General features: G+C 40.5%; 2 protein-coding genes across 3 annotated transcripts; one reads left to right on the top strand and one right to left on the bottom strand.

Moving 5' to 3' along the window:
- Nucleotides 1-9605: 9605 nt before the first annotated feature.
- Nucleotides 9606-14594, bottom strand: LOC134059444 (eukaryotic translation initiation factor 4E-1B-like). The gene is made up of 7 exons (XM_062515848.1): nt 14479-14594; nt 14156-14253; nt 13681-13776; nt 12620-12683; nt 10846-10959; nt 10568-10707; nt 9606-10332 (listed from the first exon to the last, which is right to left on the bottom strand). Exons 1-7 carry the CDS (start codon nt 14500-14502, stop codon nt 10218-10220), a joined length of 651 nt encoding a protein of 216 aa, XP_062371832.1. The 5' UTR covers nt 14503-14594; the 3' UTR covers nt 9606-10217.
- Nucleotides 14595-21839: 7245 nt separating this feature from the next.
- On the top strand, nt 21840-33266 carry LOC134059450 (ATP-sensitive inward rectifier potassium channel 10-like). Of its 2 annotated transcripts, XM_062515861.1 has the most exons (7): nt 21847-21993; nt 25098-25170; nt 26185-26533; nt 29497-29708; nt 30091-30222; nt 30708-30885; nt 31893-33266. In XM_062515861.1, the coding sequence occupies exons 2-7, from the start codon at nt 25150-25152 to the stop codon at nt 32312-32314; spliced, it is 1314 nt and encodes a 437-aa protein (XP_062371845.1). In that variant the 5' UTR covers nt 21847-21993; nt 25098-25149; the 3' UTR covers nt 32315-33266. The 2 variants fall into 2 exon arrangements, with proteins under 2 accessions (XP_062371855.1, XP_062371845.1); XM_062515871.1 differs by lacking the exon at nt 25098-25170 and having other exon boundaries at nt 21840-21993.
- The last annotated feature ends 38823 nt before the right edge of the window (nt 33267-72089 follow it).

Raw genomic sequence — 72089 nt, forward strand, 5'->3', positions numbered from 1 at the left:
TCATCACCCAATCACAGCGCATCAGTAACGCCTCATCACCCAATCACAGTGCATCAGTGTCTCCTCACCACCCAGCAGGCAATCACAGTCAGTCACTATCCAGGATACAGGTTGAAACATGAAAGGGTCTTCACAAATGCTTGTTATCTTTAGGTGTAAACAGACATTTCATAACGTCATTAATACTTCTTGGTCAAAACCTCATCCACATAAACTAATGGCATCTCTCTCTCTCTCTCGCTCTTTTACACCCTCCATAAGTACACTACCAAAAGTATTCGCTCACCTGCCTTGACTCACATATGAACTTCAGTCACATCACATCCTTAATCCATAGGGTTTATTATGATGACGTCGGTCCACCCTTTGCAGCTATAACAGCTTCAACTCTTCTGGGAAGACTTTCCACAAGGTATAAAAGTGTGTTTATTGGATTTTTGACTATTCTTTCAGAAGCACACTGTTGGATGAGGCGACTGGCTCTCAGGATCCACTCTAATTCATCCAAAAGGTGTTCTATTGGGTTGAGGTCAGGACTCTGTGCAGGCTTGTCAAGTTCATCCACACCAAACTTTGTCATCCATGCCTTTATGGACCTTGTTTTGCACACTGGTGCACAATCATGTTGGAACATATTTAATTTGTATAATAGTACAGTTGATTTGATATCCATGAACTAGCCTAGGCCTTATCAATAGACTATATGAAGCGGTTTTAATTATTATAGCCTATAAACAGTGCTTGAAGTGGGAAAAAATAAGTGCAGGAACTCTGATTTTCCGACATTTGTGCGGTGAAAAAAAATCAAGTCTTTAGGATGTGTTGGTTCAAAAACTATTTTGATTTAATCATTCTTTCAAGCAATAACCTATAGGCCTAGGCTACTTTTTTCTAATTCACAAATGGAATACTGAAAAACCATTAAAACAACATGAACCAGACCAGTGTGATAGCCTACTTGTAGGCCTAGCAATAGACTGGGCTGAAGGCTCTATCGACTCTCTATCGACTATAATCGCACTATAACTGTAGCGTACCTGTGGTTCGATGAAATGAGATCTCAAAACCACAAATTTGACTTGCTTTGATGTCGCAATACATCATACTGTCATAAAATCATGCAACATGCTCTACCTTGTCTGTGGACATCGTTATTTGGTGGATAAACAAATAGCGTGCGTGCAAAAGAGGAAAAGTGCTTTAGTGTTGAACCTTTGTGCTAAAGGCCCAGACGAAGAAAACTGTGAAATAGGCTCTAGCCTACTTGTTACATTGATTTAATTAACAGTATTAACAACTGGCCATGCAAGAACAGAGATTCAAGGTCAAAAGTCAGAACAAGAGAGTATGTGACTGTAAGTGTTATTACAGTGCATGAAAATGCACTGTACTGTTCTTCCAAGGCTTCTTCTTATTACAGTGCATGAAAATGCACTGTACTGTTCTTCCAAAACTTCTTCTTCTTATTAGAGTGCATGAAAATGCACTCTACTGTTATGCTGTTTATTCTTATTATCGATATTATTATTCTTCTTCAGACACTTTTTGTGCGTTCAATTCAGCTTCAACCGTTCGACGTAGAAACTTCATTCAAACTGCACTGCGTAGGTCTTACTTAGGTGACTTCAGCTATGTAATTTTCAACTTTGAAAACTTTATCGTTTAATTTATATGAATTTTTTAAAACATTTTTTCTCCCATAGACTTAACATTGGATTATGACATCACAATGAAGTCGTTAAGCAATTAGAATCTTAAGCCAGGTGTTCAAAGCCACCTGGCATCAACTCTCTGGCTCCGTTCGAATCGGGTAAAACTGCTGCCTTCTAAGATATCTAACTAGAGAGCAAGGCAGCGAAGGCCGTTCGAAACCGAAAAAACGATTTTCGCTGCCTTCTAAGATATCTTAGATTTCCAAAATAACGGTCATTTTTGAAGGCAGCATTGATGTACACTACAAGCTACCTACTACCCATGATCCTCTGCGGTCAGCTGTCAAATCCATAAAAAAAAAGATGGCTAACGAGACAGCAAAAGCCGACTTCGTGTACAAATGTAAGTATTTACTTTACTTTTCATACACTTTTTCACTTCTTTCTCTGTATACTTACCGACAAATACATAAAATACTATCAGATAATGTCGCTATTGTAACCAACAGTTTATTACATATGTGAGTTTTCACAACTTTTAGCCAGCTAGCTAATAGGAATGAATGGAAACCGTAACGGAACAGTAAGCTAACCTCGAGACGACGTTAACGTTAACGTCTTTGCCAGTTTCATGATACAAATGTCTGAATTCACAATGAAGTTATCAACAAGTTTCCAGTTATGATATGATACGAATCTGAGCTGCAACTCGATCCAGTAGTAAATAGCCCTGTTAACGTTGTTACGTTACGATGGCAAGACTAATCACTGTGACATTAACGTTAACATTTATGTGTTTTTCGCAAATTACGTTAGCATCAATAGGTCGCTGCTTAGACTCGGCAAAACAAACCACTGTCATCAAAATAGTTAGCCCATTAGGAGCATCAAGCTATCGTGTAGTGAGAAAATAATAAACTAAAGTGTTTGATGGCTGTTTCCTTGTAGGGACATCCAATGACACAGGGAGGTTCATCCGGGCGAGGGGTGTGGCAGACCGGCTCTTCACAGGGCAGAGGAACAGCGCCATGGATGGTTGGAAGTAAGTTTAAGTTAACTGTCTCAGGCTTTCTGGCTCTCTTAAGACAACATATCCTGTTCAACTGTTTCCTCTGCCCACAACTGTTTCAAAATAAAAGTCCTCATCATTTTTGCATTTTCATGCACTCGTAATTTCCTTGGAATTACATCTCTAGTTACAGTGCATGAAAATGCACTGTACTGTTCTTCCTAGGCTTCTTATTCTTCTTCTTCTAACGCACGCAATTCAGCTTCAACCGCTTAACGTAGAAACTCCATTCAAACTATGTCGCGTAGGTCTTACTTACGCGATGTGTGCTTTGTATTTTTCAACTTTGTAACTTTTATACTTTTTAAACTATTAGTTAAAAACTATTACAATTTCCCCCATAGACTTAACATTGCTCATTATGACATCACGGCAGCAATTAGAATCTTACGCCAGGTGGCCGGCCACCTGGGCACCAACTGTCAGTTTCTCTCAGGCTTTACAATCTCTCTGAAGACTACATATTCTGTTCCCCTGTATCCTCTGCGCACAACAGTATCAAAATAAGTCCTCCTAATTCCATCCAACTTTATATCCATTCATCTTCTTCAAACCATTCACTCATCCACCCATTTTAAACAGTCTGCCTATAAACATCAATTAGACGCTCTACATTCAACTTTTAAACAATCTACTCTGTCTCAGGCTGGCTCTCTTAAGACTAGCCAGTTAAATTGATTACACCTGTATTTGTATCCACTACTCTCAGTAGAGAGCTGTGTCTCTCCATTCTACAAGAATATAAGCCACATTCCATCCAACATTCTATCCATTCATCTTCTTCAGACCATTCACTCATCCACCCATTAAACTGTCTATCAACATCTATTAAACAATCTGTCTATCAACATCCATTAAACTCTCTGTCTATCAACATTAATTAGACTATCTACATTCAACTTTTAAATTATTTACTCTGTCTCAGGCTTTAAGAGTACTCTGGCTCTCTTAAGACTAGCCAGTTAAATTGATTACACCTGTGTCAACTACTCTCAGAGAGCTGTATCAGTGTCTCTCTTAACAAGAATATAAGGCACATTCCATCCAACCTTCTATCCATTCATCTTCTTCAGACCATTCACTCATCCACCCATTAAACTGTCAATCAATATCTATTAAACAATCTGCCTATCAACATCCATTAAACTATCAACATTAATTAGACTATCTACATACAACTTTTAAAGTATTTACTGTGGGTCCCTCTCAAGCAGCGTTTATATGTCCTCCCTCGCTCCTCGATCCTCAATGATCTACATAAAGAAAGATAGAAGAAGGGCTAGACTATCCCATTGTTGCCGCTCCATCATTCTTTATGTAGATCAGTGAGGAGCAAGAGAGGACGCGTAAACGCTATATGAGAGGCACCTTCTGTCTCAGGCTTTACGCATACAATCTCATTAAGACTACAGATCCTGTTTCACTACTTCCTCTGTCCACAACTGTTTCAAAATAAAGGTCCTCACTGCAATAACACACTATTAAATCATTTAACCATTGAAACTACTCAACTATTGAACTGTTCAACCATTCCAACTGTCAGTTATCATCCACTATGCCTCCAGTCAACTACATGAAACCTCCATGTACCTAGCAACCAACATAGCAACCATTAAAATTAAGTGTTTATGACCGTTTCCATAGCAACCAACATGATTATGCTGCAGTAACTTCTTGTTTCCTGATAGTGGCCACCATGGATACCCTAGCAACAAATGTTTCAAAATAAAAGTCCTCACTAGCAAGTTAGCTAGTTAGCATGGTTAGCATAGTTAACATTGTTAGCATAGTTAACATTTTTAGCATAACTGCAAAAAACATCTAACTAAGTTAGCTAATCAACCTGGTTAGCATTGTTAACAATTTTAGCATAGTTAGCATTTTTAGCATTATTGCTAGAAATCATCAGTTAAGTTAGCTAATCAACCTGGTTAGCATTGTTAGTTTAAGTTAGCATTGTTACCATAGTTAGCATTGCTAGCATAGTTAGCATTTTTAGCATAACTGCTAGAAATCATTAGCTAAGTTAGCTAATCAACCTGGTTAACACTGTGAGCATAGTTAGCATAGTTAACATTTTTACCATTACTGCATGAAATCAGTAGCTAAGTTAACCAATCAACCTGGTTATCATTGTTACCATAGTTAACATTTTAACATGAATAGAAATCAGCAAATCAAAATGTTTCAGCTTTAAACTGTCTACCTTCACACTATCAACTCTCTGTAAACTATGCAACCACCATATTTACCCTAGCTACACCTTAGTAACCATATCTACATTATCTATCTATTTTTGCATTTCATGCACTGGTAATTCCTTGGAATTGCATTTCTAGTTATTATTATTCCGCTGATCAAATTCATTTTTTCTATTCAGCTTGAACCGTTTAACTTAGAAACTTCATTCAAACGTCGCAACGTAGGTCTTAAATAGGGGAATGCTGCTAAGTATTTTTCAACTTTGCAACTTTTATACTTTTTAAACTATAAATTAAAAACTATTACAAATTTCCCCATAGACTTAACATTGGCCTCTATGACATCACAATCGGATCATTAAGCAATTAGAATCTTATGCCAGGTGGCCAGCCCCACCTGCAGCAGCCCTCTCTCTCTCAGGCTTTAAGCATACAATCTCTCTGTGAAGACTACATATCCTGTTAACTGTTTCCTCTTTCCACAACTGTTTCAAAATAAAAGTCCTCACTGCAATAATACACTATTAAATCATTTAACCATTGAAACTACTCAACTATTTAACTGTTCAACCATTCCAACTGTCAGTTATCATCAACTATGCCTCCAGTCAACTACATGAGACCTCCATGCACCTAGCAACCAACATAGCAACCATCAAAATTAAGCGTTTATGACTGTTTCCATAGCAACCAACATGATTTTACTACAGTAACTTCTTTATTCCTGATAGTGGCAGCCATGGATACCCCATCAACAAATGCTTCAAAATAAAAGTCCTCAGTACCAAGTTAGCTAGTTAGCATGGTTAGCATAGTTAACATTGTTAGCATAGTTAGCATTTTTAACATAACTGCTAAAAATGATTAGCTAAGTTAGCTAATCAACCTGGTTAGCATTGTTAGCATAGTTAGCATTGTTAGCATTTTTAGCATAACTGCTAAAAATGATTAGCTAAGTTAGCTAATCAACGTGGTTAGCATTGTTAGCATAGTTAGCATTGTTAGCATAGTTAACATTTTTAGCATTACTGCTAGAAATCATTAGCCAAGTAAACCAATCAACCTGGTTATCATTGTTAGCATAGTTAACATTTTAGAATACCTGTTAGAAATCATTAGTTAAGTTAGAACAGGAATGTTTAAGCTTTAAAATGTCTACCTAAACACTATCAACTCTGTTTAAACTATGCAACCACCATGTTTACCCTAGCTATACCTTAGTAGCCATATCTACATTATCTATCTATATTTTTTTTTGCATTTTCATGCACTGGTAATTCCTTGGAATTGCATTTCTAGTTTCTATTGGTATTGTGGAGAAACTGACTGTGACACAACGCAGGTGGCGGTGATTGGTAATTAGCAGCAATGACTGCATTCACCGTTCACCGTTCACCAACACCTGAACTTGATGAACTGATAGTTTTTAAGGGGAGGGGAAGGGTTGTTCGAGAGATCTTGTTTTTGACGTTTGTGACTGGAAAGCACGTACAGGGAGCCGCTGGGTTCACATGGACTTTGGGAACTGCGGGTGGGCTCGTTCGTGGTCGGCTAGCACCACCGGCGTTGAAGATACCGGGGAACCACCTATTGGCCTGGAGAAAGTCAACGGGGCTGTGAGCAGGTAGCCAGAAGCCAGTGTAGGGGAACACCAGCGAGCTCCCCTGAATGTGCACGTAAGAGACTTGACTTATTGCTTCTCAGTGAGACGACGGTCTCACTGAATCCGGACAGGGAAGTCCGTTTTTAATAACGATTCGATTGGGTGTTTGTGGGGGTGTGTGTGTGTGTGTGCGCGCGTGTGTGCGATTGGACTATGTTTGGCTAAAGCTGCCACATCGAGGTTATATGCAGTAGTGTCTGACTTTTATCACGTTTGCCTATTCCTTGTGTAGTAGTGGCGGAAGTGTGTAATTTATTCTGGTCAAAGTTTGAAAGGTGTGACGTTGGCTTTTTAAAGATTGCAGTGTGAATTGATGAATTAAGCCTATACCCATTCACGAGTGTTATTCAGACCATATGTGTTGACTGAAATTGTGTGCTGCTGGCTGGCCAACGTGGGCCATTTTTAGGAAGTGTTGTGAAGCAAATAAAGATTGTTATTTCTCTCAGTTGCCTGCCTGCGACAGTGTCTTGAACCGGACCAGACCGGGTTAATTAAAGGTGGTGGCAGCAACATTCGCTGGTTACTGTGGGTGGAGTAGCCTACGAGCGTCATTAGGCGCTCAAACTTTATTACAGTATTTTGGGTCCTGAAATGGCATATCAAGCATCTGCCATGGCTATATGACAAATGACAAAATACAGAAATTTGATGGATCAGTAGGATCTCTGTTTATTTTGATATGTAGTTTGCCATAGGGTAGGTGCGAAAACGTGAGATATTTCACAAAGAAGAATGGGTAAGACGCAGAACTGAATGTGACATTCATATTTGTATGTAACTGCAATTTTCAACGCTAATTATCTCGCGAACCGTTCATCATAGAAACGAGCGGATAGCGCCATTGGAAAGGTCAGGTTCTGCAGTTTCATATGATATGCCTGTTATTTCTGAGCGAAACATTGCGCAGAAATATGACCGAGAAGAAAGGGTGCGGCCGCGGCCGCATGGTGCGTCTCTCGAAGAAGGCAGAGAGGGTCGGCCGGCTAACCTGACTTTCGCCAGATCCTGTAGTTCGCTGTCTGCTTCACACAAGGATCTGGGACTTCTCGATAGGAGATGTATTTCTGAAGGCGGGTCCTTGTAAAACATCCTCGCATGTGATTTGATAAACCACTTGCCTGTTATCTTGAATGACGTGCTAGGCTTCTTCAAGCTCTTGCCAAACCCGGTCGGAAGAAGAGTAAAAAACATCCTTGCCACCAATAAATGTCTTCAAAACTATTCTCTGTTAATCTTTTAAAGAATGAATACTCGATAGATTCGACAAAACGGTTGAAATAGCAGAATCAATGTCAGCACAAGACTCCTCGCTGCGCGCCGCCATTGTTATTTGAATCAAACACTCGCTTCGGCGCTCCTGATTGGTTGCTTATTTTTTGATCACTGGCCCAGGGGTTTGGATTGCCCTCGCGTCCAGACCCTTGTGTGGAGCTCAGCGAAACGCCTCTGGTGGAGCATGGCGGAACTACAAGGGTCTGGCGAGAGTCAGGCTATCGGCCGGCGGCCCAATGGTAATCTTCTCGCGGCCCGGTACCGGTAGATAGGGCACTGTCGTGGCTCGTGGGTAATGTAGTCTTTCATCGGTCTTGTGATATTATCTATTATCTCGGGCCACTGTCGCTGCATCGGATCAGTTTCAGTAGTCTAAGTACTGGAACGCAGAAAAAAGTGGCGGAACCCAAAATACGAAAATACAGAAGTTCCGGAACTGTGTTCCGCTGCGTTCCGGCCCACTTGAAGCACTGCCTATAAAGGCTACAGAATTAGGCTATAGTGGCATCAGATATAGCCCACTGATAGCCTGTACTGTCACTGGAGAAGCTACTAAATGTGCATGACCTTTATCAATAGTGATATGCCTTTCATTAAAGAGTATAACTAAACATGGCATTATTAGCCTAATGTGTTAAGATGTATCTATTCATCGCATGGGAACCGAACCCGAGAACACGCAAAACATGATTTGTTTGTTATCCCGTCACGCTGCGCATGACACCACGAGAGACGCAAATTGCACGGAGCCACAATATTCCTTGGACCACACACATAAGTTCAAACAATGTGAGTTGCATAATTTCCATAAATTCTTTGAAACTAACGAATAGGTAGCCTAAATCAATGCTTGGTAACACTATCGAAAAAGAGTTTCTCCTTCTATTTTTGAAGTTGTAGGCTACAGGTGACGAAAGCACAGGTTGACGGAACCATCTTTTGGGACTCCTTTTCCGACTTTTTTGCAACACAGATTATTTTAGCTCGGCAGTTAGCCTGCCACCGACCAGGTTAGTTCAGAAGCATGTTACCCCAGCAACTCAGCTGAGATTCCTGTTAGCGGGAGTAATGGAACCGAACTCTCTCTAAAATTAGCGAGGCTTATCAAAGTTAGCCGGGATTTACGGTTAGCGGGGTTGATGGAATGTGATGTGTTGATGTGTGCTATGTTGTGGGGCCAAAGACGAATTTCCACAGTAGTGGACAATAAAGACTTCTAATCTAATGGGCATTATTGAGGAGTCTGATCTACAAATTCATTTGTTTCCTGAACATCTCCCAAAACAGCATCGTTATGCTGCTGGAAATCTAGAGCCATAATCATCACTGTGAAAACACTGGAATAAATGTCTTTTAGAGAAATTGTGTTTTTGTTTTTTCCTTTTCTGTATATGTTCACATTTATCTTTTTAATGTATGTTTTGTCTGTGTGTCTTCTGAATAGACCTTGGAGTCTGGCAACAAAGATGATGACACCATGGAACATGGAAACTTACTAATACTTTTTAGAGTATGCCTGTTCTGTAGATTGTACTCTTTAGAATAGGCCTGTGTTCTGCAGTGTTCTTTTCAGAATATGCCTGTGTTCTGCAGATTGTATTTGAAGAGAGTGTGATGGATACCTTCACAAGTAAGCGCAAACCACGGTCTGGTGACTAGACACTAGAGCCTAAGAACCACTGCATGGTGAGGGTGCCCTCTTCTGGTTAAATAGAGATTACAAGAAGTAAGGTAAAAGATAAAGGTTTATATTTGCTAACTTAGTTTATTACATCTCATCTTTTTATTGACAAATAGAAATATTTCAAGACATTTGGAAAAACAGAGCAAGAGTCAACATAAATAAATGAGCAATAGCCTGATTTTGTAAACAGGATCATAAATTAACAACCTCCAAAACAATATAACTAAACAACCTTTTCATCAACACTGTTTAAATAATGAGTTAACCAAAAACACAGCACAAACAAAAGCAAACAGACCAAGCTCTGCCTCTCTAGTCTTAAACCCTGGGTTACAGTCTACATTCTGTGAGATCTTCCAGAACCACTAAACTATAATTGAACAGCAATGAAAATGAAAAACGTAGTTTCAGTGTCATATTGGTCTTATTTGTGCAGGCATCAGAGTTGGCGTCCACAAAATCAACTGCGGCCATTTTCATATTTTTTCGAATGCTTCCTCTGCCGGAGAAACAATAGCAACACTAATTCAAAGAGACGGAAAATACTTACTGCTCATATACAATTAAGCTTTTACTTAAACTCTCTCTCCCTCACACACACAGGCACAAAGACAAAAGGACACACACACATACACACATACACACACACACACACCCCCTTCTACCATCCGCCTCAGATCACAAACTTATTCCTGGTGGATGAGTTACTCTTGGTCGCTGTGTCTGCATGAGCCTGGTAGCCAATGGCCAGGGAGTCCGACAAGCCCAGCTGATTCTTGAATGTACGCCTGTTTGGTGGAGAAGGGAATTGAAGACATATCTTTTAAGGCTACTACATGCTAGCCCAGCTCCTTAACCACTACACTGTTTAACCCATGTTTGTCACTAAACCACTTGCTAGAAAGTAACTAACCCTTCTCCCCTTCATTGTGCTGATCATCTTAAATATCAGAGGGGAAATGTGCACTAATGGTGATGTGAAGGGTTGCATATCAACAGTATGCCTGTTGCTCATAATCTCACCCAATCTCCCTGACGGCTGCGGCCCTCTCTGCGTTGGCCGTCCACACAGCAATCTTGTCCCCTTTGGCACGAACATTGATGACCACACCACACACATCTGCACTGTGTTCACCAAAACCCTCTCCGATGAGACAAAGCAGCTACGTACGCACGCACACAGACAGAGACAGCAATGGATACAGTGAAACTTTGTGTTGATGTTCGGTGATTGCATATGACCTAATATTAAATCAGACAATTATTATGGATGTTTGTTTGGGTGTGTGCGTGTGTCTAACCGTCTCCAGCCAAAACTTGTCCAGATCCGTGTGGCGCTGCTGTTTCGACACGGCCACCAGCCAGCGGCCTCCTGCCTTGTTGCTACGGTCCTCCCACATCGGCTTGATGCCGTGCTGCGCACACAGGAAGTGCAGTGCATTAACACACAGGGGCTGTGTCTGAAACATCAGTACGCACGCTGGGCAGTGTGCATTTTCCGGAAGTTACGTCATAGACTGTCCGAAAGTCAAGCGCTCTCACTAGTTGGGTACTTCGTTTGGCGTGATTTCTAAGTGTGCATCGATGCATCTTTTTTGCCCTCAGGTATCCCATAATCCATTGCACAGCGCAGGTCAAGCTCCACACGTCATGCAAATCGTCAACACCCCCCCCTCCCCGAGTCAGGTGACGCCAACTAGTTAGTGCTGTCCAAATGTAGGTAGGGACGCATACTGAGGAGCAAGCTAACTAAGACACTACTGGAAAGAAGGTACTATCAAGCGTGCACGCTTGACTTCTAAACATAGCCAGGGAAGTGCAAGCACATTAACACACAGGGAAGTGCATGCACATTAACACACAATTAAGTTGGGAGGGGGGCCCTTAAGTTGGCGAGAACAGGCATATTAATATCAGTTTTACCAGTTTGTGGTTTATAGCTAGCCTAGAAATCTAGACGCCCCTAGCGGCAGCAAATGTAATTTGGCTGGCGGGGCAGTCTAGGCACGATCCATAGAGCTTAGGAGCTGAGAGCTGGAAAATCAAGCGGGCCAATCACAGCATGTATAAAGTCGGTGGGCGGGCTTAACATAATTTGTTGATATATAATATCAGAGCCCCTTTAGGGAGAGCCGGTCCACTTCCTATTAACTCCATTGTACCGGATTGTTCCTGCAATCTGTTGAAATTCCGCTAGGGACGTTGCCGAGCAAGTGATAAATGAATTGTGGTCTATGGGGCTAAGCGGCTAGAACTCGTTTTTTTCACAGTTGACAACTTCATTTCTTAATGTACATTGTCGTAGTAGCTACCTGAGTATAGGTTTTCCACTGGAAATGAAATAAAAAGTCACTCATGTCCTTTCTGCTTTTCATAGGATGGGCCGTTTTCCCTGTAACATGCTAGCATTTAGCTCATGGATGCTCGCGACACTCGCGACCGATTACGACCGTCGTGAAGCTGAACCTTCTTTTAGGTCTATGGCCGTAAAGTGGTTCGCTTGTGTCACGTGACATGAAAACTTTGAAAGGGTTTTTAGGAATAACAACACATATTGAAAATTGTATTGGTCAGCTGATTGTCAAGTCAAGTTATCCTGCATCGCATGCATTAATGCAATTTTAGGAGAAAAAATTATATAACGACAAATGTGGTACTGGGGGGTTCAGCTCCATTGCTACCCGTTCATTCATCACTTGCTCGCGATCGCCCTCTAGTTGCAGTACCATGCGGAAGTATTTCGCTAGTGGTCCTTCTCCCCTTATTAGACATTCTCTGATAATATTGTGTGGAGAGGGAAGGTTATGCATCCTGCTACTTGAAAACAAGAAGATGATTCGTTTAGCGTTATCCTATTGCGGAGAGGGAATTTGAAAGGCAACTGTTTATCCCACCCCTCCGATTGAGCCCTGACTACGGGGAGTTCCCAGACCCTACATCTTGATGTGGGTCTGGCTCGTCAGGCTAGTTTATAGCCTAATTCTAAAACAAAAGTTGATCCAATTCAAACCTTTAGAAAACGCATCTCTATATCACATGGGTACATACAGTACATACACAAACAAAAACACTTACCCTGAAAACTGAATAGTCACAGCCTGAGGAGAGTTTACTGGGGAGCTGAATGTTGTTGTACAACCTGAGAATAGAACCGAAAAAACATCAGCGATAGATGAAATTGAAAAAACTGCGACTGTCCTGTATTAAAAACGCTGTGCTGTGTTGAAGGCAGTCAAAAAGTCCGAGGCACACCGATATAGTGAAAAAAGTTAAAAATCCTTTATTGCATTTGGATAAGCCTACGCGTTTCGACTCTACTGAGTCTTCCTCAGGGAAATTGGATTGCCCTGAGGAAGACTCAGTAGAGTCGAAACGCGTAGGCTTATCCAAATGCAATAAAGGATTTTTAACTTTTTTCACTATATCGGTGTGCCTCGGACTTTTTGACTGCCTTCAACACAGCACAGCGTTTTTAATACAGGACAGTCGCAGTTTTTTCAATTTCATGTCCATTCCGAAGAGCACCCGATTTTAATCCTTATAATTGACCCAACGCAGCACTCTCCTTCTCTCTCTCTTCAACATCAGCGATAGATTTATGGTGAAACTAAATGGTAATGACAAGTCTATGCTTATGAAGGCGTTTGAAAACTAGGCCTGAATGTTTATAATTCTGGATGCCTAATAATCAATCGATCCATCATTTAGCAGAAATTGTTATCCAAAATGACCTATGAATTGAAGATAGACATTGAATATGCACTGCAAAGGAGACTTTATGTTAGAATAAATACTACTACTAGAGTATGGGAGCGCAAAAACGTCAACAGCCTAGTAAATGTGTAGATCAAGGGGACAGAAGGAAGTATAAAGACAGAAGTCTGTTGGGTTGTAAGAAGTGTTAGGACTTAGGAGAGGATGCACTCTTGGAAAAGTATCCTCAAGAGCATCTTAGAGGGACACTCCTGCTCTTGTAGCACTTATATCATTTCACGAATGGGGACCTACAATGAAAATAAGTGGTGGGTGTGTATAGGGGCAGCAGTGTCAGACGACCTTCCTTGGAGGAACACAGAAGCCAGGTGGTATCAATCTATCATTATCTACACAGAGAGAGGGGAGAGAAATGCTCTTACGCCCAGAAATCCTCTACAGTATGGAAGGTGGTGATGAGACGAAGGTTCTCTTGCCAGGTCCTACGCTTGTCATTCTTGAAGAACCACAGACCCCAACTATGAGCACATAACAGAAACACCAAGTTAAAAGAGACTGGCATCAATTTGGAACCAACTGGAGATAGGGTCACCATTACTAACACATTTCTGATGACAATATTCAAAATATCCTCTGGCCTTTTGGAAACAGATATGACTAGACAAGAGCTGGAATCAAAAGGTGCCAGTGGAGGATTATGGGGAAACAAACAGGATAATATCTGATGGATTCAGACCCTACAGCATATTTAGTACAAACACAAGAGAGCAAGAAAACAAGAGAAAAGTCGCACTTACATATCGGCTACCCAACTGCCATTAAGTGTAATGCTATACAATTCAATGATGGTGATCATAACACACACGATGCACTTATAAATTTGTGTCGGCAACTCACCTATTTTGCAAAGGATGTTTTACCAATGGCGGTTTCACCACGGCAGTCTTTTCTTTGATGGTTGCAGTAGTCTTTTTTTTGGTAGATATACTACGTGGCTAAAAATAGAAGGCAACATATCGATAGAGGGTAACATAAAAGACGAATTGATTTGTATTTTAGACTTGGTTCAACAAATTAATCTTAGCAAGTTAGCAACCTTCCAACAATCTCGACCAATCAACCCTACACGGTTGATGGCCTAATAAAGTGTCGTAAGGGTCATGACGGTAATAATCATTTAAATAAACCCAAAGACACTCTAAATAACGTTTTTTTCTTACCAGATGCATTACAGCCGATGCCATTTTATAGATTTGTGCGGATAATCTCGGCAATCGAAAGACATCCAACACATGGACAGCTCTCAGACTGAAGGCCCACGCTGATTGACGTACTTTTTCCGGGTTAATTAGATTGCCACATTAATTAAAATAGGTTGAGGACATGAATTTATTTTTCTTTATTTTTCCCATTTATTTTAACGCTAATTAACTAGTAGCCTAGACCTAATTGCGAATTTATTTAAGAACATGTATTTAATTGTCCCGCACGAACTGTTCAGGAATGCTTCAGATTGTCTTTATTTTGAATAATGTGTAGGCTAGGCCTAATATATTTATTAGGCTACGTTTGGTTAAGATCGACGATTTATAAACATGATGCAGCAGTTAGCCTACGATAAAATATAATGAAGTCGCAAAGTTTTGCAATGGAATATAAGGGCCTGGGATTATGAAATAGGTTTAACAGAAAGTGGAATTACATGCCATTCTTTCGTTAAACCAGTAGATGGAGACAATCCTTTTGAACATTTCTCTAATTCTCATAGTAGAAGTGCAGTAGCAATTTCAGATAAAATGCACCCCTGGTCTATGTTTCTGCATGACCATTCAGAAAAGAAACTTCATTCTTGTGGTGGCTTGATAAGCCCAGTGAGTTTAATATTTTTTTTCCTGTTTTGTTAGATAGATAGATATTTAGATAGCTACAGTAGATAGTATATTGATTCCCAAGGGGAAATTCAAGGTTTCATGGTTGTGTCTTTTATACAGCATGTGGCGAATAAAATTATATAGCCTAATTAATATCGCTGAATCTCGGCTTATGCTGTGTAATATCTTGGTTGTTATTGGTTCATTTAGGATAAATGTAGCCACTTTCATGTGTACATTGAAATACAGACATTTCTTGAATCATTGTTAACATTTACACAACAGTAAATGCAGTTCTGAAATCATTTTGTGGAAACTGCACCACACATTAGTTAAAACATGCTCAAAAAATGCCAACCAACATACAGTATCAGTGCCATCAGAATGAAATGCTCCTGTGTCACTGTTGTGAACAGTCAATAGCCCTTTTGTCAATATGGCAGCTTGTAAGCTTTTAAAGCCGTTACACATTAGTATATATGTGGGAGACTATAAAGCCAGACAGGATTCATATTTACTGTGTACTCTTGCAGTAGGCTACTGTTTGTGCAGCAGTTTGTTACCAGACCCTATCATTCATCATGGGGAAGGACAATTTAACAAAGACCCAGTATAATGCATTTTGACTGACATGAAATTAGCAATTGATAATGTGAATACCGCAGACAATCAATTACATGGATGTGCGAAAGCATGCTGTTTTGTCTTAGAAATCGACGCCTTATTAAACTTATCGCCTAAGTCATTTTTTTTCAAATTTCATTTTTTTTCATAAATCTTATCCTCTTTATGCCTGCCACCTCTGGTGAAATTGATAAAATCTTAAATTACTTAGAACATGTATTTTTTCCCAATAATTACAATTGCCTAAATCAATAGGTCTTGATAGTGTGACTTAGGCAATATTCATTTCGCCTAAGTCAAAGTTAATTTGACTTAGGCAATTTTACATGTGTCTTAAAATGGCAACAAGGAGAAAGAAATTGTTCTCTGAAGATGAAGTTATTGACATGATCCAGGGGTCATACCCAACTGGTAAGTATACTGAGAATTTGTATAACATAGGTCAGGCTATAGGCTGAATAGTGATCAGTTATGTTTTGTTTTTATTATATTAAGTCAGCCTTGGGCTACTATAAGTGAAATAGCAAGCCCATGAAGCTATCATTCAGAATGGAGCGGCTACACAATCTGTAGCTACTAAACTTTCTCTTTTCAAAATGTTTCATCTAGCCTACATGGTTTTCTTCTAATATTTCCTTGTTTCTTTTCAAACGAATCATTGACTTGTAGGATCATCTAGCAGCTAGATCATATTATCCTTACCAGTTACTAACAAGTTAATTGCCAGTCCATAAAGCTACAGTAGTGTTTTTCTTGCATTAATGTAGGCTACCTTTAGCTTAGCTTAACATTAGCACCTTTCTTACACTTGAGCTGTGAGAAATAGGGTACCTAACTGGAATTACATAAAGAATTCCTATAGTGTCTAAATGCAGCAAAGTCATTAAACTTTTCCTTTTTGAGTACACTCCTTCATGAAGACAAATACAAGTGACCAATAGACTAAATTGACCTAACCTAATTCACTTCTCCCCTTCTTCACTGCATCATAGGAAGCCACACTACTTACAGACAACATCAGCCCACCAAACCACTGTATCATCATACGACACTGCCCCATATACACAGCACACTGCCCCCCCCCCACCCACCCCCCATCACACACACACACTGCCCCTTACCAGCGTCTTATTAAGCTACATACAGTACATACAACATACTGCCCGCCACCCTCTGGATCATCAGTACGCCACTGCCCCCCATCACACACACACACACACACACACACACTGCCCCTTACCAACGTCTTATTAAGCTACATACAACATACTGCCCACTACCCTCTGGATCATCAGTATGCCACTGCCCCACACACACAGCACACTGCAACACACACACATACATCATTCACCCCCTGCAGCTTACTCCCCCCCCCCCTTGCACTTAAATGCTTTTGCACTTATCCTGCCCCTCTACAACCCCCCCTACCCCCCCTCCATATGCACAACAGGCGAAGGAACAAATTTCACTGCATTCTTTACTTTAGTAATGATATGCATGTGACAAATAAAACTCCTTGTATCCTTGTATCCTAAATTGAAATCTTTTCAATTGTGTATCTGTGCGTTCACACCGCCGGCGACTTGAGCTTCCAAAGATTCCGGAGGTCATTAATTTTCAATGGAAGCCGGCTTCTCTCAGCTGCCAGCAGCGACCAATCCGTCGGCGTCGCGTTTTGGGCGTCTTGAGCGACTAGAGAAAGTTGAAAATGGTTTAACTTTATGGTAATGAGCTATGACGCGGTTCAGCGACCAAACGACCAGCAACGAACATAGAATGCTACTACGTCAGAGCTGCCAAAGAATCCAAGCTGATCCCAGCTTCCCACAGCGTCCTTTACAGGGCGTCCTGAGCGATTTTGGAAGCTCAAGTCGCCGGCGGTGTGAACACACAGTAACTCCTGTCTCCCCTCTCCCATCATCTTGATTGGCATAAGGAGACATATTGGCTCATTTGGGACCTGTACTCGCCGTGGCAGTTACAGTGCCTTCTGTAAAGGACACCTTGAAATAAACCTTGCCTTCACGGCTGTATTGAAGAGCCCACAAGTCATGTACAGTTGGATCTCCAGCCTTTTTTACTGGTCTGATGCTTGGGAAGTAAGTTCCAGTCATTTTCAAGAAATCTCACAAGCATGATGATTTCCTGAAAATGACTTGAACTTACTTCCCATGACTTGCGGGCACTTCAATACAGCCGTGAAGGCAAGGTTTATTTCAATGTCCCTTTACAGAAGGCACTCTATGGGTGAACTGCCACAGCGAGTACAGGTCCCAAATTAACCTAGATTTCTTTGCCAATAAAGCAAAGGAAGTTCTAGGACCTCCAGTCAATGAAACCCATCATGCCTGTTGAGTTTCATCACTTATTTTACCATTTGCCTCATCAAAGGCATCTGCTAAATAACCATAACCATAACCAATAAGCAAGAGCCCAAAGAAGAGAAAGAGAAATGAAGATGATGGGAGAGGGGAGACAGGAGTTGGGATATATAATTGAAAAGATTTCAATTTAGTGTATTGATATTTTAATATGTACATGCATTCATAGTATGTTTAGTTTGTCTATTATTGCATTATTCTTGACAGAGTTGAAGTTATGGAATTGCCTAAGTCAACATGGACATGTTCATGAAATTGCCTAAGTCATTTTGTATCTGTTATGATACATACTTTATTAAAATTATTATTACTATGTCAACAGTCATCAATTTGTATGGCCTTTTCAAAAAAAAGTGTCAATAAATATCATTCAGTTAGTTTTTGGTGAAGTTTTTTGTGTCTCCTGAAAAGTTGGAAAAAATGACTTAGGCGATTAGTTTAATAAGGCGTCGAAATAAGAAATTGCTTTTATGCATGTGATGATGTGAATTTCAATTCTGATCTGAGAAATACACCATAGTGACTGAGATTTTTTTTTTTTTTTTAAACAGACTGACAACAAAAACAGACACAAATGCAAAGTATGACATTAATTTATTTATTTATCAAACCAGAGCAACACAAATGGCATCGTCTCTGCTTGCTCCGGGAATCTTAAGTTGTGTGTCACACTGTTGTGACATCTAAGGTGTTGCCAACCCCAACAGCACTGTTTGATAAATAGACCCCCAGGACAAAGAGGTCCAACTTTTGAGTCTGACAAAGACAAGGTCCAGAAAAACAAGAGACATGCCAACTTAAAATGGCCCTACCCCGGAGGAGCGTGGAGGGAGGGATTATGGGTAGAAAGGAAGAGAGATGGAGAGGCTCAGTACAGAGAGAGAGAGAGAAAAAAAGAAAGAGAGAGAGAAAGAAAGAAATAGTTTGAGGCGCAATGGGTTTCTCAAGAAAGAGCCATGTGAGGGGCAAGCGGAGAGCATGTGCAAGAAAACGCCGGTGGGGAGAACAGAGAAGAGCACCGGCGCCCAGAAAGGAAGACGCCGGAAGCCAGTTGGGCCTGTCCGAGAGGGAGGACGCGACGCGGCAAACAGGCTGAAAGGCGTGAAGTGCACAAAAGAGCGCCGCACTAAAGAGCTAGAAATGGATTAAAGCTTGAAAGCGGGTAAGCCTGGAGCCAGGAACCTTGACCCTGCACTCCCTCATGGCTTCTCTCCTCCCTCTCACGACAACTCTCTCTCTCCTCTCCTCTCTCTCTTTCTCCTCCCTCTCTCCTCCTGCTTGCTGTTCCTCATTCATCCACCACAGAACCAGACTCTTCCTCTGTGTGTGGTGCAGGAGTTCAGATTCGGGCTCAAACAAAAACAATGAACTCATTAAATAATGCACCTTTAGGTCCTCAATGTTCACTATGCATCATCATCTGGTGCCAATTTACTTTGCTTTTTGCACAGACAAAAATGAGTAACAACCTGAGAGAAAGGAAACATTTGGCACATGGTGAATAAGAAAAGGGAGAAATCAATTACAAGTATACAAATTACACTGTATCCTGATTGTTTCCTTTTTTGTAAGTTGCTTTCGCTAAAGGCGTCAGCTAAATGACTAAATGCAATGTAGCCTATGTCAAATTGTCTCACAGGCATTAGCAAGGATAATTACAGGGCAGACATGGCATCTATTTGACCAACTACTGAGCACATACTGTAGGCATCTATTTGCCCATTTATTTGCAGTGTTGCCCCATAGAATGTATACAGTAGAAGACATTCTATTAGTTGTCTTTTATTTATTTTATTGTGGGTGGGGTCATGTAAACACTGTTTGACCTCTGTATTTTGGCAATCTATGACCTTCATTTCCCTCCCTAAGTTCATCTCCTCATCAGTAGCCTGAGCACAGCAACCACTAAGCATGAGCACCTTCTCTTCCACATGAATATGCAAAAATCTCCACTTTGGCCAGTTTTCAAAAAAAATTGTTTTCAGTGACTGAAAACAGAGTGACAGTGTATACGAAAGGCAAAAACTCACTTCTGTATCTTAAAAAAATAAAATAAAATACCCGGCTATGTGTGGAAATGGCCTTAGTATTTATTGTTCCCTTAGGTCTCCTATTGTTGCTATAATGTTATTCCTCACTTTGTAAGTCGCTGTGGATAAAAGTGTCTGCTAAATGAACACACTGTAAGTGTAATGTAATGCCATTACTCATCTCCACCATGTTTGTACTTTTTTGTTTGCACTTTCGTGCACTTTTCTCTTTCCTTCCTGCAGCTTACACTTTTCAAACATAACTCTGACACATCAACACATGCCTACTATTTCTCCTTGTTTGTATCTAACTCTCTTCCTCCTCTTTCTCATGTGTTCTCTCTTTCTTACCCAATTTCCCCTCTTCCCTCTGCACAGTCCTTCCGTTCACCCCTGGTTCATCAGAATAAGCGCTGTGTCAACCACCATACCACACCACACCACACACACACATACACACACAGACACACACAGACACACACACACACACACACACACACACACACACACACACACACACACACACACACACTGGGAGGTCATTGCATTCATCTCACGGTGTAGAGAGGAAGAGAGAAAGAGAGAGAGAGGATGGTAGAGGGAAAGGAAGACAGAAAGTGAGGGTGAGAGAGAGCGATGGTGAAGGTGAGAGAGACAGCTACAAAGAGTGCAAGAGCGAGAGAGAGAGAGAGAGAGACAGAGAGAGAGAGAGAGAGAGAGAGGGAGGGAACGCGGTAGACTGGACTGGCTGGGCGGGCAGCCTTTGTGCCGCTGGGTCTCACAGGACGCTCTGTCCCGGCCCGGTACCCAGGGCCCCGCACCATAACGGACCACCGGCACCAGCACGTGTTTGGGGAGGGGAGGGGGTGGGGTGGGGTGGGGAGTGGTGGGTGGGGGGGTCAGGGACTGGCAGCTTCCTGAGGGGTAAACAGATGGACACAAAAAGAACGACAAAGGCGGCAAAGGAGACAGATGAGGAGTAGGAGGCGAGAGACTTAAAAGTGAGATAGAGAGAGAAAGAGTGAGAGAGAGAGAGAGAGGGAGAGAGAGGAGAGGAGAGGAGAGGGGGAAGAGATGGACAGCTCAGTGGAGAGGAAGTGTGAATGTTAGGTTAATGTGAAGATGATGAGATATACTGTAGCTTGGTGGGTAAGATGGGAGCATAAGAGATGTAAGCTGTAAGAGATGCTGTTAGGTGGGGAATGTTTTATAATGCACTAAGACTGTTTCCTAAACATAATCTTCTTAAAAGAATTTGTAAAGAGTACTTGTGTCACTTTTGGGTGCATGTGTGACTATGCATGCACAAGTGTGTCTGCATGTGTGTATGTGTGTGTGTGTGTGTGTGTGTGTGTGTATGTCTTTGTGTCCACTCTTGTTTGTTTGGCATTCAAGGAGATGGCCGAAGGGTGGGGGTAAGGGGCGCCTTTCATTATGTTTGAGCGCTCCCCCTTTCTGTGTCACTCACTCACACACACACACACACACACACACACACACACACACACACACACACACAGAGGCAGCTGAATTGCCCTATTGACTGAATTCTCAGCGTGTCGCTACACAGAAGAACCCGGATGGAATAGAACAGAGTAGGGGATACTGATTCTCTCTGTGTGTGTGTGTGTGTGTGTGTGTGTGTGTGTGTGTGTGTGTGTGTGTGAGCATGCGTGTGGCGAAGCGGTGAACATGTGCACGGAAGTTTAAAAACACAGCAGAGGCTGCCACCCCGCAGGAGAAAGAGGCTGCCCGTGAGCAGCTCCGTGTGTCCTTGCAGGAGCTCCCCTGAGCCTCACCCTCTCCCTCTCCGTCCCACCGCTGCTGAGGTGAGTGCCCACACCATGCTCATGAGAAGCTCTTATACGCTCTTACATCAGTGTTGTAGCGCCTACAGCACAGAGCAGAGAGGACGTGTAAACTGTTCGATGCCTTCATTTCTTAAAAGTGTATTCTACATGTTTGACTGCGTATAGTATACATGTTCGACTCCGTAGTTTCCTAAAAGTGTACTTGTTTGACTCCGAAGTTTCTCAAAAGTTTGACTCATACAGTAGCACTTTTTTCACTGCCAGTCAGATGTGTGCCCAGTGCTTTTTTGTTATGTTTTTTTATGGAGCAATAATACAATTTTACACACACACAGTGACAAGTAGTACTTTGAATGATCTTATTCATAGGAAAAGTGTACATAAAACTTGACTGTTTAGTATTCCGTTCTCAAACTGATGAATGAATTCAATTAAATTAGCTACAGGTGAGTACTGGCTCCTTGAGTTATGCACAATGTATTTGTAGGTGGTGTTGGCAGCGTTTCACAGGAATCAGCAGACATTTATCAAACGATATCAGCTATCTGATTCTATGTTCAGTTCTATGAACATAATTGAATTTATCATGTCCCAGAAAAATAATGTTGTGTGTATGCACAAAGTATATCTGGCATGACTGCACATGACTCCAAAGAACTTTCTGGATTAGCTCTGGTACTGCAGCACACAGATAAGAGGACGGACACAGAGACAGGTGCTATTAACCCTTTGCTTCATGGGATTACTTTAACCATGCGCGTGAAAGGCCACGACTCCTGCTAACACGCCAGGACAAGGAGAACTACGGCTCCATCTGAACAACAACTGTGGGGATTATCCTCTATCAATCCCACTGCTTGTGTCATATTGGTTAATTTATTTGCATATTTTTTTTCCAATTACAAATATAACCCCTTTCCACTGTACTGTGGTCTCACCTCCCAGTGCTCACCTCAAGTGACTACTGTGATGGGATGCTGTCAACAACAGGTGACACTGAAATTCAGAATCAGACTGGCCCCAGACTCTGCATCTATCAGTCACATATCATCTCAGCAATAATTAATGGTTAGGCTTCAAATAATTGTACAGTTACATAAATTCTATTCATTAGGAAGTTGCTTTTATCCAAAGTGCCAAAGCTTGATTGTTGTTCCACAACTAAAACTAATTTACGAGACCTTGGAGTAAGCACAGCACTCAATCTGGCAGTATATAGAGAGCAAGTAAATAAATGCATAGTAACTTCAAGTCAAGAATGGTACTGAAATTAAATTAATTTAAAGAATAAATTAGCAAACAAACAGACAATACAAATGAGTCGATAAGGAGTGGAGAATATTCATTCACAGGATATTAACTGTAACAGCAGGCATATTGATAACTGTTTGTACTGTATGTGTTCCACTATAAGAACAGTATAATATTTTTTAATTCTGTTGCAATTGTAATTCTTATTTAAACTAATCAAGTGTTTTTGTTGGACATCTAAATTATCTAAATTGTAGTTTTAAAGCATTAGATCATTAGATCATTAGATACGGCTTTCACTCCTTCAACAAGCAAACCTTATAAGAACAAAATTGACCTGCAGAAAGACTATATTTGATGCTAAGATGTAAGGTATTTAGATACAGTTACATCATTTGGAGATGAGGGTCAATGCAAGCCTCTGTGAAACATTTTGTGATGAGTAATCGTGTATTTGGGACTAATTTGACATTAGGTCCACTGTTTGACAGTATGTGTGTGTATGTGTGTGTGTGTGTGTGTGTGTGTGTGTGTGTGTGTACATGTGCGTCTGTGTATATATGTGTAAACAGAGATAGAGAGAGAGGAGAGAGAGGGAGGGAGGGAGGGAGGGAGGGAGAGAGAGAGAGAGGGGGCATAATGTGTACTAACCAGGGCATGGGCCACACACGCATGCGCATACTCACAGGCACACAAAGCTGTGTTTGTCAGTGGTGTCTTTTGTTCCTTTGATCTGAGCCTTAAAACAAAGCATGCTTGTATATGAGCGAGGGAGAGGGAGCAACAGTGTGAGAGCAGAGGAGAGAGACAGAATGAGCAAGAAAGAGAGAGAGTGAGCGAGAAGCTAAGCAAGAAAGAGTAGGGATGAATGAGCACGAGAGAGTGAGCGGGAGAGAGAGCAAGAGAGCGAGAGAGAGAGAGAGAGAGAGAGAGAGAGAGAGAGAGAGAGAGATGAGTGGCAGTGGGGGGGGGGGGGGCTAAGCATCCATACTTGTTCTCTATATCCTAAAAAGCACAAACCTCAATTCCAAGGTTTGAGGTCGGGTAAAGAGTCTTTTCTGACTGTAGGGTGGCTAGCTACATGCAGATGTTATTGAGACGCACCTGTTCAATAGACCAGTCCCTTATGCAACACCATAGAAGATGCACTGCACAAGGCATCAACAGAAGCCTGTAGTCCAAGAAAGGGGGCAAATTGAGAGGTGAATACGACCATTGTGAGTCCATTGCATAACTGGAATGGGACTAATTGCTTATGTAATTGTGACTGACTGTGCTGGTTGCATGTGGCATACATCGCATGTCAGAGTGTGTTTTCGGCTCTTTTCAGGACGTGTTTGGGGAACATACAGTCCATACACACACTGGGGCCGGGTATCTCTCCATCTCTTTGCTTAAACTGACCTTACTTGGCCTGGGTGTGCTCTCTCTGTTTCACACACACACACACACACACAGACACACACAGACACAGACACAGACACAGACACAGACACACACAGACACACACACACACACACACACACACACACACACACACACACACACACACACACACACACACAGCCATTCTAACACAGACAAGCATGTATATGGAGGTACACACACATACACATTTAGTCGCTCTCTCACATGCATAAAAAGAGAGGGAAAGCAAGATAGAAAGTGTAATATCTTTAGATAAAGCACTGACAAAAAAGAGGAGAGCACAATGTGCAACAATGGGAGATGGAGTGTGAACGAGAGCGCTGGGCCTCTCATTAGCAACCCGATGTGTTCAATCCTGCTCCTGTTTTCTTTTTTCCCCCTTCCTTCCCTTCTCTCTTTCTCTCCATCTCCTGTTTCCCTCTCTCTCTCTACATTTGAAAAAGGTCACCACAAGTTGACAGAACACTTTCCCTCTTTCTTCCCGCCCCCCTGATAATGTCAGAGCATTTTGCCAAGGTATACCCTTACCAAAAAGAGCCGCGATACCATCTCACTATTTTTCCTCCCTCCCCTCCCTCCCAAGCCCTCTCCCTGTCCTTTCTAAGTAGTCTCTTTGTCTTGCCTGCTTACAAATGTCTGCACTCATTAACATTCCACCTGTCTTGCGTTCACCGCTGTCTGCCTCCTTCTTGTTCGGTCCCTTTCTCAGCTGATCTCGATCTCACAGCCTTGCAGCTCTCGGATGGGTAAACCAGCTGACTTATGTTGGACGCATACTACACATTTGAAAAGGTCTTAGTTTCTCAAAAGTAATTTTCTAGGAATTTAATGCATTGTGATCTGTAAACTGTTAAATAAAATAGCAGAGTTGTTTTGTCTTACTATGGAGAGATACTTATAATGCAATGTTCACAATTCAACTTAATTTCCATCGTTACTTCATTGTTACTTCATGTTACTTTCAGAGGCAGACATTCCTGGTTCCAAAGAGTAAAAGTCCTGCCAGATATTCTTTCTACCTGTGCACTAGGTGATATCACTAATTATCTGATCTACCTGGCAGCTAATTAGGATGAGCTGGTTTCCAAAATGGATGGATCAAATACTTGGCACTTTTACTCTTTGGAACCAGGAATGCCAGCCTCTGGCTACTTTGATACATACTTCTATACTTTTCACAGTAAATCATACTGAAACCTGTGAGTCAGTTTTTGCTTTGCCCATAAAGAAATAAAGCAAACCCCTGCGTAACACTTCAAGCAGGTCTCACTCCACTCCATTCCAATACAACAATACAAGTCTCACTTAACAGTATCTCTCTTCTTATCTCTTCTTGCTGCTTATTTGGTGACCTCCTCACGCTTTAAACCAAGTAGTCTCACTCTAAAGCATCAATCTATTTTCTTCTAACATAATTAATTGACTTCTTAAGTTTACACGTCTGTAGGAATTTCCCTGCTGTTGATCTCTTGATCCAGGTCAAGCTCCCCAATCCAATCAGACACCTTGGTTTCCTGTCCTTCTCTACAGATGACGCTGGCGACCCCTCCGTCATCGCGGGGGGCCTCCCACCAGAAGGTATGCCACTCCCAGACACAGACGGACGTGCTGAAGCCCCTGCTGGGCGGGGGATCTGGGGGCCACCACTCGGCCGCGGGGCGGCGGCGGCGACGCGTGCTCACCAAGGACGGGCGGAGCAACGTGCGCATGGAGCATGTGAGCGGGCGGGGCGCGCTCTACCTCAAAGACCCCTGGACCACCTTTGTGGACATGCAGTGGCGCTACAAGCTCATCATGTTCTGCGCCACCTTCGTGGGCACCTGGTTCATCTTCGGACTGCTCTGGTACCTGCTGGCCTTCCTGCACGGGGACCTGCTAGGTGAGAGATGGAGAGAGAGGAGGGATAGGAGTGGATAAGTATGCCTATGCAGGGCGGTGGCACTGTGCTGAATAAAGAGCCGGCCTATGCAGGGCAGTGGTACCGTAGTGGATAAGGAGCTGGTCTATGCAGGGCGGTGGTACCGTAGTGGATAAGGAGCTGGTCTATGCAGGGCGGTGGTACCGTAGTGGATAAGGAGCTGGTCTATGCAGGGCAGTGGTACCATAGTGGATAAGAGCTGTCCTAGCATGGAGTAGCCCGTGGTTTTGATTCCTGGCTGCAGCTGTTGTGCCCTTGGGCAAGGTACTTTACCCTGACTGTTCCTGGGCGACTGGCCCTTGTAATAACTGATACAGTATATGTCAGTCGCTTATGGGAAGCCCTTTTGCAGGTATCCAATGTAGTTTTGGATATTTTGGTGACTCTAGAGCTCCCCCTGAAGTTGTAAAAATGTACATACGCCATGGTAACCTTAAATAGCCTACTTTTTTTCCCCCCTGGACACGCACATGTGTATTCATATTGGACTAACAGAAAACACAAGGAAGGTCTAGAAACAGGCAAAGACAATCTCCACAGGGCTACAGTATGTCTACTGACCAGATCATGACTAGCAACAGGTGAGCACAATCTCCACAGGGCTATGTCTACTGACCAGGTAATGGTTCACCATTCTCGCGAGATGTGTCCGGCTCGCCATCAGCCAAGTTGAAAGGCTGGTTTTCCTCCTGCAAGTGCTGCTTTAACATTTGAATTAATCACACTCCTGTCTACAATGACATTTTAGATATTAGATATTCATAATATAGTCAAATACTGTCAGAATGACTGTTACAGATATCCACATGACAATTCTTTTTAATATTGTGCATTAAAAATAAAAAAAATGGACATAATTTGGCAGAATTATGAATAAATATAAATTGCCATCATTTACAAAAAAACCTTCATTAGAACACGTGTTGCATTGTATTTCATTTTATAGAAAGATGCACCAGTGCAGACTGTTGTAACCATGGCTTGTTGGCAACCGGTGGTAGCTATGGATATTTAATATTGCAGGCTAAAACTGGTGAAGAAGCTTGCACTTACTGTGATTTGTTGTGCCATAGAAATTAAGAGGGATGATTATACTTTGCCTTTGTAGAATCCAACAGGGTGAGTTTTCGAGACACCATTTGCAGCACCTTCATCTTAAAGAAAAAATGGATAGATTCTGCATAGAAGCATAAAAAGATAATGTTTTATGTTATGATGGCTTTAAAGGATTGGTTTGATGTAAACACACCTAGCCATGTAGCAGCGCATAGAGCCATGTCACAATACGTCTGCACAACGCTACACAAAATCAAACTTGTCCACTGATTTGAAACTACCGGAATTTGAAGAAAGTAATGCTCTGACTCCAGTAACAGTCTTTATTGTAACCTCTCTGTACACTTAAAATGTTTTTAATACTTTGATTTGATGTAGGGACCTTCTCTGCTGTGCAAGTGTAAGGCTATTTTGAACTTCAGAGGGTTGAATAGTGATTTATTTTGAAGTGGCTTTGTTCCTGCTCCTACAAGTTATAAGCGTTTCCTTGATAATGCAAAGAAAAATCTAGCAAAATGAAAGCAATTTTGCTCTCAAACCTGTCTGTGTTTACACCAAACCAACCCTATTCTGAAATAGTCATTGAATCAATTTAGTTTTCAGTATTTTTCAATAATTGCTCTGACTGAATTCCCAAATGTAGCCCTGATCTGGCTGTCTCACACCACATGATGCAGATACAGTAGTTAATGCTGTTGGTGATGGTGGTGGCATAGTGGTCAAGGAGTTCGGCTAGCATGGAGTAGTCCGGAAAAGATGAAGGTTCAATTCCTGGCTTCCACTCTGTGGCAAGTTTTGATGGGGCGGCCAGGCTGGAGAGGAGTGGCACGTAAACATAACATTTGAACAGTAAAACATAATACATATTAAAAGATTTAAATTCAATATGAAATTATGCATTATTAATAACCTTTTTATGTAAAGAATAATTTAAATACACAATGTGACATACCGTATGAAGTAACAAACAACTTAAGCAGGCTATAGAACATCTGAAGCACATAACTTTGTAGATGCAATGGAGCGAGAGTGGAGAGTAGACTATTTTTAAGTAAAGCAGTAGTGAACTAGATGTGCATGGAGAGCAACTTCATTATAATGGAAGAAATGGGTTCTTGAGTCCAGTAATACATGCATAGCATTGCAATGTGTACCAAAAAAATATAGCCTTGATAATTTGCCCAGCATCAAATTAGGCCTGTTCGGCCTGTAATCGCAATCATGTATTTAGGACGACGTTAAAAACGTGACATCGCAAAAATAAAGCTTTATTTATTTTACAAAAAGTCAACGTTTTGCACTTCATTCAGTCATGTTTAATCAAGAGGATGGTCACAAGATAAATGTGAAAGTGAGGTTTTTCTCTTTATCCCAAGGAGGTTACAGAGGTCTACAAGAAAAGCCAGATGGCAAAAGTTGCAGGGACAATGTAATCTCTTGTAATGTAATCGACAAAATAGTCACTTTTGATCAAAAGTGTCTTAACTGAATATATTCAAATGTAACGTATGAAAACTGACTGATTTTATTTGTTAGTCATACATGGACTTTCCCCAGCAAATTGGGGTCAATAATCCTTAAAAACTCTGGAAGATTCCCAAACCGTTGTCCTCATCCACATGTTCAATGCTTCCTACGCCCATGAGGTGAGATATGGAGAAGATATTGAGGGAAACAAACAAAGGGAAAGACAAAGCGATAGGAAGGTGAAGATACAATGCCTCTTCTGTGGAGACTTGAGGTGAGAGATGCAGGCGGTGCTCCCTTCCATCCTGCATAAGTGTGTAGGGTTCAACCTCCACCTAGACATACAGTATATCTCTATTCCTCCTCTCTGTGTGTGTGTGTGTGTGTGTGTGTGTGTATAGAGTTCGATCCTCCGGCAAACCACACAGTGTGTGTGATGCAGATGCAGACACTGACGGGGGCCTTCCTGTTCTCCCTGGAGTCACAGACCACGATAGGCTACGGGTACCGCTGCATCACAGAGGAGTGCGCGCCCGCCATCATCCTCCTTATCCTGCAGCTGCTCATCACCACCGTCATGGAGATCTTCATCACGGGAACCTTCCTCGCCAAGGCCAGTGCACACTGCACAGCGAGTGTGTGTGTGTGCGTGCGTGCGTGCGTGCGTTTATGTTATTATGTGTGTATGGGTGCCATGGAGATCTTCTTCACCAGAACCTTCAGTGTGTGTGTGTGTGCATACCACATCATTGATATGTAGTCTGACAGATCTATACAGTCCTTAGCACTATAGAATATCTTTATCTTTATATTTACAACATTGGAGGGTGCTGTGGTGCAAATGGTTACATCGCCCGTACCACATACACTTACACATCATATTCAACAACATACAGTACATACAAATTACAGTGATAATTTGCCTGATTTGATGATTATTTCACTCACCACACGCTTGATGGTGTGTTCGCCCCTTCCCGATCTTTCACCAACAGGTGGCACGACCGAAGAAGCGAGGCGAGACGGTTCGGTTCAGCCAGCACGCGGTCGTCTCCAGTCATGACGGCCGGCCGTGCATCATGATCCGCGTGGCCAACATGCGCAAGAGCCTGCTACTTGGCTGCCAGGTGGGCAGGGAGGGTTACCAGGGTTACCAGTGGAGGGTGGGGGCCCATTACCAGGGTTACAAGTGGAGGGAGGGGCCTGTAACCAGGGTTACATGTGGAGTGAGGGGCCTGTTCCGGGGCCAGGGTTATATGGGGACTTTTTTCCCCTAAACTAAAAAAGAAAAAATTGGGGTAAAACATCAAACTGGTCTTTACACTAAATTCATCAGGCTCCAAAAAATCTTCAAAAAGTAAAGAAAAATATTTTTTTCAGCTTGCCATTCCCCGCACCGTCCCTTTTATTTGCCAAGCGAGCTTAGGAACCCTGAAAGGCGCTATATAAATTTAAGTCTTTATTATTATTATTGCTATGTAATCCCATAGAAGAAATGTACATTTGTAATCTTAATTTGTACATTTAAATTCAAATAAAGCATTTGTGTGGATGTGTGTGCGTGCCTGTGTTTGTGTGGCTGTGCGTGTGTGCCTGTGTCTGTCTGTCAAAGGTGACGGGTAAGCTGCTGCAGCCATGCGTGGCTAAGGAGGGGGAGACGGTGCGGCTGGAGCAGCGGAACGTGGCCTTCAGTGTGGACACAGCCAGCGAGAGCCCCTTCCTCATCCTCCCCCTCACCTTCTACCACATCATCGACAGCAACAGCCCGCTACGCGCTTGGGCCGCCAAGGGTACGCAATTGTGTGTGTATATCAATGACGGAGTGGATGGACGGAACAGTGTGTGTGTGTGTGTGTGTATATGAGTGACGGAACAGTGTGTGTAAATGTGGGAAAGGATGGAACAGTGTGACCCCTAAACTATCTAAAGCCACATGAACACAATTCAGGTTCAGGTTTCAAGGGTGTACCCCTGTATGTATCACTAGTGCGTGGTTATTGTAACCTTACATGCAGTGATACAATGGCAGTTGGCCTACCATCATTTCCAGACTCTTCACTGCACTGCAGCTTATTTTAACTGCACAACAGTTGCTGTTTCTCTAACACAAACTACTTTTAGCTTGTTTCATTGCATAAAGATGTCCATATTAATGTATGCTAATATTGTCTTTTGTGAAACTACTATATGTCCATTCAGTTGACTGATGCGCGAACATACAATTGGATAAACACCGGGGGTGCATACCATAGCCTATGCATAGGTGGCTGTACTTTGTCTGTATACTTGAACATTTATACCTGCAGGTGGCCTTTACCCATGACATCCCTTCCCAAATGCCCACAAACACAGCATTTAACTTTTACAACACTGGCTGTAGGCTAAAAGGTCAACGTTGGCCACACATGGCTGGTAAGGTGACGGAAACATCAGCATTATTTTACTGAGCTTCTTGTCATTAGGTCTTGTGCCTAGCTTTAAAAAGCTGTTCCAGTGGTGAGGGTGCATAAAGCAATCTATTGAGGTCTGGGAATTGCACTTAAAGTTACTCGGTTAGGCTGGGAGGGCTAACCAGTGCCACATTTGTGACGAGTTGGTCGCGCCTGTTCGGTGGCTGTCACACTTATAAATGGCTTTGCAAGAAGTGCATAGAACATAACCAGCATTGATGTCATCTTCTTGAAGACCCTCTCCAAATGCTTTGTTTTTTCCACAATGGAATTTTGGAAGTGACCTTGGCATTGTATACAAACATACAGTGCTAACGCTCTCTCCCCACTGCTTTCCCTCCCGTTAGGTGGAGGCTGGTCAGACCCCGAGCTAGCTGACTTTGAGCTGCTGGTGATGATGAGTGCCACGGTGGAGCCCACCTCCGCCACCTGCCAGGTGCGCACCTCCTACCTGCCAGACGAGATCCTGTGGGGGTACGAGTATCCACCCGTCGTCACCCTCTCTTCCTCCGGCAAGTACGTCGCCGACCTTGCCTACTTCGACAAGGTCGTCAAGACCAAAACCCCGCCCATCTTCAAGGAGACGACGGCGCCCACACCTAACTGCCAGGGTTACTCGAGTGGTGGCGGAGAGGGAGGGGAGGGGACGGAGGGGGCGGACCCGGAGAAGATCCTTCTGGAACAGAGCTACCGGGAGCGAGCCGGGGAGGAGCGAGCCGTCAGGGCGAGGGAGACCAGCCCGCTCAGCGTACGAATCAGCAATGTCTGAGTGTGCGCAAACACACACACACACACACACACACACACACACACACACACACACACACACACACATTTATGCATATGTTTGTTTGTTTGCGTGTGTGAGATATCAGGAGTGACCCTCTGCATCAGCAACGTCTGAGCATGCACACACACACACACACACACACACACACACACACACACACACACACACACACACCAACACACACACACACACACACACACAACCTGAGTGTGTACATATGTATATGTTTGTGTTTGTGAGTGTGGCAGAGGTGCAAATACACACACACACACACACATGTTCACATTTGCATACCTACAGTATATACACACTGATGGCAACACACACACACACACACACACACACTGAAGATTTGAAGTTTTGTTGCTGTACCTCATGGGAGGATGGTGTGACAGGCATTATGTTTGTAGAATTGCAAAATGAGATTCAGGTAACTATGAAAAAGCAGAGATGAGAAAAAAATAGAGAGAGAAAGAGAGGAAGACAGGAAGATTGGGGTGGGTGGGGTGGGAGACACACATACACAGATGATGAATCAGTAAATGAATGTATGAGGAACGATGGCAGGTAGGGACTGATTGGCGAGTGCATCTGGCAACGGCCAGATCGCAGGTCTCACAAGATGGACAACGCTGTCATGGACGCACCTTCGACTCAATCCATGGACTTAAGTGATGTGATGTAGCAATGATCAATAGGAAAAGAATGTAGATTACTTTTTTAAATGGAGCTTTTTATTGTTGTTCCTAACAAAGCACTTTAGGTAACATCTCAAAAGAGTAGCGCCTGGCTGCCCTCCCCTCGGAAAAAATCAGTTACAGATGCCAGTAAAAATACTAAAGCACTTTAAATGACTAGGACTGTAAACACAACTACTGGATAATGAATATGTGAACAAAAATGTAAATAAAATTGTTTGAATATATTTGGACCTATCTGCTCTAAACTGTTTGAATGTCTGTGTTTGGTGTTGGTAGACTGATAAAGTTGACTGATATTTAGCGAAGGCCTTCATCCAAAGAGAAACGGACCTGTTCGTGCAGTGTGACTTCATCCGGTGTCACGGTTTGCAATGGCGGGAATGGAACAAGGGTTGACCTAATTGTCAATATGTGACATTATGACTGGTCCACTTGTCAAGAGCAATTTCTTTCTTCTTCATCAACTTTGAACCACAACTTTGTTTAGAAGGCTATGTTCATTAGTCTTTAGCTGCCATTACGTGTGCCAATCAAGAGTTAATGATAGCTAACATCAGTGCTCGAATTATCTTTGGTCTTTAACTCATTCGCTGCCAGCCATATTCAGCCCCCCATACTGCCAAACATTTTACAGCATTTTGACCTCCGAACAGTGAGCTTTATGACTATGTAAACACCAAAACTACCACAAGAAAGAGTAGACTCTCTTCTTCCTTCAGGAAAAAACAGTTTGTTTCCACCTTTTTCCGTTCTTTAATAATCTTTAATTTCCGTTCTTTAAAGAGGAACTATGCAGGATTGGCGATTTCATCTCTGGTTTCTGTTTCGTTTTTCGTTTTCGCTCGTTTTATGCTTGCATTTTCTCTGCAGAGCTTCCTCGACAGCTTTAGCGTGTATATTTATACATGTATAGGCTATATTTAAATATATAAATTGCAAGCGTGGTTCTTCGTCTCAGACTTCCAGATGTAAACAAGGAGCGATCGTCTCCTGCAGAAAGTTGCATAGGGTCTCTTTAAGAATAAGCTTTGCTAAAAACACCTGTTTTTGACTAAAAAATGGAGAAAACAATCTTTTTGAGAAATTCAACTTTTTAACATTAGTGTTTTCCATCCTTGATGTAAGAAGTAAGCATATTTATTCGCTGGACCCAAGGGGGCAGGAATATTCCCAGAAGTAGAAACACGCTGGTGATCAACCCTCTGCTAACTCCCATGGATGGCCATAGATTGCAGATTTTTTGGCATTCCCATGACTTAATGTAACATATGCCCTGTGTCGCCCTTATAGCTTCAGTGTATTAAGAGAACAACGGAGTCTGTTTGTCCATTTCTTTTAGGTCTATGGCTGGGCCGCGTGCTGTAGTGTGCGATCGGTAGTGGTGGTGTTTGCTGTGGCTCTGCAGGAGGATACTAATCGTCCAAATGGCACTGGCGCCACCTAGTGTTTTGGATCGCTAGTACAGTCTGTTTACAAGCCTGAGTTTTAATGAAGCGTAATTGATGTCTATACACATCATTGGCAGTAAATGTAAATATTTAACTTGACGTCTATAGACATCAATGGCAGTGAATGAAAAATGCTGGGTTATATTCTCTACCCAACTGCTGGGTTTAGGCTGCTGGGTCATTTTGTGGAGTTGTTTTTACTCAAGTTCTGTTATTTTCGGTAACCCAGCTTTCTGGGTTGTAAAACAGTGCCCCTCCTCTCCCCCACTACACTACCCAGCATAGGGTTGCTTTTACTCAGCTACATAGTTAAAATTTGAAAAGAAAAATCGTTATTCTTCCAACCGTCCAGTCCAGCAGTTGCTGTCAACATGCAATGGAAATCAGGCCATTTCGTGTGGTATGTATCTGCTTTTAACCTTTATTTTATTGCATTATCATTCAAACAGATTTCACCCAGAGATAGGAGACATGTGTTCATAAGTATCCAACTACATTTAAAGCTGCCATTGGCAAGATGTTTCTGATCATATTCATTGAAACCGACAATATGCTCCAACAGAACCGAATAAATCAGCTGTTTTTTTTTATTTAAAAAAGGTTTACTGTATTCTGACACCTGCCCTGCCTGTAGCTTGTAGTTTTAGTCTATACTAACCCAACCCTGTCCCTACTAGTGTGAAAATACACTGTATGTGCTGAGTTCTGGATTTTGATGTTGCCCAGCAGCCACATGAATTCATTTATGTGGATGAGGCAGGTTTCAATCTAGCCAAAAGCAGGTGCCGGGGCCGTAATGTAGTAGGACAAAGGGCCATTGTCATTATAGTGCATGAAAATGCACTATACTGTTCTTCCAAAATCTTCTTATTATAGTGCATGAAAATGCACTATCTTGTTCTTCCTAGGTTTCTTATTACAGTGCATGAAAATGCACTGTACTGTTCTTCCTAGGCTTTTTATAGTGCATGAAAATGCACTATATTGTTCTTCCTAGGTTTCTTATTCCACTTCTTCTAACGCTCGCAATTCAGCTTGAACCGTTTAACGTAGAAACTTGATTCAAACTTTGCTACGTAGGTCTTACTTAGGAGACCTGTGCAATGTATTTTTCAACTTTGTAACTTTTATACTTAAACTATAAATTAAAAATGATTAAACATTTCCCCATAGACTTAACATTGCTCATTATGACATCACGGCAGCAATTAGAATGTTACGCCAGGTGGCCAGTCCAGGTGCAGCAGCTCCCTCTCTCTCTCTCAGGCTACATACACTGGATCTCTTAAGACTAGCCAGTTAAATTGATTACACCTGTATCTGTATCCACTACTCTCAGTAGAGAGCTGTGTCTCTCCATTCTACAAGAATATAAGGCACATTCCATCCAACTTTCTATCCATTCATCTTCTTCAGACCATTCACTCATCCACCCATTAAACTGTCTATCAACATCTATTAAACAATCTGCCTATCAACATCCATTAAACTCTCTGTCTATCAACATTAATTAGACTATCTACATTCAACTTTTAAACAATCTACTCCGTCTCAGGCTTTAAGCACACTCTGGCTCTCTTAAGACTAGCCAGTTAAATTGATTACACCTGTATCTGTATCCACTACTCTCAGTAGAGAGCTGTGTCTCTCCATTCTACAAGAATATAAGGCACATTCCATCCAACATTCTATCCATTCATCTTCTTCAGACCATTCACTCATCCACCCATTAAACTGTCAATCAATATCTATTAAACAATCTGCCTATCAACATCCATTAAACATTCTGTCTATCAACATTAATTAGACTATCTACATACAACTTTTAAAGTATTTACTGTGGGTCCCTCTCAAGCAGCGTTTATATGTCCTCCCTCGCTCCTCGATCCTCAATGATCTACATAAAGAAAGATAGAAGAAGGGCTAGACTATCCCATTGTTGCCGCTCCATCATTCTTTATGTAGATCAGTGAGGAGCGAGAGAGGACGCGTAAACGCTATATGAGAAGCACCTTATGTCTCAGGCTTTAAGCATACAATCTCATTAAGACTACAGATCCTGTTTCACTAATTCCTCTGTCCACAACTGTTTCAAAATAAAGGTCCTCACTGCAACAATACACTATTAAATCATTTAACCATTGAAACTACTCAACTATTTAACTGTTCAACCATTCCAACTGTCAGTTATCATCCACTATGCCTCCAGTCAACTACATGAAACCTCCATGTACCTAGCAACCAACATAGCAACCATTAAAATTAAGTGTTTATGACCGTTTCCATAGCAACCAACATGATTATACTGCAGTAACTTCTTGTTTCCTGATAGTGGCCACCATGGATACCCTAGCAACAAATGTTTCAAAATAAAAGTCCTCACTAGTAAGTTAGCTAGTTAGCATGGTTAGCATAGTTAGCATTGTTAGCATAGTTAGCATTTTTAACATAACTGCAAAAAATCATCAACTAAGTTAGCTAATCAACCTGGTTAGCATTGTTAGTAAAGTTAGCATTGCTAACATGATTAGCATTTTTAGCGTAACTGCTAGAAATCATTAGCTAAGTTAGCTAATCAACATTTTAACATGAATATAAATCATTAGTTAAGTTAGAACTGGAATGTTTCAGCTTTAAACTGTCTACCTTCACACTATCAACTCTGTAAACTATGCAACCACCATGTTTACCCTAGCTACACCTTAGTAACCATATCTACATTATCTATCTTTTTTTGCATTTTCATGCACTGGTAATTCCTTGGAATTGCATTTCTAGTTATTATTACAGTGCATGAAAATGCACTGTACCGTTCTTCCTAGGCTTCTTATTACAGTGCATGAAAATGCACTGTACTGTTCTTCCTAGTATTCTTCTTATTTTTCTTCTTCTAACGCTCGCAATTCAGCTTGAACCGTTTAACGTAGAAACGTCATTCAAACTTTGTTGCGTAGGTCTTGCTTATGCCATATGTGCTTTGTATTTTTCAACTTTGTAACTTTTATACTTTTTAAACTATTAGTTAAAAACTATTACCATTTCTCCCATAGACTTAAAGGGATATTCCGCCATTTTTGGAAATACGCTCACTTTCCACCTTCCCTCGAACAAAACAATCGATATTTACCTTGTTCCCGTTCATCCAGCCATTCTGTGAGTTTGGCGATATAACTTTTAGCTTCAGCCTAGCATAGATCATTGAATTGGATTAGACCATTAGCTTCTCGCCTGCTAGCTTCATGTTTAAAAGTGACCAAGATTTCTGGTAATTTTCCCATTTAAAATGTGTCTCCTCTCAAGTTAGGAAGTGCAATAAGACCAACTGAAAATGAAACCTGGCGTTTTTCTAGGCTGATTTGACATGGAACTACACTCTCATCACTCTCATCTGGCGTAATAATCAAGGCAACTTGCAAACGTACCATAGGCGCAGTAATATCGTACGCAGCACCTGAAAATAGTCCCCATAGACAACAAGCAGTAGTAGTGCCAGTAGTCTGCAAGTTGCCTTGATTATTACGCCAGATGAGAGTGTAGTGCATGTTGATTATCTATGCTCAAAATTAGGTCAAAGACTGCACTTCCTGAGGAGACTCAGGATCTTTGGTGTGAACAAAAAGATCATGGAGCTATTCTACAATGCAGTGCTGGAAAGTTTGATCAGATATGGGATGGCAGCCTGGTATGGCTCTCTCACAGTGCAGAGCAAAACCAAATTAGAGAAAGTAGTCAAGACCGCAATGAAAGTGGTAGGTAAACATCACTACCCCTCCCTTCAATTCATATTCGATAAAATAGTAGTAAACCGGGCACACAGTATTCTTGATGATCCTTCCCATATTCTCTACTCTGAATATGAATTACTACCATCTGGGAGACGTTTCAGAGTCAGTGGATTCAAAAGCAACCGTTACAAGCTCTCTTTTATCCCAACCTCAATAAAACTATTAAATTAATTCATGAAACAAGAACAAAAACAAACGATCAAAAACAAACGCACTATACGTGCATAGTTCATTGTGCACCTGATTGTCATGTACCTAAAATATTATATCCCTGAGTATACAGTAGGGGCGTTCTATGAGTTTTTGGGAATGTGCAATACTAAGGGAAATGTGCAATATCAGTATAGGGAGATGTGCAATATTAAGATTAAAGTAGAAGAAGGGGCTGTGCAATATAATAGTAGTAAGAGTATAGGGAATGATGACAAATGAAGGTTTTTACTGTGAACAATTCATTTATTCAGGCTCTGTATGCATATTTATTGTATTTTTAAGTATAGGGGGTTCTATGAATTTCAAAGGGAAATTGTGCAATGCCAAGGGAAATGTGCAATACCAATACTATGTGTTTTTTGAGAATGTGCAATACCAAGGGATTTGTGCAATAGGCCTATATCAGGGCAAAAAGAGGGACTGTGCAATATAATGGAGAAAAGGGGAATTATAACAAGTGATGGTTTTATAATGTAAAGAGACGTTTTAAATGCTGATCATTTATTTATTATTGTGATGAACTCAAAATGTCTTGTATCTTTGAGGTCTTAGCATAGGGGTAGGCCCATCTATGAACTTTCTGGGAAATGTGCAATATCATTGGTTAGGAGTGTTTCTCTGTTAAGTTGGAGTTATTGATTACTATGTCTGATGTGCCCACTGTAACTCCACTCTGCTGTCTTTTGTTGTCTGTGTGGTATGCGTGAATTGGTGTTTTGTTTTTATGACAAGCAGTTGTATGCAGCACTGTAATGCCCAAGACAAGTTTCCCTTCTGGGACAATAAAGTTCATCTTATCTTATTAATAGGGAGGGAAAGTGAAAACCAGCGCCCCAAGTGGTTGCGTTCCTATCGAAGAGCAGCTCCAATGTTAAGTCCCATAGACCGACTTTTAAAAAAAATACTACGCAGCTATACCAGCGATCTTATCCACCAAAAATATTTTTTAGTCTTCATACTGTAATAATCTACTAACTGTGAAAATGTCAGACCCTATTTCGCCTTAATTAAAAAAAAAACGTAATTGCTCGTTTCATTTCATAAATGGACTACAACTTCAAGTGATGTGACACCCTTCCACGACGTTACTCGCCTAGCATGGTTTGTTTATTAGCCTGTTAGCTAGTTGGTTAGTTAGTAGACAATCACACTTACTGCCAGCTCTTGTGTGAGTAGGAGCACAACACAAGTTATACCAACATAAAGGTAATTACCACGCGGTTTACATCGCTCTCTGTTATTACAAAAACATGTACAGCCAGTTCAGCAAATTGCCGTTTTGATCAGTTGGAGATGAAGCGCCCAAACTGGTGACGTCAAATGCTACTGTAGCTAGTACTGTAGTTCGTTATCACCATGTTACAAACAAACTCAAAACAATTAAACTGATCCTAAAAAATAAAGTATGACCACTAGAAGCAATAGAGCTGACCTAAATGCATAGCATATTGAGGGCATTTAACTAAGTTCCCATCATGGGCCGAGATATATTTTTTCTAAAAGAAAATCCCATCCCCTCCCGCTAGCCTCTAGGAATGCAACCACTAGATGGCGATGAGATTACTTTCCCTCCCTATGGGCCAAGACGACTCATATGAGGGTCAATTCCGGTTTCCCTGTGACGTAGTGCCACTCCCATTTAGGATTTAAACGGGAGAAATAAACGAGGGCTATGTCAAGCGTGCACGCTGGGCAGTGTGAATTTTCCGGAAGTTACGTCAGAATAGACTGTCCGAAAGTAGGGCTGTAGTCAAGACCACCTTTGTCGAGTCCAAGACAAGTCCAAGACCAGGACCGGTCGAGACCAAGTCAAGACCGAGTCCAAAGAGGTTCAAGTCCAAGACAGACCGAGTCCAAAAGACTCGAGTCCGAGTCAAGACAGAGTCCAGGACAGAAAAAAACAAGTTGCATGCATGACAGTATAAAGACAATAATTTTGGGTTATTATTAATTTTGCTGATCTAAATACCCACCCAGGATTTGTAAGTATAACCATTCCCCTTAATATCACATACTTCCCTTGAATATTATAACATAATAAAGATGCCTGGACTCGGTCAAGACCAAGAACCATATTTGGCAAGACCGGTGGCCGAGACCGAGACAAGTCCAAGTCAGATACCAGCCGAGTCCGAGACAAGTCCGAGACCATTAAAAAACGGACTCGAGTCCGGACTCGAGTCCGAGTCCGGACTCGAGTACTACAGCCCTGTCCGAAAGTCAAGCGCTCTCACTAGTTGGGTACTTCGTTTGGCGTGATTTCCAAGCGTGCATCGATGCATCTTTTTTGCCCTCAGATATCCCATAATCCATTGCGCAGCGCAGGTCAAGCTCCGCACGACATGCAAATCGTCAACACACCCACCTCCCCGAGTCAGGTGACGCCAACTAGTTAGTGCTGTCCAAATGTAGGTAGGGACGCACACTGAGGAGCAAACTAACTAAGACGCTACTGACAAGAAGGTACTATCCAGTGTGCACGCTTGACTTCTGGACACAACCCTTATCTCGGATGATGACCATTCCCTTAGCCCTACATTCAGCAATTCAAGTAACGAACACATATTCTACAAGGCACACGTCTTTCTAACATTCCCACATTGAAATCGTATTTTCCAGCGTGATAAATACAGTGGGTACGGGTTGAGAATGCACCTTCTCCCGCGGGACTCCCGAAGAGATCCCGCAGTGCGTCAAGCCGATTTTTTTCGAGGCTAAGGCAATGTACCCAAACAACCACCAGGTGGCAGAAAGTTTCAACTGCATTTAATGATGAAGACCGCATATCCGTCAATAGTCGACTCCTTAATCTCACTGAATCATTAAAATGAAGGTGATGACTGGCGAAATTATTCAAACGACACTTCAATGAACCATTGTTGAAATGAATGAAAATGGTTATAGAAATCGCCTACAGCCAGCGTTATAAGAAATATATAAGTAATAGTTAAAGTCTTCTTCCGTATTAAACAGATAGCCTACGGGACGCTCTTTGTTCCGTAGGCTATTTTAAGGAACTACTCAATGCACACACACTGGGTAAACTGGCGCGCTACAAACATTAAAATGTCAAATCATATTTATTTCTCTTTGTCGCCATGATATTGGGGGAAACGCGGAGAGGCGAGATGGTCAGTCCTCGTATTTGTTCTTCGCGTTTCGTTATAAGAAATATATAAGTAATAGTTAAAGTCTTCTTCTGTATTAAACAGATAGCCTACGGGACGCTCTTTGTTCCGTATTTTAAGGAACTGCTCAATTCACACACACTGGGTAAACTGGCGCGCTACAAACATTAAAATGTCAAATCATATTTATTTCTCTTTGTCGCCATGATATTGGGGGAAACGCGGAGAGGCGAGATGGTCAGTCCTCGTATTTGTTCTTCGCGTTTCGTTATAAGAAATATATAAGTAATAGTTAAAGTCTTCTTCTGTATTAAACAGATAGCCTACGGGACGCTCTTTGTTCCGTATTTTAAGGAACTGCTCAATTCACACACACTGGGTAAACTGGCGCGCTACAAACATTAAAATGTCAAATCATATTTATTTCTCTTTGTCGCCATGATATTGGGGGAAACGCGGAGAGGCGAGATGGTCAGTCCTCGTATTTTTTCTTCGCGTTTCGTTATAAGAAATATATAAGTAATAGTTAAAGTCTTCTTCTGTATTAAACAGATAGCCTACGGGACGCTCTTTGTTCCGTATTTTAAGGAACTACTCAATGCACACACACTGGGTAAACTGGCGCGCTACAAACATTAAAATGTCAAATCATATGTATTTCTCTTTGTCGCCATGATATTGGGGGAAACGCGGAGAGGCGAGATGGTCAGTCCTCGTATTTTTTCTTCGCGTTTCGTTATAAGAAATATAAGTAATAGTTAAAGTCTTCTTCTGTATTGAACAGATAGCCTACGGGACGCTCTTTGTTCCGTATTTTAAGGAACTACTCAATGCACACACACTGGGTAAACTGGCGCGCTACAAACATTAAAATGTCAAATCATATTTATTTCTTTGTCGCCATGGTAGGCCTATTGGGGGAAACGCGGAGAGGCGAGATGGTCAGTCCTCGTATTTATTCTTCGCGTTTCGTCATAAGAATATATAAGTAATAGTTAAAGTCTTCTTCTGTATTCTCTGCCACATTCGACAACAGCATTCAAGTTCCTTCTCAGCACGATGACGTGACTTTGCTTGCTGTTGGCCCAGATTAGAACAACATGCTCGAATTCACCAACAGAGTCGCGGCAACGTTGGTAGATACCAGTGATGCGTGGGTACGTGTCTGAACGCCCCGCCCCGCCCCGCCGTTTACAACTAACCCGACCGCAACTCGGACCGCAAAAAAAAAATATTGAAATACAGGACCCGACCCGCTTCCCGACCCGCTTATTGTAAAAAGTAGCCTAGTCTAACTTAGTCGTAGCGTCACTGAGCTATGCAAAATTGGTATCTCATATGCATGTAAAACAATAATATAGCCTATATTGCCTAATTACATATAGCCTATAATTGCTCAGAATTTGGGAAACATGCATTTAGTCTACCTTTTTTTTGTTCCGTGTCAGCATTCATCCAAAAATGTGGCTGTTTGACTCAACATTGAACATAATTAGCCTAGGATTTTCCTATACAAATTCTGTTTCAGCCGTTCCTCACATGAATGCCTTGAAGCTCTCCCAAGCATGAAATGCAGGCATAGAATATTATTAAGAAACTCTTTATTAACGTCTTCATCAATGGACCAAAAGTCCATTGCTCCGCGATTATAAATTGCAGCGAGATGAAACCTTTATTGCACGACGTGGGGAAGAGCAGACGTGGGGCTTTCCAACGAGCCACTAGGCCTATAAGTTGCGCAAGGACGCACATATTGCATGCTCATACCAATTGTAGGCTATATGCCTTGATGACATTAAATTAAGAAATATTTCCTGATTTGGGAAACTTTTAGTTTATTTTTCTTTCCCTAATACCATTCGATCTTGCTGGAAATTATCAGACTTGAGAAACACGCATTGCATCGGCAACTTCGCTGCTCAGTAGACGATTCTGCCACTTTCTGTAGAGGCCAGCAGTTCGAGATAAAAGCTGCAGATCATAGACAGAGAAAGCATATGCTCTGAGAACAGAACACAACTGCATGTCAAGTGTAGCCGAGGGTCTGTCTACGCAGAAACAACAAGTGCATTTCTACATGTTCGTGACAAAATGTGGGGGATAGAATCGCGTTTCAGTGGGAATGCTGCAACTTATGTCTTTTTCTTCTAAAGACAATTATGTACGATATAAATGACAATTTATTTTTTTTACCGACCCGACCAAACATGACCCGCATATCATTAAAAATATTTTTTTCTTGACCCATAACCGCGGGTGACCGCGGTCGCCCGCTCGATTTGGATCAGCCCGCGCATCACTGGTAGATACGGATGCCTGCTCTTCAGAGCCATCACCACAAAGGAGCACTAGAGCCTGGTGCAAAACCACCAACTGGGATGGATCGAAGGGCAAGCAAGCACTGCCACACAACGTCAAGACCTTTGTCAACACTAAGCAGAAAGTTTCCTACGATGGGGAGAAGTGGCCGCAAGGACTGCATCGATAAGATCAACGAATGCCTTCGCAAGCCCCGAAACCCTGGCGATACATTTTCTTTCCTTTAATTCAATAAAACATTGTTTATCTGAAGAACTTTTCCGAGGTTGTCTTGTCTACCAAATCCTAAACTTAAATAGAGTAAACATTTTATCTTATGAAAAAACTCTTAGGGGGAACAGTTAGGCAGCCCTTCCTCCATTATCGTAGTAGGACTATAGGCAATTTATTAGAGGGGTCAAAAAAAACTAATAAAGTAGGCTAGACTAAATGTGTCACTTTAGTGATTGGCTCTTTCAAATGCAAATTAGGTGGATGGGCTTTTGAATGGGCCTGCTGCAGGTGAGAGGACAAATCCTACGAATTTATTGTTTTTAGAAAGTGCCATTATCATTGCCATATTCTCTTAAAACATAGGCTATATATTTGAAAACGAGTTGATTAAAGGCTTCTAATGGTGTCTCTATAATATGATAAAAGCAGAGATTGAGATGTGTGTTTGGAACAGTTTTTCAAATCCCCCGGGGGTATTTAGACTCCAGGGTGTTAAGCACTCATTCACAACTGTCCCATCGCTAAATGCTCTCTTGTGTTGCGTGATCACACAAGTAGGCTATACCTGTCGTAGTGTGCTTTTAATTTGATATGCCTAATTATTATCTCCGCCAAGGATATAGGATGAACAAAGTCTATGGATTTGCTATCCAGTAGCCTAATAATTAGGCTATGTGCCACGTCCGATTTCGCAAGTGGTGTAGTAGGCTACATTTAAAAACAGACAGCCGCCTGTGAGATCCATTTCATGAAGAGCATTATTGTCTTGTGCGATCATTCCCCCTCCCCCACACTCGTCTAACCAGTTCACTACATTATAGCCTAGCCTATGCGGCACTGAGGACGACACTTGAGCCCGACACTATGTCAATGTAAAAATGTGTTTGAGTGCGCGCTGAACCACGAATTAACATATTAACTTTTCTTTTCAGCAGGCATCGCAAACATAAAAATAATCTCAAAACAGGAAATCTTTCATTTCTTTTAATAAATCGATTCATTTTGTTTTGGCGGGTTCCGGAGAGGTTCTTCGACTGGGTTTCGAACCCCGGTCGCTGGCGTACGACACCTATGCTTCAACCACATGCGCCACAACTGGATGTGAATTTCGAAAGGCTTTATTCGGGATATGTACTTGAACGTCGCCGTAGCCTACTTGAACGTCGCCGGTTAAAATGAACAAGCCTCCGTTTTAAAATAGCTTAGGCCTACACATTTTAAGTAGGCTATTCCTAGCATGTAAATGTTGCCAAAATGTCCATCTTGTCCATCTCTTTCGTCTTCGCCTTGACGTTGACAATAATAGCCTAGGCTATTCACGGAAATGCGGTCTTGTAACCGTAGCCTAATGAATTCATGAATTAATCTAAGGTTGCCTTTCGAGTAGCCTATTTCAGGTTGAATTGAAGGAAATAGTCCTTCTGATAGGCCTATAGGTTTCTAAAACCATTTTCATTCATTTCAACAATGGTTTATTGAAACGTCGTTTGATTAATTTCGCCAGTCATCACTTTCATTTTAAGGATATAGGATGAACAAAGTCTATGGATTTGCTATCCAGTAGCCTAATAATTAGGCTATGTGCCACGTCCGATTTCGCAAGTGGTGTAGTAGGCTACATTTAAAAACAGACAGCCGCCTGTGAGATCCATTTCATGAAGAGCATTATTGTCTTGTGCGATCATTCCCCCTCCCCCACACTCGTCTAACCAGGTCACTACATTATAGCCTATATGCGGCACTGAGGACGACACGACACTTGAGCCCGACACTGTGTCAATGTAAAAATGTGTGTGAGTGCGCGCTGAACCACGAATTAACATATTAACTTTTCTTTTCAGCAGACATCGCAAACATAAAAAGAATCTCAAAACAGGAAGTCTTTCGTTTCTTTTAATAAATCGATGCATTTTCTTTTGATGGGTTCCGGAGAGGTTCTTCGACTAGGTTTCGAACCCCGGTCGCTGGCATACGATATGCATCAACCACTTGCGCCACAGCTGGATGTGAACTTCAATAGGCTTTATTCTGGAAATGTACTTGAAACGTCGCCGGTTAAATTGAACAAGCCTCCGTTTTAAAATAGCTTAAACATTTCTAAGTATTCCTAGCATGTAAATGTTGCCAAAATGTCCATCTTGTCCATCTCTTTCGTCTTCGCCTTGACGTTGACAATAATAGCCTATTCACGGAAATGCGGTCTTGTAACCGTAATGAATTCATGAATTAATCTAAGGTTGCCTTTCGAGTAGCCTATTTCAGGTTGAATTGAAGGAAATAGTCCTTCTGATAGGCCTATAGGTTTCTAAAACCATTTTCATTCATTTCAACAATGGTTTATTGAAACGTCGTTTGATTAATTTCGCCAATCACTTTCATTTTAATGATTAAATGAGACGGATATGCGGAGCATTTCTCTCCCTCTCCGTTGACCAAAACGTTGCTCTGGCATCTCTGCTGGACTGACTGAGTTATAGGCTACGTCGAGTGAGAGAGCTGTGAGGTAGGCTGTAAACATTCGAAAACTCGGGCGGTCTATGTTGCCCCCTTGCGGTTGCAGTTTTCCCGATGCTTCGGGAGTCCCGATGTGCGGGAATGAAAGGAGCATTCTCAACCCGTACCATCTGTACATAGAAAAATAACTTTGTTTACGACCTGTCCCTCCTGACCTGACCAGTCTCCGCTAATTGCGCAGGCCACCTGTTATCAACGGCACACTGCTTCTGCTGCTTCTACACTGGTCTAAACCGATTACTCGTCACTGATCACGCCCAGATAGGAGGCGGAAGTGGACACCATTTCATTCCATTGAAAACCCCCTTTATGATTCATCTTAGTAACTATACGATCTTTGGTATAGAAGTTCAGATCTAAAATAAGCTCAGTGACCCACGCGGTTGGTCTGGGGAAAGATTAGATAGCGGCATGGAGTTATACACCAGTAAGTGCAGGTAAGTTGTATGCGAAAAGGAGAAGTGTAAAAACACTCATGTACATAATAAAGTTATTCAATAGAGTGAGAATCCACCACATTTTACGGACCCAAACTCGACAACTATCAGCCCAAACGAAGCGCAACAGAAAGTTTTTAAGGGCCATCTCTAGGCTTTCCCCCCGAAAATCGCACTGTTCCTACTCTAGAGGCCACAGCTCCCACCCATTTTGGCCTACCATCAAATTCTTGACCTCTCTGGAAAGCTAAGACACAGAGGCTTCAGTAGATACAATCAGAATAACTATGTGATGTACTGACACAGGGCCACAGAGGCTAGAATATATTTTTTCCTTCCTGGCGGATTGCAAGCATCTCTGAACTGACCACATATCAGTCCCTCTGAGCCTTTAGGAAACACAACTGAGGCCTAGAACCAGGTCTTGTGAAGCTGTGTGCAAAAGTAGATCAATATAACATGAAATATGAGTGCTGTACCATGCTCATGCGTTTTTTTTTGTTTTTTTTTTAACCCTATGGAAACTCCCCATAGGACTTTTAGCTATCCAAAATGCATACTGACAATCAAATGCTTACTGCACATGAACCCCTTTTAGACAGGTCATTTGCTCAACTTTTTGGGCCTAGTTTTCTGTCAAAGTTTTCTCAATGGATTCCTGGTCAGAACCCCTATTGAAACAGATTAAGACTTGGGGCATGTTAAATTTTGTCCATAAATTCAAGATGGCCGCCGTATGGGCAATTCCATATCAGTTGGAACAGGTCCGACACCATGGTCCTCAGTTTTTCCTGATTTTTGGTCAAAATGTTCCTCCATGTCTCATTAGAGGAAAACCAAAATTTTAGCTTGGTATCTTGTTTAGTTTCTGAGATATGGCTCTTCAAATGTGGATAGACGTGTCCTAAAAAAAGGCTGAAAATGCCTGTATTTAATGAGCACCACTTTTTTTAAACCCCTCTCCTGTCTTAAGCCTACCATATTATTTTCTAAAAATTTGAACACTGGGGCAGTACCCTGTTTAGTTGTCCAATGTCACAAAGGAATTATAGTCCTTCCCACCATTGAAGACTTATTCATCAAAACAAATCCATATTTTTTTTAAAGCAATGAAAAACAGAAAACCTGTTTTTGTTCTCTTATGGTCATGAATGGATAGCACTCACATTTTTTAAACTTCACATATATATAGTCCATGAGTAAGAGAACATGTTGAAAAAAAATTGAGATGGTAAGTTTTCGTATTTCGAGGCTATGGGCCTTCAAAGATGGCCAAAATGGTGTTTTTTCCTAAAAATGCCAATTTCATTGCCTTTTTTCAAGGACAAGATGAAATGCAAATCCAACAGTTCTTTTCTCCTGCAATAGTATGCCACTTCGTAAACCATGTGAATGTGGTAGATCCGACCTGTCCATTTTAATATCCCCTCAGTACATGTCTGAAGTTAGAAAAAATGAAAAATTCTCTTGGCTTTTTTTTAAAAAGGGTTCTATGTTCCCCAGTCCCATACAAAGTGGGGAACATAGGACCCGGGGAACATAGGTACGCTCCCGGTTAGTCCGGGAGCCAAATGCCATAATTGAGGTGAACCTGGCTTTGTCGGTTAAAGTTTTTTTTTTTGCAGAATCTAGTAGACTAGGGGTACCTCTTTAAGATTTAAGAGGGTGCCCGGTGATATCCCTTGGGCAATTTCATATATTAAGCCTTTCTTGTCCAATGTGTTGACTATTAGGCGGATATACTACAGGTGAATAGGGTAAAAAAATTAACAAGCAGATATCACTATGAAACTTCACCAGTTGATTACTTGTCTAATATCTGCTTGTTAATTTTTTTACCCTATTCACCTGTAGTATATCCGCCTTATAGTCAACACATTGGACAAGAAAGGCTTAATATACGAAATTGCCCAAGGGATATCACCGGGCACCCTCTTAAATCTTAAAGAGGTACCCCTAGTCTACTAGATTCTGCAAAAAAAAAAACTTTAACCGACAAAGCCAGGTCTGACCCCATGGCTCCCTGACTAGGTCTGTTATCCTATCATTTCCACTCAGAGACACCTGTTTCTCCATAGGCTTCCATTGATCTATCGGTCGACATTGCCCCTAGCAATATGGCGGCGCTCTTGCCGTACGTTCTAGAGTCAAGATTCAAGATTCAAGATTCAAGAGTTTTTATTAGGCGCGTTCAAGATGGCTGCGCAGCACAAAAACTGCGCAGCATAAGATGCACGTGGTTAAAAATCTGTCCACGATGGTCTAGATGGGTGTGTTTTCGACTCGGCAGTCGGTATCACATGGCCTCAACTTATCGCGGGAGCAAGGCGTGGCCAGGCAGCTGCGGAGCAGCGGAGCAGCCGCTCTGGAGGTACTGCGGAGCGCAGCGGAGCCTAGACCCTGCCTTCATGACGTCAGGTGTTTGCCCTAATTGGCTTTTACATCCCTGACGTATGTGCAGGTGTTTAGATGCCTCCTCATATCCACAAGGGTCCGTGCGGGTCCGTGCCTCGTGATTCGTCACATGGTCAAGTCTAGCCAAGTCTACACTATGGGAAGTAGAGAGTGTACAACTTCATAGCAGCGTTTGTATCCCCTCCCCTGCAGCCACCGGCAGCTCTCGCTGCTGCAAGAGGTCATTAGGGCCCGAGCACCGAGGTGCGGCCACTGAAAGTGGCTGCACCGTAGGTGCAAGGCCCTATTGTTTTTGCTCTGATTATTAGGGCCCGAGCACCGAGGTGCGGCCACTGAAAGTGGCTGCACCGTAGGTGCAAGGCCCTATTGTTTTTGCTCAGATTATTATTATTAGGGCCCGAGCACCGAGGTGCGGCCACTGAAAGTGGCTGCACCGGAGGTGCAAGGCCCTATTGTTTTTGCTCAGATTATTATTATTATTATTATACTTCTATTCCTCTTACCCTTAACTTTTTCACCCTTTTTCACCAACTTGACATGCACTAAAACTCTTGTAATTTGGCATCTAGATGTGGAATTGTTAACTGTACTCAGAGACAAAGGTTTGGCCTAGGGTGTGGCTCAGGGACTGTATAGCGCCACCTAGCGCGTCGTCTACTGTGGTTGACGCATACATTCACGGAAATGAACCAAATTTGGTGGACATGTGTGTTGTATTATTCTGAACAAGTTTTACATTTAAAGTATATAGTGAATCTTAGAACAATTTGAATTATGTGAGATTTTCTGATTTTTGCACATCATGTATTTTGAAATACTTCTCCTAGACAGTTTATCGAAATCATGTCATTTAAGCACTAAAATGATCTTGAGGGGTTGCCTGAGAGGAATTGCGACCAGATTTTTGAATTTCAAAAGTATATCGAAATGGCGAAGCTTTGAACCTAGGTGTCTTATAAAAGGAACAATAAGTTGGTGTTATAGGCAGAAAGCAGTGTCTAATTTGGATGAAATTTAATGGAGTATTAGATAGTGTGGTGGTAGTGACACATGCACATGCAATTTGTTGATGTTGTTTGGTGTAGTTGTGATTATGTGATTTAATAGCATAGTAATGAGTGTGGTTGACACATAGTTTTACCTAAAGTATTATGAGATTAGTTTACAAATACTAATAGTCATATTAACCTATGCTGCAATTTTGGCTTTAAACACATTAACAGAGTGTGAGTTATTTAGGGTTATTTGTTTGATGTACTGTCGAAGTCACTTTGTTATAGGTCTGTGACTCATTTGAATTTGACATTCTGTGGTCACACTCCTGACAGTTGGTGGCGGTATGCACCCAAGAGCTGTAATCTGCCAATAAAATAAAGAAGAAGAAGACATTCAGTGGTCGAGAGCAGTGCTCCGCCCACACCATCTGTTGGTCAGTTGAAATCCAGGCGATCTGATAGAAGAATGTCGTTCTACAATGAGTTGTTTTTGTGGACTTATTGTGGAAACAGTGCAATCATTTTGACTTTTTCGCTACGGAGTTATTATTGAAAGTAAGGAAACAATTTTTTGAAACGCTACATTGAAGCTGTATATGCTTAGGCTACTTTGCAAGCTATTTCATCCGGTTTCATAAGTTGGCTAAAGCAGTCGTTTCCTAATGATATGGTGTTTACTAGCTTGTTTAGCTTAGCTTACAATTACAGGTTTGATAGCCTAGGTGTCAGTCTAACTAGGTCATCTGAAACATAATCCAAACATTGACAGATGTAAAATGTAATGGGAAGTTGAATTTGTCACTGTTTGAGAGTAGGCTACCGTTTGGGAGTATGCTAACGTTATAGCATCTAGGCAGGTTTTTAGGTAAACACTTTAAATAGAGTCCGGCACGTTCGGTAATCAAGTCCTAGTGTAATAACGAACATCAAATAGCCTAGTTGGTGTTGTTAAAAAGGTCTGGCGGAAAAGACACAGGCATCCAGGTCCATCCGTAGTAAATTCGAGCTAACTTTGCAAGTTATTTCATCCGGTTTCATAAATTGGCTACAGCACTCGTTTCCTGCAGGTAGGTAATTTCAAGTGATGCACGTTAATGACATGGTGTTTAGGCCTACTAGCTTGTTTATCTTAGCTTACAAATAGAGGTTTGATAGCTTTGGTGTCGGTCTAACTAGGCCTACTGAAACATAATCCAAACATTGACGGTTGTAAAGCATAATGGGAAGTTGAATTTGTCACTGTTTGTGAGTAGTGTACCGTTTGGGAGTATGCTAACTTATACCTAGGCAGGTTTTTAGGCAAACACTTTGAATAGAGTCCGTCACGTTCGGTAATCAAGAGTCCTAGTGTAATAACGAACGTCAAATAGCCTAGTTGGTGTTGTTAAAAAAATCTGGCGGAAAAGACACAGGCACTCAGGTCCATCCGTAGTAAATTCAAGCTGGTTAAAATGTTGTGCTAAGTTAGCTATTAGGATGCAGTTGGGTCGCACAAGTAGCTAGAACGGATAGTTGGTCTCGATTATGAATGGTTGAATCAAATATTGTCTAGTTGGTCAGTTGTCTTTGGTTAAATCGTGTTTGATGCATGGTTCAATGCCGTTGTAAATTATAAACAGAACTTTGTAAGATAGCCTTTGATCCGGTTCCATGGCGAAATCGTTCGTTTCCTACATGAGCTAACAAGGTGTAAGTGATGCACGTTATGATATGTTGTTTACTAGTTAGTTTATCTTAGCTTTCAAATAGAGCCTTGATAGCGTATGTGTCAGTTTATCTATTGAAATATAATCCAAACTTTTGACACTTGTAAAACGTAATGTGAAGTTCAAATGTGTCACAGTTTTGGAGTAGCCTACCATCTACGTTAGGCAGGTATTTAGGCGAACACATTCACCAGACATTTACACTTTCGGTAATAAAAAAGTCCCAGTGCGATAACGAACGCCAAATAGCCTAATTTGTGTAGTTTGGAAAGGTCTGGCAAAAAAGATAACAGGCATCCAGGGGTAGCCGTAGTAACTTCGACCTGGTTTAAATCTTGGCGTAAACTAGCTATTAGGATGTGTTTTTGGTTCGCAGAAGTAGCTAAAACGGATAGTTCTGGCCTGATTATGAATTGAATTGAATATTGTCTAGAATCTAGTTTGTCAACTTTCCCTGGTTGTAGTTGTTTGGTGCATGGTTCGATGTCGTTGTAATTTCGCCAATGAATGAACTTGACGGCATTTCGTAGAAACGCGGTATCCAGATACAGTGCAAGTTGATAGAGTTAAAAATGAAAGACAAAAGTACATAATTAAATTATTATTTTTCTTTATAATTGACGATCTACCTTGCCTTCTTGTTAAATGAAATATGACTCGTACGTGGTTATCAAATTACATTTTTGGTAGTAGCCTAATTGATATCAGTATCATCCCTGAAAAAAATACATTGGTTGATCCCTAGTGTATGCATATTTTGCAGTGGTGGTAACGATGTTAACATAACTTGAGGTTGACAACTTAAGTTGAGGATGAGGGTTATATGCAATGTCATGTCAACTGTTCATGTTAACATAGAATGTGTATTTTTAGTAAAATATAGAGGAATATGAGGTTTGTGTGGTAATGTGTAGAGTGTTCTACAACTGTTTGTTTTTTCTATATGTAATGGCTATGAGCAAGGACACTGCAGGGAGTTGAACCCCATTCCACTAATGTGAAAGTACCACTACCAGTGTCTTTTGCTTTTTTTTAGCCATTGGGGAAAATCTAAACATTAATTTAAAAGCATGATGGTTAAAAGTGTTGTGGTTGTTAGATATGTTTAGATATGGGTTTGAGATAAGAGAAGGGATATGTGTGGTGAAATGTTGTAATAAGAATAAAGTTATCTACATGGCCATGTTGATGCATTTATGTAAAAGAAAACCCTTGGTGGGAGTAATTAAACAAAAATGTTACACCAGAAATAGAAGCTGATCATTTAAAGTAGCATACATCACACAAGTCATAGGTTGAGCGAGCCAAATTGTTTGTCAAACAACTGTATTTTGTATATTTCTGTGAAGGGCAACACAGTCTGTTTTGTGACTGAACTAGGGACTGACTATGCCAGATCCAGTTCTCATCCTCACAAAAAAGGTTGGTTGAAATCGTATGTAATATTCAGAATGCAGTTGAGTCACACAATTATGATTTATTAGTTAAGGTTGCATATATTAATGCATACACCAAGACACAGATGAAATACATGTTGTATCTGTTGACGTTTCCATGCCATGGACACGCAACAGGCTGGCTAAGATACAACACATAGTACACTCAGTTCTTTGTGCATAGTATACATATAAGCAGTGACAATTTTAGTCAAAATGACTGACATTTCAATATATTAATCAATGTGTAACAGTACATAAAATAGCTTCATGTGTTGAAAAATATAAAGGCATCACTTTAGTGTGTATTTTATATGTGGATGTGTTTTTGATATACACATGGTCTATCAATGTACCAGCTTCTGTGGTTGATTCTGAAACCAGTTGAGTGTAATTATTACTTTCCATGAACTTAATGTGACCATTAGGTTTGTTTACATCTACATTTAAATCTCCCAACAAAATGATGTTATCACTTAACCCTGTCAACACATCCATCAAGTGTTTGAGATGTTTTTGGAAAATGCGCAAACTATATGATGGAGGTCTGTAGATGCCTACTAACACAAGGTCAGGGTTTTTAATGTGTAGAACTATACATTCCAAATTACAGATGGTTAAATTAGGAAATGTATACAATCTGTTAGAGTGCACATACATTCCAACTCCACCATGTTGTTGTGTGGCCAAGTCATGAAATTCACTGCTAGATTGGGTATATGACAATTGTCTTGGTTTGTGATGAAAACAATATTCTGTTATGGAAAGTCTTTCAGAACTGAATGAGTCACTTAGCCATGTTTCTGTTACTGCAATACAATTAGGATTTAAAGCTGCAACAATTGCTTGTAAGTCTTGAAAATGTGCATGTAAACTTTGTACATTTAAAAGATAAATGGAGAAGCAGGTAGACATAGGTTTCTCAATGATGTTGTGACACAAAAACTTTGGCATGTTTGCAATGTGTTGGGATATGTGTTGGTTACAATAAATTGCTTTTTCAGTGAAATCATTGATGATCAGACCATCAAGACAAGTAACTCTACTCAAAGCTACATATGCCTGTCCAGGTGCAAATATTTTGTTCAATGAAACCACAGCCTTAGTGAGTGTTAGACCTTGGACTTTATGTACAGTTATTGCCCATGCTAGTCTTAATGGGAATTGGCGACGCAATCCACCTTTGTAATCAACCCGCTCTTCTTCAAGGAAGATGGGTGTAGCCAATTGTAATTGTGAGTTATCTGAAATGTGTTGTTTACGTCTTTTTAGACCTATGTCATCATCATCAAATTTAACATATACAGAAGAAGGTAGTTGACTTCCAGGTTGAATAGCTACATGCACCACTGAACCACACACACCATTAACTAAACCGTCTGACACATCAATGTTTTTAATCAACATTACACGTGCACCTTCACCTATGCACAACTCTTCCAATAAATTTGTCTGACGAACTGAAGTATGTTGCCCTTGTTTCAACATTGTCTTTCCTGTTTTGTGGTTCTTAACATAGTCTTGAGCTTTAATACAAACATATTCCTTACAATGTTGACATAACTGTTGCAAGTTATACTCCTGTACTTGAGCGTTTGTAGAGAATATATGGAGAGCTGAACTCTCTTCACCTGTTTCACGACTTTGTAAAAGTGCAAGGTCTTTTGGAAGAAGAGGATTAGTCTTAACCCGTGTTCGCAGACGATTTAACAGTTCTGCAAACTCTGTATCTTTTTGACGAACAACAGTATGTAATTCAACAACAGAAAACAGACTATTCCAGAAATTAACATTTGATGTGTCCATATGTAATGGTGTACCTCTAACTGGACTTAGCTGATATAGATCTCCTACAGCAATGACGCTAACATTTCCAAATGGGTCTGTTGTACCAGACTGTTTTATTTGTCTGAGTCTACCGTGTACATAAGCTAATAATTTATGGTCAACCATGGACACCTCATCAATGACCAACAACTTTACATTGCCTAAAGTTGCTCTTAGTGTATTAAGTTTTTCTTCACCAAGAGGGGTGTATGGCAATTTTACATCTGTCCCTATGCAAAATGCACTATGAATGGTTGTGGCTTTTAAATTGTGGGCAGCTATACCTGTCGGAGCAGTTAGTAAAACACACAAATCATCTGGATTTTTGTTTTGTTGACACAAAATACGATTGCATTCATACTGAATTGCTTTGATCAAATGGGTTTTCCCAGTGCCTGCTCCACCTGTGATGAATACATGAACAGGAGGTGGTTGTTTTCCCTGCACTTTCTCTAAACACCATTGACGTATCTTGTAAAATATAGACAGTTGTGTTGTGTTTAGTGACCTAATTAATGCTAAACCGTCAGTTCGTTGTAGAGATTTTGTTTGGTTTTCTAGAAGAAAATGTGGTGAAGAGTTATTTTCCAAGTCTGCAATAGAATCTACTGGATCATTTACCATTTCTCCCTGATTGTTAGTTTCTAATTGACTTTCTAACCTCTCAATTTCTAGCTCCGGACATAGTTGACCCCACGCATCTTCTAAAACGGCATTCTCTAGTTGTTGCTCAGCTGCCTGCAATATCTCCATATCCACTTCAAATTCACTTCTGATTTGATCTACCAGAGTTTTAACAGACCTTAATATGCCATCAGAAAGACACACATGACCAAGCTTGTAAAATTCTGCAAAACTGTTAAACCCTGGTGGTTTCAGTTGTACGTCTTGTCTATATGGAAGAAAAAGTTGTAGAGAGGTTTGGTGAAAGAGTTCTGGGCTTTTGGTTTCAGAGAAGCCTGCGTAACGAATAACAGCAGGTTTTGTACGGGTTCTACGAACAACATAGCCTAAATCATTTTTTAACTGTATTTTGTTCTTACATTTTTCTGTGGCACATAGGACCCTATACTCAGATACAAATGTTGCTAAAGGCATGTCCTCAAAGAGCCGGTCATCAGGTCTACTTTTGTACCTATCTATGGTGCTTGTCATCCACATGTCATTAGTTGACACGGGTCCACAATCAGCTCGTGCTTGAAGAACAGCTAGAGGCAGACTCATTTTAACAACATTTTCACCAGTGGGGATGAACATCACTTTACGGGAACATTCCTTCAAATGCAGATTTGTTAATCTGTAAACTGCTTCCTGTGCACTTATATCACGATTATGTAAATAGACACTGCCAATCTTCCTAAGTGCACTTTTTGCATCAAGGTTGTGTTCTTTTTTAGCTTCCCTTTGGGCATTACTTAAGAGCAAACCCATCTCTCTTTCTGCTTTAGATATGTAAGATATAATGTACACAATACAAGCGTATGCATCCACAACATATTGAATATCCATATTGGCATTCCAACATTTCAGAAGCAACTTATTGTATTGATTTACCCACACGTGTTGTGGTTGTCTTTTCAAAACAACTTGGGTTTTGTTTCCATGAACTGCATATGCTGTTTCAAATATGTCCTGGGTTATGCCTAAAACCTCAAATAATGATTCAATTGAGGTGAAGTTTTTATCACTGTTTTCTATAGCATCTTTAACAGAGGATAAAATTTCTTGGGCTCTTTTTTTTTCCATTTTATATCCATTATTAATAGGACAGTCACATTCACTAGATTTGTCACATTGACAATCTCTGTTTGCATCTATCTTAAGGCATTGACATACATCTGGTTGTTGACAATTGCATGTGTTGATGTTCATGTCTTCATCTTTCTTATGGGTGATGAAAGTACGTGCAGATGGAGGTTTTGGGAAATTAAATCTACAAACTGTACCCTTCTTTTTACAAGTTTTTGAATGCTTCTTGCTATGCTGTTGAACAGCTGATGCTGTGTCATATAATTCTTCATCTTCAGAATTCAACTCACATGTAACATACTTGTCAACAAAAGCAATAACCTCCTCATCTGATTGTTTGTCTATCTGAGGGGCATTTTCAATCCAAAACAGACAATGAACATGTGGGGATCCACGTTGTTGGAACTCTACTCTATAAAAGTAATCTACAATTTTGCCAATTGGATTTGCTGGTGACATAAGCACACCTTTCAAAAAGCAATGCCATCTGTAGTCAAACATTCGAGCTGCAGTGACTGGATTTGAACGCAATAACTCACACTTGTCTGCCCATTGCAAATCCTCAAGAGTTTCATGCCTGCCTTCTTGTAGTAAAAGGGTTGACAGCAAATTTGTCCATCGCATATCAGCAGATGAAAATGAACAGAACCAGGTTGGAATTCCTAATTGACGTATTAGTGCAAACAAATCCTTTTGCGCAGCCTGCCAGAACGCGGGTGTACCACGAATGGGTTTCAAAAACCTATAACCCTCATCGTTTTGAAGCAAAGATTGTATACGTCCCTCATCTTTCAACAGATTAGAATCAACAATTGCTGGATTCTTCTGGTGTTTTCCTTTCCTTAATGCTATAGACACACTGGATACAACTTGTTGTATTTCGGATAAATATTGGGCATAAAAAATATATTCAACGTTCTTAGCAAATCTGGTATCTGCATTTAAAACTCTCATGTTAAAATATCTGGATAAAGTTATTTTTGTTTCCCTTTTGTCATGGAAAGTATGTAAACCATCTGGAAACAACGCAGGAAAACATTTCGCTTCATTAGCTTTATCCATTAACATTTTAATTGGAGAGTTACCTTCACCTGGCGCTACATGTATAATTTTATCCAAGTAATGATCCAAAACTTCTTGCCCAATGTCCACTGGTTGCAAACATGTATCCATAAACATACAATATTGCTGTCTATCATGTAGTAGCTCGTCCTCAGTTTCCTCATTGTCTGATGAAGGTTGGTCTATATGAATATCACTATCTGGCTGTTGTGCAAAAACATTTATCCAATCATTATTAAAGTCAATGTCTGCATAATATTTATTGTTCTGTTTCAAAAACCTAAATGCATTTAATACATTTGTTGAATTCACATATTCATATTTATAATGGCCTTTGTATGTTAGTTTTCTTTTTAATTTAACAGGTAAAAGGGAGTTTTCTACATCAATTCTTGGCAAAACCTTTGTGGTTTCAACTATGTTTGCAGGGACACAAGTTACTGGGCCATGCACACCATTTTGCCCTCCTTTGGGTAAAGCCAACAGTTTCATGAAAGGGATATGTAAAGCAACTAAATGTTGTTCTAATGAATTTAGCCCACTCATAACGTTAGGAACATATGAAAGACCCAAGTTATTGTGCACACTTTCTACTGGAATTTGACCTTTGTTTAATTTACAATGACAAGTATGACATATCCACAATTCACATCTATGTGTACCTTTCAATTTACAATCTACACCACAGGAAGAACTACAAATGTGCAAGTAATCTTTGGTTATGCATTTTGTAGCAACATTTTGCACACATGTAGACTTTGTATATGTCATCTCACTGCACTGTTTCACCTGATTTTTGAAAAGCAAACGATGACACACACAACAAACATAACTTGGCCCATTCTTCACCTTCTCCAAAAACTCTGCCATAACTGCATTAAACTTCTGTTGCTCCACCATCTGTTTGTCTTTTCTTTTCTTGTTTACAACATACAGATACTGTTTACAATCTTTATTTAAAGCATATTTGGCAATACTTGCATTTTTCACAGTATTTCTATGCAACTCATTTTCCTTATATTTTTTTTTACTTGCACTTTTCAGTTTAGCCATGAACTGTGCATTTCCTGCATATTTTTGTTTACTTGCACTTTTGACACTAGCTTGAAACTGTGCATGTGTGTTATACTTTTGTATACTTGCTTTTTTCACTGTCGCTTGGAACTGTGTATTTTCTTTATACTTTAGCATACTTGCTTGTTTCACTGTCGCTTGGAACTGTGTATTTTGTTTATACTTTAGCATACTTGCTTTTTTTTTTTTTAACCTGTATTGTTCATTGTTATGATATTGTTTCACTCTTGCTTTTCTTGATGCCTCCTTAAGAGCAGATCTTACTTGTGCATTTTCCCGGTATTTCTTTAAGAATGACTGTATTTTGCATGTTCTATACTGGTCATTTAGAGCATATTTCAATTTATCTTTCTGTAATTTATTCAACCTTTTATCACAATTTGCATGGTACCATCGACGCACCTTTTCCTTCACATGATTTCTGTATTGCTCATTAGTCTGATATCTATCCTTCTTTGACAATTGGTCGTTATATCTCCTTCTCTTTTTTATGCATGTATGTGTTTCAAAAATATTTTCCTTAATAACTTTATTGCTACCTACATCTATGTTATGCAACACTTCACAAGACATATCTTCAAAGGAACGTTTTACACCACGTGTTATACATCCTATCCCTTCAATTACTTCATTCTGACAAGCCATGAGACAACCTTCCTTGTTTGCAGTTTTAACACAAATCACCACGCCATATTGCACATCTAAATGATTGACATATATCCCACCTGCAGCTTTTGAGTCGTTGATACACCTATATGCAACCCACACTTCACCATTAAAAACGTAAATTGCCACTTCCAATAGCTCACACATCACCTGAATCTCAACTGGTGTTGCTTGACTTTTAACATAATTCATTTTAGATGTGTTAATATATTCAACCACATTCTCGTAGTTACCTTTTAACAACGTATTACATAAAGTGGGATTGTCCTTCATATATTTCACAACAGCAAGGCGCAACTTTCTATGACTTGCTTGAGAACCAGTCAAAACATGACTAATTGCTCTGAAAAACCCATTACCATCTGAAGTCATAGACTTAATCTCACAAGGATCTCCTAAAGGTACTACAACTGACAGGGGTAATTTGGACTGTTTGTTATGTTCAAGCTTAAGTCTTTCACACAAACTTTCTGCAATGGCTGTACATATAGGATTAAATTGTTCATATTGTAATGCTTTGGAAACATCAAACTCCATTTCTATTTGTTCATTTACATGTCCATCTTTTGTACTGATTACACTGTTGTGTAGTTCAACGCATTCAATTTCTGAACTTAACCTAGGTGCATCATGCTGCTTATTTGTAACGTTGACGTTTGCTTCCACATCACAGTTATTCAAGTTGTTACTTATATCAACAACATCTTGAAACACTTCAGTCTCAAACCGTTCACTGTATGTGTCCATTTCACTAACAAAATGTTTGTCTACATCAGAAACATTCCCATCATGAATTGTACAAGTTCCCTGTTTTTTCTCAGACACTCGTACTTCTAAAGGTGATGGTAACGAACTAAATGCCTTTGTATTTGCGCACAATTCGCTTACAAACTCCACGTCATCTTCAAACAAAGGTACATCATTGTAACACTCCACATGGATGTCTTTAACGATTACATTGGGCATCTCCGATTCACTAACACAACGTTTATCAACATCACAAACATCCCATTCATTTACCGTCAAAGTTCCCTGTCCTTTGTCAGACATTAGTGCTGCTAAACGTGATGCGAACGGCTTGGAAACCTTTGTATCCGCGACCATTTCACCCACAAACTCCACATCAAATTCAGACGATGGCGCATCATTATCAGAAACCACATGAATGTCTTGCACAATTACAGGTAACTGAGGTTTCCCACTAGACGGTACAGCGTCAATAACACCCCTACTTGCAGCTTGGACAGAATCAACAACATCATAGTGACAACCCCTAAAATGGTCTAGGTAAATACCTGGAGTGAACTGTGTGCTGTTCAAACACTTGAACTTCAACCATTGCTTATTACTAAACGTGTATATGTCGACTTTCAAAAACTGAGCCATCATGTGCATTTCTACCTCTGTCGCCCATGTCCCAAGGTTCCTCATACCGCTCCTTGTAATGTAATCTGCAACTGAGCGTGACCCTCTGTCCAAAATACACTGATCTTCGTGTGCCATCATATAGTTCAATACGCCTTCGCGCAACATTGCGTGGTGTTGCTGCGACCCGCTTATCGAAAAACTCACCCCGCGAAAAAAACAATTGCCATCTCCAATCATCTTTGTCATTTTACAAGGCTCACTAAGACATGTCCTAGGCCTACTGATATGCTGTCCATCAGAATTGCCGGTAAATTTTATCTTTAAGTCCCGGCACAATACCAATGCTAAAGGTGAAGCAATGGGATTGAAATATCTTGTATCTTCAGACAATTCGCTAACACACTCAACGCCATTTTCAACTACACATACATCAGCAACAATGTCAATTGAATTGGTATTTATCGCCGAAGAGTTCTTTCCACAAACCTCAGCATAGTTTCCTACGCAATCAACAACGACCTCCTGTTGGTAAAGCGTATGCTTACGTTTATCCGTACACGCTGGAGCTTTGGTTGATAATAAAGGCTTTACACAAGCCTGTGCATAGGTTTTGACGCATTTCACAGGTGCATCACCAACAAGTGCCTGTGTGTAGCCCGTAATAGATCTACCAACGCATGCTGACGTTTTGCTAGCTGATATGGTTACATCACAACGGCTATCAACAACATCAACATCTTGCATTTCAACAGACACATCTACTGCCTGGTTAATAGGTGGTTGAAGCTGCTCAATGTCAATCTCAATACCGACCAAGTTGTAATATGTGGCCTTCAGTGATGAAAACAACTTCTGCAAGTGATACATCAAATCGTGAACATTCGTATTAAACACAACAACACTTCTACCCATATCGAACCCTAAACCTTGAGCATCACGATTATTGAAATCCAATAACACCAGATAATCTGTATGCCGCACAATCGCACACACATGACCTCCGACATCCAGTAAACAAGACCCACTGCACAAAAGCTTCTCCTGTACATCCTCATACAACCCATCTGCTTCAGCCAATGTAGAAAATGTACCACAATGCAAACCATCACAGCGCACATTCACAGTACGATCGAACAACGTTTGTTTCCCATTAAATGACATCATCTTTCCATGAATTAATTGTTCGCCAGTCTTGCACTTAATCAATTTATCGCTTTCTGTAAAAATGTGGTCTATGTCACGGCCTTTCCATGCGCAAACTGCATCTAAGCAATTTCTCACCACACCAACAACTGCACAACCAAGGCCAGTTAAAAAATTAGGCTTAGACATAATAGTTCTCAAGTTTGAACCATGCTTAATCCCGCTGGGAGGTTCACGACTGCACACACATGCCAAAGGACAAAATCCCAATTTCTTACCCTTGTCGTTGAAGCCATCGCGTCTCATTTTCTGGGACTTCGTTCTAGGCATTCCTTTACTTTGCAACAAGCCTGTTGCTCTTTAAAGGCAAGAATCCGAATAAATCCAAGTAGGGTATTGCACTGCGTTGAAAGTAGCAGACGTTGTTCGACGTGCACTCAACAAATCGACTGCCGGTGGTCAAATTCTATTAAAATAACGCAAAAAATAAATAACGCAAAAGCAAAGTGATTAAATCCGTTGAAATAAGTTTAAAGCCGCACACCACACTTAGCCCGCTGATGTTCAACCAGTAGCAATCCACACGTTCCACTGTTCAACTGTAAAGTAATAGCCCCTTTTCCAACACCCAACAATTCAACTTCAAAAGCGGACGTTGGTGAAGACCTCCCAACAGTCACCTTTACTTGTCCCATCACAACACCCACACCACGTTAACACACTCTATAAGCTGTGACACATATCCATTGTCGTTATACCTTTATGCCCACGCTTTTCTGCAATAATTCCCTTTATAGCCTAATAAACAATAATAAATCATATCTAGGCTATAGTTTGCAAAAGTTTTACTTTACTTAAGGTTACATTACACTAATTAATTTGCGTAGGGTAGGCCTACACCACATTATAACGTCATCTTGTGTAACTTAAACTATGATTTGCGTGTATTCTGTTTCAAACATCAACAACTTTTACCTTAGTTCATTACTTATTTTTAATTTTTTAGAAGAAAACTGTTTTTATTGGTACCTACAACAACTTTAATAGCATTGAAATAACCATGGAAAATGTACCAGAACAGAAATGGGAAACTACACTTTCTGTTCAACCTACGTTGAAGTTGAATGTATCAATCAATAGGCCTACTGCACAGTAATTAGGCCTACCAAGCATTTTCAACAAACATAATGAGTAACAACAGTGTAAATACAACAACGTTTACCAGTGTAAATTGTATGTTTGATTAACAGCACAACTGGTCTTCATCATCATAATTCTATAACCAACATAGGGCTCACGTTACCTTACAAGATATTGGCAACATATGATCTGCATATAGGCTATGTTTTTTCAGGAAACAATTTTTTACTCTTTTAATTTTGCATCAACACTGATTCACATTATAATAATAAAGCGTCAAAGACTAAAAACACTTATGCACACCTTAACAAATAAAAACACTTTTCAACGACACTTTGCCCACACATTATGTGTGTGCACCGCCCAACACAAATTGCAAGCCATATTGCGCCTACCAGTCTCACTTCACTGTGCACACCATAACCACGAATCTTACCACTGCGTTGCAACAATGGTCGCATACCAACGTATCTTTAAACTGAACTGTAAACAACGTACACGTTGTGCATTTTCTAACAAGAAAATTATAAAACTTAAACCGCAACGTAAAGATACAACTCCAATACAATAAGTTGTCTGTGTAATTTATTATAATGTAGACTAAAACGTTTACTTCCAACGTCATGACACAGGGGAAATAAACGTCCCCTGTGTCATGATGCTTCACAATGTTCATGTAAATAATGTAGCCTACATCATATCACCATACCTTGAAGTGCTTACAGGTGTAATTTCATTCTCAATACAAATGTGAAAGTGAATAGATAGTCGTTAATGCCCAATTCCCACAGACATACAAACTATTGTCTGCAAAATGCTTCCATCCTGAGGCCTATTACACAAGATGGGTCTGAATGTGGCTACACCATAGAATTTCCTCTGGGAGATTACAAGTGTAATGTCCATGTTAATAGCAGTTAACTTGAACAATGGCTACTAATTCGGTTCACGGACATACAAACTACTGTGGCATATAGACCAAGTGGACACAACCTAGAGAGGGACTAAACCAACATAAACCTGTATCACAATAAGTTATGTACACATTCGTTAAAGTGCTCACATGTGTAACGTATAACTAAACAAGAGTATTGTTTACATAATAGCTTGCACATTTTCAAACACGGACATCAAAATGTGACATTCTAACCTGTGCTGTAGCCTACGCGTTTCTCCGTAACTCCAAAAAATGTATCTGCGGTACAAAAACAACAATTTCCAAAACAGGTAGGCCTACAAACCAACTCATTCAGTGATCTCTAAAATCACAAAGACAAACGACTTAAACTCATAAACAAATCCGATTTCATTCATAACCTTTACAAAGCCTATAATTAGCCTAAACCTCTACAACAACGTTTAACTCGCGCTGCACACCAATGACATAATGTGAAAACTTCGTGTCCGTATACAAGTACAAAACATTAAACCTCCCAATTTCTCCGCATTTGACCTAATTCACATTCACTTTATGCAATTCTCAAACTACACTGTAGCCTACTCAAACAAATAACTTAAATATTTTCAATTTAAAAACATACGTTAGTTACGTTATTTCAATTTCTATACCACGTACACAACAATGTTCTAACCTGAAAAAAATATTTAACTTTCAATTTAAACAAACACAATGTTTAACTATGATTTCCAAACAACTCCATCAAAACATATCATTTTGAAAACCCACAAAAACCCCTATAAAACCCACGCGGCATTCTGTTTAAGTAGCCTACTAATAGCCTACAACTGCACGTAGGCTAGGCTACTAATGCGTCCTCATTTTATATAGCCTAAATATTTAACAATACAAACAGTTCCACAAATGGTTCACAACAAGTAAAGACATCATAAATATACAATTTCGTAAACCCAACATTAATGTCATTATTTACAACATGTAAAAACATGTTTATATGTAAACATAGTTTCGTTAGGCCTATAGATTTACCAGATTCATTCACAATAACAACTAAGACCTTCAGTACAAGAAAATAATTTCTCTGCAACATATGTGCATATACTCTCACAACCAATGACAACTACCCTACATACCTTTTACTCCGCCTATTACCCCGCCCAACAGAGGTAACAAAATATAAGCACTTACACCATCCTTCTGTTAAACACACCTACAAGAGATCAACACAAGACGTCCGTCGTAGGCTACTTCCCGGCGACTAACACGATGAAACCCCAGGACGGCACTCTGTGAATTCCACCGTGGTACATCTAATCTTCACCGCCGAGATTCAACTTCAGAACGGCTGCCGCTATGCCTCATCAAGCTCGATTCCCCACTCTCGCGGATGGACTGTGATGAGATCTACCCAACAAACAGAAAATAGCGTTAACAACAACTTTCTTTGACCTAAAAAGCAAATATTCCACAGCAGCGCTAAATAGCATGCAAGCGTGTCATTTCATCAAACCCATTGGAACAACCACTAAAAGGTATAGGCTAGACCTACTTGTGAAATATCTCGTAAACCATTAAAAATTCTATGCGCAACCTAAAAAGTGAAATTCCAAAACTCTCTGTGTCATTCATTTCACTGTAAAGGGAAACATTTAAAAGCAACATCTCAAATGCAAATCTGCAATTTGTTGCAAAATCAGTAGCCTATCAATAAATCTTCAGAAACAAACAAAAGGCTACCATTCCAACAATCTCTGTGTCCTTTTTTTCAATCTAACAGCATTTTTTCTTCCAACAACTGTGATGCCCTTTACTGTGCAAATAAACTTTATTTCTGGAGTACCTCGCAACAAGCAGTAAAAATTCCATGCGCGAACTAAAAAGTCAAATTCCAAAAGTCTCTGACTCATTCATTTCACTTAAAGGGATACATTTCACAACAACGTCTCAAATTTTGCATTTTTGCAAAAACAGTATCATTAAAAGTTCAACAAAAAACAACAATGTCTTCCAACTCTCTCTGTGTCCATTATTTCATGGTTGATGATTGAATTATTTTTTCACCACACAAACCAATTTGAGTCTACATTATTGTCATTAACCATACAATTCACAACCTAATAGTGCTTCCACAATGTCTCTCAGTTATTCATTTCACTACAAATGAAATTCTTCATGGTTGATCATTCAATTATTGGCACTAGCCTACACAAACCAATTCGTGTCTAGGCTACATTGCAATGGTCGCTATTGTACGCATGTGAGCGTACCGAAGCGCGGCACGACAATGGAATATAGCATGCGAATGTACTCGGAACGAAAACCGATTTTTAATATAGAGACCGGACGACCTTTGGTATTATTTGCCCTCAATGATGCTTTCAAGGAATCGCTGCCCTCAAAACACTAACCCCCTCAATTTAGGGGTAAGATGAGGGTTGATACGGTTAGGATAGTGAAAACGTATAGTGCCTTTTTGCATGTGCTGCCTGGAAAGTGCTGTTAGGAGCAAAAAACACCATTGGAGCGGTGCCGGAGCGGTGCTTCCGTTTCGCTCCAATTCCGCTCCGATACCGCTCTCACAACGAATGTAAAGCATCCACACACAATCACGTGTGTTATTAGAAATCATTCGTTAAAAATACATAGGTGGACTTTCAAAATAATATCACAGACATGAAATAATTTTTTGACTAATGTTCGCATTGATGTGAGATATGTATAGACTATAACAAAACTCTGCTTTATCCTTCTCTACCTACAACTATTTCCTACAATTTCATGCATCTCTGACGGAAAATTTTCAATTGTGTGTGCCTATTTATATGATGAGCAATAAGGTCCAACTTCAGCAATGATAAGTGTAGTAGTGTGTTGTACGGTATGTGTCATAAAAACTACGTCTATGGTTTCAAATGTTGTTTAGACTAATTAGCCACCATAAGCTGTGACACATTCAAAACAATAATTAAACAAAGCAGTGCGATCATTTACCGTAATTGTACCCTATTAAATCATGATAAGTCGGACACATGTGACATGTTGGTCACAACATGAAATAATTTCTAGAACCAATAACCTATCTTTGCAATAAACAACTCCGAAAAGAATTTCAATCACAAGATCTTCCCAACAACTAAGTCATGCACGTCAGTTCGACCACAACGACCAAGCTTACTTCGGTGACAAACGAAACATATCCTAGTGCTCCCTCTTTTAAATTTGAGCAACAGTGGAACGATTTCCCCGGAAAGGGATGAAAATGTAGGTGTGCACAGAACGATTTTCGACCGGGATGTCTGGTGCGTCTGGTGCATCTTTGAGCGATGAACTTAAATAAACAAGACGGACATAACCGAAAAGTGAAACTTTACACGCTCAAATTTGCTGACATGCTCTGACCGACATCTTACATAATTCCTTCATCAAACCGACTGAAATACTTTAACATCCACCACACTAAACTCACTTAAAACTATTTACCAAATTATTCAACTTATCAACACTCCAGCACAAAACCAATTAAACAAAAACAAATTTCACTGGGTTACATTCTTTGCACTTATTAGCAAATCTCAACGACACTAAGCCATCTTCGTTAGGCTATGAAACGCAACATTTCCTAGTAGCCTAGCCTACAAACTTACACTCACATTTCAACTCTCTCGGTCATCGTTTTTTAGTTACAAAGACGATCCTGGCGGTCTGGTACACACATGACATTTTAAGTTCTTTATTTCAACATATTAAAACTTTGTATGTTGTTGACCATCTGCAATCTAAATCCCTCCCTGGGGATTTGAACACGTGTTCCAAACACACATTTCAATTTTGATAGATGTTGTCCTAGACAAATATAAGTGACATTGATTTGCCATCTTGCGTAGTAATACATTCACGTAAAATGTGTGTGAATATGACTTCTGGTAAATGTTAACTGGTGGCTCACACCAAGGACCAATTCACCTGCTTTACTCTCTCTGTTTCCTCTCTCTCTTTCTTTCTCCACTATCTCACTCAATCACTCTCTCTCTTTCACACACACACAAACACATGCACACAACCGTATACACTTAGGCAGATGGAAATAGCTCATGCCTCATAATACAACATGTAAATTCAATATAGGCCTACACAAAAATCCAAACACAACACAATAAAAAAGCAAACTACTCGCTCTTATTCCTGTTATCATCAAATTAACCGCCTACACATTATAAACCTAGCCTCTAAAACAACGCACATCGTAACTGATACCATTTCAGTTCACATGCAAATGAGCACAATCGCTTGTACACTATATAAGGTTCACACTGAAACCTCCTACTATCCTTCCGAAATCTTTGACCAACGACAACCTCAAGACATCCAAGATCCAAACGAACCATGTCTTCAGCAAACGGCAACCAGGTCAGTAGCCTACCAATTACGCTAACAGTAAAATTACATGCATAGCCTATACTTGTTTCACTTGTCTCATAACTTATTTCATTAGGCTACAAACTAAGCTACTGCTTACTACATTTTATGATACCACCGATACCATCAACCTAAGCTAACATACTGAACATTACTGTTATGCCTGCAATTGCATTCTTGTTCAAAATAATACCTCTATATTAAACTAAACTCAACCTCTTTTTCTTCTTCACACAGAACACCCAACGCCCTCCACAATCACCTTCAAAGATATTCCCTGGACACACACAAGACATAAAAAACTTCCGCGAACAATTAATCCTCCTCACGGTAAGCTATACAAAACACCCAATCATTCTGTTAACCTATCTTATTGCCTATTCCACAACTGTTCATGTCCATCACCATGCTACGCCAAATACTAATCACTGGATACTATGTTTCTCTTACAGTACAAAATATCATCTCCACTTGCACCACCACAAGAAACCGCCACCGACTTAATGCATGTCACCAACAACATCATCAGCTATACCAACAGACAAGCAAGAGAAATCACCACACTCAACAATCAAAAAACAGCACTGAGACAAACAGTTCAAACTCTACAGACACAACTCACTGCCTTGCAACAACAATTAGACGACCTGCACAAACTACCCAACATACAGGACATCGACAACGCGTGCACCGCCTTTGAAAACGACAGTAAGTAAAATACATACCTCTACAAATACCTCTGAAAATACGCTATGCATGTCAAATAATTTACATTGTCTAAACATTCCAGCATTTGATCGTGAAACAATCACCCTTTTCTTCACAGACAGCAACTTTGAACAGCCAAGTACGTCAACCATCCTCCACTCCACTCCACCACCACCACAACTCAACCTCAGCGACTCCGACGATTAAACACTCAACTTTCTCTCAATATATGTATATATTTCCTACCAAACAACCTCATCATTCTTTAAATTAATAAAACCTACAAAAAGAAAATTCTGTCTTCCTTCATTTTCTATTATAGTTATGTTTATGTTTGTAGTTATGGTTATTTAGCAAACACCTTTGTCCAAAGCGACAAACAATTAAATAACATCCCAATCAATTAACACTGAACAATTACAAAAAGAGATAACACCAATATTATCATAAATTATTGAGCTAGGCCTATAGCCGAACACCAGTATTTCTATTTTTCTGCATGAATACACATCAACTCCTTCTACAAAACGTATTTTACAAAACTAGCACGGACAAACAACACAACATCACAAAAAGCCATTCTCACAGGCATATAATAATACGGGGATCACATTAGCAACCGGCAATTAACCGCCAACAGCAAGCGTAAAATAACAGTCAGATTATAATAATAATCTCAATCTGCTATCTTGTTCATAAATTCACTCTTTGTAGCTACGTCCATAGACAAATCTGATTGGTTAAAAACACACACACATTCTTAAGTGATCATGATGACCACAGAATTGCGCTTCAAAGTTGCACCACTTTCAACTCTCAGTTTGCTCAACGCTATAGCGTTATGCCAACATTGTCACCTAACCATATAAATCAATAAAAACCTGCTACTTCACACCTCGGCGCATACTAAACCACTAAATTCTTCAACATGGCCAAAACTTGTCGACAACTTGCCCTAAATGTCTCTCATAAATATAGGCTAGGACACCACTACCTCTAAAGTCGTTAACTATTAAATCTACGCCAAGTCTAGTCAAATAAAGTGACCAAAAGACCAAACCCACAAACTGAAACATACTGTGCCTACTCTCACTCACATCTTCAGTTTGATCATCATTGATCGCATTCCCAAAGACGTTAAGAAACTCTTAACACTTTCATATTCTTTGGAGCGCTCTTAAACAAGAACATGTTTCCCAAAGTCGCTCTAAACGTAAGAAAATCGTTCACTAAAACTACAACATGGCCTAAAATCCAGCTGACCCACTCTTAACAGCCTTCTTAGCACAATGACAAAGCCCGGTTAACATTAATGCATACCTTCAGCCCAGTCGCAACCACATAGGCTCAAGGGTTAAATATTCTCTGACATAATAAAATAACGTACTATAATCTACATGACATGCCTACCCTACTACCACACTATAAGACAGATGGGATGCGTCTTGAATACATTCATATATTAATAGATTAAGCTCATAACAATAAAAACACACTCATCATCACAACACATCCTGCAACTTATTTGCAATGTGTGTCGCTGTGACAACAATGTAATTATTTGCACTGTGTATCACTAAAGTAAATACTCTACAACTTTCTTAACATTACAAACTACTTACAAAATCCTTAACAACACTTAAACATGTTGACTAAAATGGTTCATACATCAGAAATTGAACAACATCTACTATGCTTGTGTGCTATTGTTATCACAACTCATACACAGCTCATGTTAATAACACACTCCCTACAAACACCTAGCCAATAATTATTCTAATTCACTCAAACATTACCAAAAACTAATCACATTTAATACTCTTTTATCACAACCACTGTTACTCACAGACACACCTATAACCTAAAGTGTGGATTATACAAACAATCACACCAACTCACATCCCTGCAAACCAATCAAATGTTGTGTTTGTCACATACGTGCATTATCATCAACAACATTTGGTGGCATATGTGTTGAACTAATCTGAACAACTTTTACATTTAAACAATATGGTAAATCTTAGAAAAAATTCAGTTATGATTATCATTATGATTTTTGCACATCACATATTTTTAAACACTTCTCCTATACAGTTTATCAAAATCATGTCATATCAGCACTAAAATGATCTTGATGGGTTGCCCAAGACAAATTGCAACCAGATTTTTGAATTTCAAAAGTATATTAAAATGGCAAAGGTTTAAATTATAACCTTTTATTAAGAAACAGGAAGTTGGTTTATAGGCAAAAAAAGGTTATGAATTGGATGTAATTTAACAACTACATGTATAATTGCTTCTGCAACTCAGGCCACAACTCTGGCATAAGGTGTGGCTTTGGGACACTATAGCGTCACTTAGCAGCACGTTAT

Source organism: Sardina pilchardus, chromosome 2, assembly GCF_963854185.1.
Source record: "Sardina pilchardus chromosome 2, fSarPil1.1, whole genome shotgun sequence".
In the NCBI taxonomy this organism is placed as follows: Eukaryota; Metazoa; Chordata; class Actinopteri; order Clupeiformes; family Clupeidae; genus Sardina; species Sardina pilchardus.

Coding starts and splice junctions, on each gene's coding strand:
- LOC134059444 (XM_062515848.1), bottom strand. CDS start 14,502: ATGGCATCGGCTGTAATGCATCTG. Junction 10,708..10,845: donor ACAAGTTTTGGCTGGAGACG/GTTAGACACACG, acceptor GTGCGTACGTAG/CTGCTTTGTCTCATCGGAGA. Junction 10,333..10,567: donor GCAGCCGTCAGGGAGATTGG/GTGAGATTATGA, acceptor TCCACCAAACAG/GCGTACATTCAAGAATCAGC.
- LOC134059450 (XM_062515861.1), top strand. CDS start 25,150: ATGTCAGAGCATTTTGCCAAG. Junction 26,534..29,496: donor CCTGCACGGGGACCTGCTAG/GTGAGAGATGGA, acceptor GTGTGTGTATAG/AGTTCGATCCTCCGGCAAAC. Junction 30,886..31,892: donor ACGCGCTTGGGCCGCCAAGG/GTACGCAATTGT, acceptor CCCTCCCGTTAG/GTGGAGGCTGGTCAGACCCC.